This window comes from Astatotilapia calliptera, chromosome 19, assembly GCF_964374335.1.
Source record: "Astatotilapia calliptera chromosome 19, fAstCal68.1, whole genome shotgun sequence".
NCBI classification, from domain to species: domain Eukaryota; kingdom Metazoa; phylum Chordata; class Actinopteri; order Cichliformes; family Cichlidae; genus Astatotilapia; species Astatotilapia calliptera.
The window spans coordinates 10,759,407-10,831,495 of record NC_137440.1 but is presented as its reverse complement, the minus strand read 5'-3'; the positions used below and the strand labels follow the sequence as shown (position 1 = coordinate 10,831,495).

The 72,089-nt window shown below is 36.6% G+C and overlaps 1 protein-coding gene and 1 long non-coding RNA gene across 2 annotated transcripts; both read right to left on the bottom strand.

Annotated features, from left to right (window-relative positions):
- Nucleotides 1-26,648: 26,648 nt before the first annotated feature.
- On the bottom strand, nt 26,649-38,366 carry LOC145422612 (uncharacterized). The gene is made up of 7 exons (XM_080294155.1): nt 37,994-38,366; nt 30,188-33,883; nt 29,866-30,002; nt 29,554-29,776; nt 28,253-29,435; nt 27,927-28,063; nt 26,649-27,840 (listed from the first exon to the last, which is right to left on the bottom strand). Exons 1-2 carry the CDS (start codon nt 38,364-38,366, stop codon nt 31,431-31,433), a joined length of 2,826 nt encoding a protein of 941 aa, XP_080150281.1. The 3' UTR covers nt 26,649-27,840; nt 27,927-28,063; nt 28,253-29,435; nt 29,554-29,776; nt 29,866-30,002; nt 30,188-31,430.
- A 1,556-nt stretch (nt 38,367-39,922) lies between these two features.
- On the bottom strand, nt 39,923-46,834 carry LOC145422340 (uncharacterized). Its single transcript, XR_013903625.1, has 4 exons — nt 46,586-46,834; nt 43,810-43,841; nt 42,723-42,749; nt 39,923-40,151 (listed from the first exon to the last, which is right to left on the bottom strand). It is a non-coding gene; the product is annotated as an uncharacterized LOC145422340 (long non-coding RNA).
- Between the last annotated feature and the right edge of the window lie 25,255 nt (nt 46,835-72,089).

Genomic DNA, 72,089 nt, shown 5'->3' with positions numbered 1-72,089 from the left:
GTTCAGAAGAGATGGGGGAATCTTCCAGTGTTTACAATTTATCATTAAAATATGAATTATTAAAGATATTTGACTTCTAATGCACCATAACTGAGTAGAGCGAAGCAAAAACTGCCTTGACTTGCCCTCAAACAACGCTTTCTAACTCTAAATCTATTTGGAGTATCGATATCATTCTTTCACCGTAAGAGACAGCAGGGTTTGGTGAACAATCATGGAAATTTTCAGGTCTCTGTGGAAATCCAACAAAAAGTTATGACGAGAGAAAAAAGTGGTTCATTTCCACAGTTTGAAATCTGAAGAAATCTGAGCGAAGGACAAATTTCCTACCCTCAAACAAGTCCAACTCATTTCAGAACGGTAATAGGTGAGAAAATAATTCTTGAATTGTGAGCGTCAGGAGTGTCTGAAGATATACGGGGACAAGCCTCATGTCTTAACTTTGCTTCGTTAAGGAGATATGACGATTCGAATATGCCTCTCATTACAGAAATGCAGCGGTGATTTTGAACAAACTCTCCATTGACTTTATATGGAGAGTTTTCTGACCTTGTGTTAGTCTGAGGAGATTTGCAAAAATTATATAAATCCCACAACAATGATGGTGACATTTTCTGAAAGCCAGCAAAAATACCTACGTTTTGATGTATAATTTGTGGAAGTTGAGTGAAAATTGAGCAAGTAGCAGGAAGTTGTTCGGACATGAAGTGAAAATTGCAAAACCTTCAGTGGCACACTGGAAGCCAAGAGCATAGCAACCATAACAACACATGTATTTTGTGAAAAATCACAATTTTGCAACTCAAAACTTTAAGAGGCATAAAAGTAAAACAGTAAAAGATTTGAAAAAGCTGAATCATACCTGAATAGCCCAATAATTTGTGAACATTTTAAAATTTGAATGGTTGTTCTAGGTGAAAGTATGAGGAAGTAGTTAAGTTTCAAAAACAAGCAAATTTTAGCAGAATTGCTGAAGTTTCCCATTCATTTCAATGGGACAAATTAAAGGAAAAAAGCTTAATATTTTAAAAAGTATAATAGCAAAAAATAGCAAAAGTCATAGCCGGAAAGAGCAAAAATAGCAGAATAGTTTAAAATTTGAACGGTGAAAATCGGCTGAAAATTGTGGAAGTAGTTCTACGGCGAAAAGTGTACGGAAGCAACTTGAAGAATAACTAGAAAAATTTGCATTTCCTGCGAAAATGCAGTGTGGATGCCTTAACGCTGAAGATGTCTGCTGAAAAAAGCTGAAAAAGTTGAAACAAAAAAAAAAAAAAAAAAAAGCTGCCCTGAGCAGGATTCGAACCTGGCCCTTCTGGTCAAAGGGCAGCTATTTAGCTCACTGAGCCAAACACTTTCTCACAAATAAATGGTGGAGAGATTGACAATTGTGCTGAAATGAGCAGAAGCTGCTGAGAATTGTGCTGATAAGAGGTGGAAAGGCTGAAAATTTTTCAGAAGAGGTGAATAAGCAGAATTTGGGCAAAAGAAGAGGTGAAAATTCTGCTGAAAAGAGTTCCAATCAACAGAATTCCTGCTGAAAAGAGGTGAATGAGCAGAATTCTGCTGAAAAGAGTTTTTTTCTGAAAACAGCAGAAACAACTGAAAATTTTGCTGAAAAGAGTTGAATGGGCAGAATTCTGCTGAAAAGAGGTTTTTGCTGAAAAAGAGCTGAAAAAGTTTGGATTTGTGCTGAAAAGGGGTTAAAAAAACTGAAAATTTTGCTGAAAAGGGGTGAAAATGATGAAATTTGTGTTGAAAAGAGTTAAACTGTTAATTGAAAGAAATGTTGCCATAAGCTGGATTTGAACCCAGGCCTCCCAGTCTGAGAACGGATGCTTATCTCACTGAGCTAAAACACAGCTCAGCCCATCATGCAAAATCAGTGACCACATTGATAATGTGTTCCATTCATTTCAATGGTCAAAAGTCATAACACACATCAGCAGAAATAGCAGAATTTTTTAAAGTTTAAACATAGTATTTCTGCTAAAACTTAGTATTTATACTAAATAATATTTTTTTCGTGCCAAATCATAGCATTTGTGCTGGAACACAGAAAGTTCTGCCAAATCATACAATTTGTACTAAAACATTATTTATGATTAAGCAGAAACACTGGGACTTGGTAGAAATACTATGATTTACATGAAATACTTTGACTTAGCAGAAGTACTACAATCTAGGAAAAAAGTACTACAGCATAGCAGAAATTCTATCATTGAGCAGAATTACTAGGATTTAGAAGAAATACTAAGATTTGGCACAAACACTGATGTGGCTCAAGAACCTTTATTGTGCAGTTATACTATGATTTGGAAGAAATACTATACTTTGGCACAAATACTATGATTTGGAAGAAATACTATGTTTTAGCACAAATACTATGATTTGGCTCAAATACTATAACTATCCTCGGTCAGAAGGAGAGGTAATCTAATCCAGGGATTAGATTACCACAGGTGGAGTTTATTGCGGTCAGATGGATGGTACAGGGAGGTATGGCATACAGTAGGAGGATGTGGAGAGGTGATATGGTGTGGTTTCTATGATTAAGAACAGGGTATGCATTACAACATGCATACAGATTAAAGATTAAGAAAACTGGCAACAAATTCCTCCACTACAAATCAGTCTGATGCCACTTTTTACAGGGTTCCCGTTTACTAAGGCACTACCCAAAAGGCGCCACAAGAGGGCACTCCAACACAAGAGATGACCTATTTACACTGATGCACTTAGTAAACAGCCCCTACTTAGCCACTACATAATACAGTGATATTACAGTATACAAATTCACACAAATACTATGATTTGGCAGAAATACTATGACTTAGTAGTAATACTATAACATAACAGATTTCCTAAAAAAAACTATGAAATTGCAGTAATTCTATGACTTGGAAGAGATACTACGTTTTAGCACAAATACTATAACAACGCAGAAATACTATGACTTAGTAGTAATACTATAACATAACAGTTCAATGTTCTTGCACAAATACCACAATATGGCAGAAATACTATGTTTTAGCACAAATACTGTGATTTGGTATAAATACTATGATTTGGCACACATACTATATTCCGCAGATACACTATAACATAACAGATATTCTACAACTTAGTAGTAATACTATAACATAACAGAATTATTATTTGGGCACAAATACCACGATTTGGCAAAAATACTATGATTGGGTACAAATACTATGATTTGGCAATAATACTGCATTTTAACACAACTACTGAGATTTGATTGAAATACTATGATTTAGAAGAAATACTATTACTCCATACAAATACGATACTTTGGGACAAATACTATGTTTTGGTTCCAATACTATGATGTGCAACAAATACTATGATTTGGCACAAGTACTATGATTTAGTACAAATACTATGATTTGGCAGAAATACTATGCCTTAGTAGTAATACTATAACATAAGAGATATACTATGGTTTTGCAGACATACTATGTTTTTGCACAAATACCATGATTTGGCACAAATGCTATGATTTAGCAGAAATACTATGATTGGGTACAAATACTATGATTTGGCAATAATACTGCGTTTTAACAACAACTACTGAGATTTGATTGAAATACATACTATGACTTAAAAGAAATACTATGACTCCATACAAATACGGTGCTTTGGCACAAATACTATGATTTGGCAGAAGTACTATCATTTAGTACAAATACTATGATTGGGCAGAAGTACCATGTTTCAGTACAAATACTATGATTTGGCAGGAATACTCTGGTTTAGCAGAAATACTCTGATTTAGCAGAAGTACTATCTTTTGGTAGAAATTCCTGCTAAAAGGTACTATTTCTGCGTTTTAGCAGAAATACTGTAATTTGGCATAAATACTATAATTTGGGATAAATACTATGATTTGGCACATATAATATATTCAGCACATACATTATAAAATAACAGAAATATTTGGCCCCAAAACCATGATTTTGCGCAAATACCATGATTTTTGCAAAAATACTATGATTTAGCAGAAATACTATGATTTGGCAAAAGTACTTAGATGTAGTAGAAGTACTTTGCTTTAGCAGAAATACTATGATTGAGGAGTAATACTTAAACATAGGAGAAATATTGATACACAGACACACATACACAGAGAGTAAAGGGAACAGGAGCTGTGGAGAGTCTGGGCTTGGTATATGTAGGTCAGTTAAATTAGCTGCACCTGCTGTAGTCAGCCCTTACACACACAGACACAGAGAGAGGTGTGAGTTTTCTTCAGTGTATTTCTGACATTCAGGATTCCCCTCGAACAAATGGCCATAATTTCCTAACTGTAGAGGCTAGAACGGTCATTCAGACATCGTTTTGTTCAGAAGAGATGGGGGAATCTTCAGGTCTTCATAATTCAGAGATAAAATATAAATTATTAAAGATATATGACTTGTAATACACTATAACTGAGTAGAGGCGAAGCAAAAACTGCATTGACTTGCTCTCAAACAACCTTTGGTAACTCTAAATCTATATGGAGCATCAAAATCATTCTTTCACCGTAAGAAACAGCAGGCTTTGGTGAACAGTCATGGAAATTTTCAGGGCTCTGTGGAAATCCATCAAAAAGATATGATGAGAGAAAAAAGTGACTCATTTCCAGAATTTGAAATCTGATGAAATCTGAGCGAGGGACAAATTTCCTACCCTCAAACAAGTCTAACTCATCTCAGAACGGTAATAGGTGAGAAAATAATTCTTGAATTGTGAGCATCAGGAGTGTCTGAAGATATACGGGGACAAGCCTCATGTCTTAACTTCGCTTCGTTAAGGAGATATGACAATTTGAAAATGCCTCTCATTACAGAAATCCAGCGGTGATTTTGAACAAACTCTCCATTGAGTTTATATGGAGAGTTTTCACACTTTGTGTTACTCTGAGGAGATTTGCAAAATATCTATGAGTCCCACAACAATGATAGGGACATTTTCTGAAAGCCAGCAAAAATACCTACGTTTTGATGTATAATTTGTGCGGCTTGAGTGGAAATTGAGCGAGTAGCAAGAAGTTGTTTGGACATGAAGAGAAAATTCAAACAGTTTCACTGTCCCCTCTGAGTTAATTGCATAGCAACCATAGCAACGCATGTATTTTCTGAAAAATCACAATTTTGCAACTGAAGACTTAAAGAGAGATAAGATGAAAACGGTAGAAGATCTGAAAAAGCTGAATCACACAGGAATAGCCCAATCATTTGAGAACGTTTTAAAGTTTGAATGGAGTTTCTAGGTGAAAGTATGAGGCAGTAGTTAAGTTTCAAAGACAAGAAAGTTTTAGCAGAATTGTGGAAGTTTCCCATTCATTTCAATGGGACAAATTAAAGGAAAAAAGTGTAATATTTTAAAAAGTATAATAGTAATAAACACCAAAAGTCATAGCCGGCATAAGCAGAAAGAGCAGAACAGTTTAGAGTTTGAACGGTGAAAATAGCACAAAAATTGTGGAAGTAGATCCACGGCGAAAAGTGTACGGAAACACCCGGAATAATAAAGAATAAAGAGAAACAGGAACTCAATAGTGTGGATGCCTATTAAGGCATCCACACAACTAGAAAAATTTGCATTTCCTGCGAAAATGCAGTGTGGATGCTTAAAGCTGAAGCTGTATGCAAAAAGTAGCTGAAAAAGCTGAAAAGTTGCAGAAATTGTAAAAACTTTGCAGAAGCAAAAGAAGTTTGCTAAAATGGAATAACTTAGCAGAACTGCAATATCTTAGAGGAAACATAATACTTGGCAGAAATACAATAGCATAGCAGAATTTAGCAGAAATATTGTAACTTACCAGAAACATGATAACTTCTCAAAAATACAAGAATTTAGGAGAAATAGTATAAGATAACAGAAAGAATATATTTAGCCAAAAATACTTAAACATTACAGAAACACTATGATTTAGAAAAATAGTACAACAGAGCAGAAATATTGTGATTTACCAGAGACACTGTGATGAACTATGAATATTGTAATTTTAAATTAAGACTACATTTTAGCACAAATATTATAATTTGGCAGAAATACTATAATTTAGCACAAATACTATAAAAAGCAGAAATACTATAATTTAGCAGAAATACTTTATTAAGCACAAACCCTATAAAAAGCAGAAATACTGTACTATGATTTGGTAGAAAAAACTATAATTAATCAGAAATACTATATTTGGCAGAAATACGGTATTTGGCACAAATCTTATAAAATAGCAGAAATAGTATGATTTAGCACAATAGTAATAACTTAAACAGAAAAATTGGAAAAGCAAAAATGGACAGCTGAAAAAATGATGAACATGCTGAAGGTCCCTCAACTATACTTGTTAAATGAAAAAAATCAGCAAAAAAATCTATAACAGCCACACAATCACAAATATGTACACATAAGAAAACACACATGCACAGAGAGACACACACACAAGATCCAATTCAGTCAACCAGTCTAAATATATTGAATTTGAATCTTAGAATGAGATCATCCCATTAAAAGCCTTTCTCTCTCTCTCTCTCTCTCTGTCACACACACACACACACACACACACACACACACACACACACACACACACACACACACACACAGGGAGAGAAAAGTGAGTTTCTAGGTCAGCCTGGGAGCTGCTGAATTTGAATCCACCAATCAGAGAGCCTGTGCACTCTTTCCCTCCAAAACAGGTGCATCCTTTTTACACACGCAGCACAGAGAGACACAGGATCATTGCAGTCTATTTCTCATAATGACGACTCCCCTCAAACAAATGACCATAATTTCCTAACCGTAGGAGCTAGAACGGTCATTCTTACACCGTTTTGTTCAGAAGAGATGGGGGAATCTTCAAGTGTTGACAATTTATCATTAAAATATGAATTTTTAGAGATATATGACATGGATGACTTGTTGACTTAGAAGCCACGAATTCCCCAATATGCAAATTTGAATGCCTGAGACCACATATGTGATTGGCTGGCTGGGAAGCCGTGCAGGCCCTGATTTGTGGATTTGAATTCCTCAGCCCTCAGATATGATTGGCTGGCTTAGAAGCCACGAAGGCCCCAATATGCAAATTTGAATGCCTCAGGACACTTATTTGATTGGCTGGGAAACTGTGCAGGCCCTGATTTGAAAATTTGAATGTCTCAGTCCTCACAGAGGATTGGCTGCCTGGGGACCTGGCAGAAATATATAGAAATACTATTATTAAGCATAAATACTACATTTAGTAGAAATACTATGTTTTAGCACAAATATTATAAAAAGAAGAAAAACTATAATTTAGCAGAAATACTATATTAAGCACAAATCCTATAAAAAGCAGAAATACTATAATTTAGAACAAATAGTATAAAAAGCAGAAATACTATAATTTAGCAGAAATACTATGTTAAGCACAAATCCTATAAAAAGCAGAAATACTATAATTTAGCAGAAATACTATGTTAGGCACAAATCCTATAAAAAGCAGAAATACTATAATTTAGCAGAAATACTATATTAGGCATAAATCCCATGAAAAGCAGAAATAGTATGATTTAGCAGAAATACTGTATTTAGCACAAGTACCGAAAAGTACCAGAAATACTATGATTTAGCAGAATAGTAATAACTTATTGAAACACAAATGCACAGAGGGACACACAAACACAGGCTCTAATCCAGTCAACCAGTCTAACTATGTTCAATTTAAATCCTACAATGACATGCTGCCAAATAAGGGCAGGGTCCTCTCTCTCCCACTAAACACACACACACACACACACACACACACACACACACACACACACACACACCCACACACACACAGAGGGAGAGAGCTGCCGAATTTAAATCCACCAATCAGAGTGGCTGTTTACGTTTTCCCGCCAAAACAGGTGCATCTTTTTACACACGCAGCAGCACAGAGAGGCACAGGATTATTGCAGCCTATTTCTCATAGTGAGGACTCCCCTCAAACAAATGACCATAATTTCCTAACCGTAGGGGCTAGAGCGGTCATTCTTACACTGTTTTGTTCAGAAGAGATGGGGGAATCTTCCAGTGTTAACAGTTTATCATTAAAATGTGAATTTTTAGAGATATATGACATGGATGACTTGTTGACTTAGAAGCCACGAATTCCCCAATATGCAAATATGAATGCCTGAGACCACATATATGATTGGCTGGCTGGGAAGCCGTGCAGGCCCTGATTTGTGGATTTGAATTCCTCAGCCCTCAGATATGATTGGCTGGCTTAGAAGCCATGAAGGCCCCAATATGCAAATTTGAATGCCTCAGGACACATATATGATTGGCTGGGAAGCCGTGCAGGCCTTGATTTGAAAATTTGAATTTCTCAGTCCTCATAGAGGATTGGCTGCCTGGGGACCTGGCAGAAATATATAGAAATACTATGATTAAGCATAAATACTACATTTAGTAGAAATACTATGTTTTAGCACAAATACTATAAAAAGCAGAAATACTATAATTTAGCAGAAATACTATATTAAGCACAAATCCTATAAAAAGCAGAAATAGGATGATTAAGCATAAACACTACATTTAGTAGAAATACTATGTTTGAGCAAAAGTACTATAAAAAGCAGAAATACTATATTAGGCACAAATCCCATAAAAAGCAGAAATAGTATGATTAAGCATAAATACTACATTTAGTAGAAATACTATGTTTTAGCACAAATAGTATAAAAAGCAGAAATATTGTAATTTAGCAGAAATACTATATTAGGCACAAATCTTATAAAATAGCAGAAATAGTATTATTTAGCACAATAGTAATAAGTTAAACAGAAAAATTGGAAAAGCAAAATGGACAGCTGAAAAAATGCTGAACATGCTGAGGGTCCCTCAAATATACTTGTTAAATGAAAAAATCAGCAAAAAAATGCACAGGGAGAGAGAAGTAAGTTTCTAGGTCAGCCTGGGAGCTGCTGAATTTGAATCCACCAATCAGAGAGCCTGTGTACTTTTTCCCGCCAAAACATGTGCCTCTTTTTACACACGCAGCACAGAGAGGCACAGGATTATTGCAGCCTATTTCTCATAGTGAGGACTCCCCTCAAACAAATGACCATAATTTCCAAACCGTAGGGGCTAGAGCGGTCATTCTTACACCGTTTTGTTCAGAAGAGATGGGGGAATCTTCCAGTGTTTACAATTTATCATTAAAATATGAATTATTAAAGATATTTGACTTGTAATGCACCATAACTGAGTAGAGCGAAGCAAAAACTGCCTTGACTTGCCCTCAAACAATGCTTTCTAACTCGAAATCTATTTGGAGTATCGATATCATTCTTTCACCGTAAGAGACAGCAGGCTTTGGTGAACAATCATGGAAATTTTCAGGTCTCTGTGGAAATCCAACAAAAAGTTATGACGAGAGAAAAAAGTGGTTCATTTCCACAGTTTGAAATCTGAAGAAATCTGAGCGAAGGACGAATTTCCTACCCTCAAACAAGTCCAACTCATTTCAGAACGGTAATAGGTGAGAAAGAAATTCTTGAATTGTGAGCGTCAGGGGTGTCTGAAGATATTCGGGGACAAGCCTCATGTCTTAACTTTGCTTCGTTAAGGAGATATGACGATTCGAATATGCCTCTCATTACAGAAATCCAGCGGTGATTTTGAACAAGCTCTCCATTCACTTTATATGGAGAGTTTTCTGACCTTGTGTTAGTCTGAGGAGATTTGCAAAAATTCTATAAATCCCACAACAATGATGGTGACATTTTCTGAAAGCCAGCAAAAATACCTACGTTTTGATGTATAATTTGTGGAAGTTGAGTGAAAATTGAGCAAGTAGCAGGAAGTTGTTCGGACATGAAGTGAAAATTGCAAAACCTTCAGTGGCACACTGGAAGCCAAGAGCATAGCAACCATAACAACACATGTATTTTGTGAAAAATCACAATTTTGCAACTCAAAACTTTAAGAGGCATAAAAGTAAAACAGTAAAAGATTTGAAAAAGCTGAATCATACCTGAATAGCCCAATAATTTGTGAACATTTTAAAATTTGAATGGTTGTTCTAGGTGAAAATATGAGGAAGTAGTTAAGTTTCAAAAACAAGCAAATTTTAGCAGAATTGCTGAAGTTTCCCATTCATTTCAATGGGACAAATTAAAGGAAAAAAGCTTAATATTTTAAAAAGTATAATAGTTAAAAATAGCAAAAATCGTAGCAGGAATTAGCAAAAATAGCTGAATAGTTTAAAATTTGAACGGTGAAAATCGGCTGAAAATTGTGGAAGTAGTTTAACGGCGAAAAGTGTACGGAAGCAACTAGAATAATAACTAGAAAAATTTGCATTTCCTGCGAAAATGCAGTGTGGATGCTTAAAGCTGAAGCTGTATGCAAAAAGTAGCTGAAAAAGCTGAAAAGTTGCAGAAATTGTAAAAACTTTGCAGAAGCAAAAGAAGTTTGCTAAAATGGAATAACTTAGCAGAACTGCAATATCTTAGAGGAAACATAATACTTGGCAGAAATACAATAGCATAGCAGAATTTAGCAGAAATATTGTAACTTACCAGAAACATGATAACTTCTCAAAAATACAAGAATTTAGGAGAAATAGTATAAGATAACAGAAAGAATATATTTAGCCAAAAATACTTAAACATTACAGAAACACTATGATTTAGAAAAATAGTACAACAGAGCAGAAATATTGTGATTTACCAGAGACACTGTGATGAACTATGAATATTGTAATTTTAAATTGAGACTATGTTTTAGCACAAATATTATAATTTGGCAGAAATACTATAATTTAGCAGAAATACTATATTAAGCACAAATCCTATAAAAAGCAGAAATGGTATGATTAAGCACAAATACTACATTTAGTAGAAATACTTTGTTTTAGCACAAATCCCATAAAAAGCAGAAATACTGTACTATGATTTAGTAGAAAAACTATAATTAATCAGAAATACTAAATTTAGCAGAAATACTATATTAAGCACAAATACTATGAAAAGCAGAAATAGTATGATTAAGCATAAATACTACATTTAGCAGAAATACTATATTAAGCACAAATCCTATAAAAGCAGAAATCGTATATTAAGCACAAATCTTATAAAATAGCAGAAATTGTATGATTTAGCACAATAGTAATAAGTTAAACAGAAAAATTGGAAAAGCAAAATGGACAGCTGAAAAAATGCTGAACATGCTGAGGGTCCCTCAAATATACTTGTTAAATGACAAAAATCTGCAAAAAAATTTATTACAGCCACACAATCACAAATATGTACACATGAGGAAACACACATGCACAGAGAGACCCACACACAAGATCCAATTCAGTCAACCAGTCTAAATATATTGAATTTAAATCTTAGAATGAGATCATCCCATTAAAAGCCTTTCTCTCTCTCTCTCTCTCTCTCTCTCTCTCTGTCACACACACACACACACACACACACACACACACACACACACACACACACACACACACACAGGGAGAGAGAAGTAAGTTTCTAGGTCAGCCTGGGAGCTGGTGAATTTGAATCCACCAATCAGAGAGGCTGTGCACTTTTCCCCACCAAAACAGGTGCATCTGTTTACACACGCAGCAGCACAGAGAGACACAGGATTTTTGCAGTCTATTTCTCATAGTGACGACTCCCCTCAAACAAATGACCGTAATTTCCTAACCGTAGGGGCTAGAACGGTCATTCTTACACCGTTTTGTTCAGAAGAGATGGGGGAATCTTCAAGTGTTGACAATTTAATATTAAAATATGAATTTTTAGAGATATATGACATGGATGACTTGTTGACTTAGAAGCCACGAATTCCCCAATATGCAAATTTGAATGCCTGAGACCACATATGTGATTGGCTGGCTGGGAAGCCACAAAGGCCCCAATATGCAAATTTGAATGCCTCAGGACACTTATTTGATTGGCTGGGAAACTGTGCAGGCCCTGATTTGAAAATTTGAATGTCTCAGTCCTCACAGAGGATTGGCTGCCTGGGGACCTGGCAGAAATATATAGAAATACTATTATTAAGCATAAATACTACATTTAGTAGAAATACTATGTTTTAGCACAAATATTATAAAAAGAAGAAAAACTATAATTTAGCAGAAATACTATATTAAGCACAAATCCTATAAAAAGCAGAAATACTATAATTTAGAACAAATAGTATAAAAAGCAGAAATACTATAATTTAGCAGAAATACTATGTTAAGCACAAATCCTATAAAAAGCAGAAATACTATAATTTAGCAGAAATACTATGTTAGGCACAAATCCTATAAAAAGCAGAAATACTATAATTTAGCAGAAATACTATATTAGGCATAAATCCTATGAAAAGCAGAAATACTATGATTTAGCAGAATAGTAATAACTTATTGAAACACAAATGCACAGAGGGACACACAAACACAGGCTCTAATCCAGTCAACCAGTCTAACTATATTCAATTTAAATCCTACAATGACATGCTGCCAAATAAGGGCAGGGTCCTCTCTCTCCCACTAAACACACACACACACACACACACACACACACACACACACACACACACACACACACACACACACACACACACAGAGGGAGAGAGCTGCCGAATTTAAATCCACCAATCAGAGTGGCTGTTTACGTTTTCCCGCCAAAACAGGTGCATCTTTTTACACACGCAGCAGCACAGAGAGGCACAGGATTATTGCAGCCTATTTCTCATAGTGAGGACTCCCCTCAAACAAATGACCATAATTTCCTAACCGTAGGGGCTAGAGCGGTCATTCTTACACTGTTTTGTTCAGAAGAGATGGGGGAATCTTCCAGTGTTAACAATTTATCATTAAAATGTGAATTTTTAGAGATATATGACATGGATGACTTGTTGACTTAGAAGCCACGAATTCCCCAATATGCAAATATGAATGCCTGAGACCACATATATGATTGGCTGGCTGGGAAGCCGTGCAGGCCCTGATTTGTGGATTTGAATTCCTCAGCCCTCAGATATGATTGGCTGGCTTAGAAGCCATGAAGGCCCCAATATGCAAATTTGAATGCCTCAGGACACATATATGATTGGCTGGGAAGCCGTGCAGGCCCTGATTTGAAAATTTGAATTTCTCAGTCCTCACAGAGGATTGGCTGCCTGGGGACCTGGCAGAAATATATAGAAATACTATGATTAAGCATAAATACTACATTTAGTAGAAATACTATGTTTTAGCACAAATACTATAAAAAGCAGAAATACTATAATTTAGCAGAAATACTATATTAAGCACAAATCCTATAAAAAGCAGAAATAGGATGATTAAGCATAAACACTACATTTAGTAGAAATACTATGTTTGAGCAAAAATCCTATAAAAAGCAGAAATACTATATTAGGCACAAATCCCATAAAAAGCAGAAATAGTATGATTAAGCATAAATACTACATTTAGTAGAAATACTATGTTTTAGCACAAATAGTATAAAAAGCAGAAATATTGTAATTTAGCAGAAATACTATATTAGGCACAAATCTTATAAAATAGCAGAAATAGTATTATTTAGCACAATAGTAATAAGTTAAACAGAAAAATTGGAAAAGCAAAATGGACAGCTGAAAAAATGCTGAACATGCTGAGGGTCCCTCAAATATACTTGTTAAATGAAAAAATCAGCAAAAAAATGCACAGGGAGAGAGAAGTAAGTTTCTAGGTCAGCCTGGGAGCTGCTGAATTTGAATCCACCAATCAGAGAGCCTGTGTACTTTTTCCCGCCAAAACATGTGCCTCTTTTTACACACGCAGCACAGAGAGGCACAGGATTATTGCAGCCTATTTCTCATAGTGAGGACTCCCCTCAAACAAATGACCATAATTTCCAAACCGTAGGGGCTAGAGCGGTCATTCTTACACCGTTTTGTTCAGAAGAGATGGGGGAATCTTCCAGTGTTTACAATTTATCATTAAAATATGAATTATTAAAGATATTTGACTTGTAATGCACCATAACTGAGTAGAGCGAAGCAAAAACTGCCTTGACTTGCCCTCAAACAACGCTTTCTAACTCGAAATCTATTTGGAGTATCGAGATCATTCTTTCACCGTAAGAGACAGCAGGCTTTGGTGAACAATCATGGAAATTTTCAGGTCTCTGTGGAAATCCAACAAAAAGTTATGACGAGAGAAAAAAGTGGTTCATTTCCACAGTTTGAAATCTGAAGAAATCTGAGCGAAGGACGAATTTCCTACCCTCAAGCAAGTCCAACTCATTTCAGAACGGTAATAGGTGAGAAAGAAATTCTTGAATTGTGAGCGTCAGGGGTGTCTGAAGATATTCGGGGACAAGCCTCATGTCTTAACTTTGCTTCGTTAAGGAGATATGACGATTCGAATATGCCTCTCATTACAGAAATCCAGCGATGATTTTGAACAAGCTCTCCATTGACTTTATATGGAGAGTTTTGAGACCTTGTGTTGGTCGGAGGAGATTTGCGAAAATTCTATAAATCCCACAACAATGATAGTGACATTTTCTGAAAGCCAGCAAAAATACCTACGTTTTGATGTATAATTTGTGGAAGTTGAGTGAAAATTGAGCAAGTAGCAAGAAGTTGTTCGGACATGAAGTGAAAATTGCAAAACCTTCAGTGGCACACTGGAAGCCAAGAGCATAGCAACCATAACAACGCATGTATTTTGTGAAAAATCACAATTTTGCAACTCAAAACTTTAAGAGGCATAAAAGTAAAACAGTAGAAGATTTGAAAAAGCTGAATCATACCTGAATAGCCAAATAATTTGTGAACATTTTAAAATTTGAATGGTTGTTCTAGGTGAAAATATGAGGAAGTAGTTAAGTTTCAAAAACAGGCAAAATTTAGCAGAATTGCAGAAGTTTCCCATTCATTTCAATGGGACAAATTAAAGGAAAAAAGCTTAATATTTTAAAAAGTATAATAGTTAAAAATAGCAAAAATCGTAGCAGGAATTAGCAAAAATAGCTGAATAGTTTAAAGTTTGAACGGTGAAAATAGCACAAAAATTGTGGAAGTAGTTAAACGGCGAAAAGTGTACGGAAACACCCGGAATAATAATAATAATAATAAAGAATAAAGAGAAACAGGAACTCAATAGTGTGGATGCTTAAAGCATCCACACAATAATAACTAGAAAAATTTGCATTTCCTGCGAAAATGCAGTGTGGATGCTTAAAGCTGAAGCTGTATGCAAAAAGTAGCTGAAAAAGCTGAAAAGTTGCAGAAATTGTAAAAACTTTGCAGAAGCAAAAGAAGTTTGCTAAAATGGAATAACTTAGCAGAACTGCAATATCTTAGAGGAAACATAATACTTGGCAGAAATACAATAGCATAGCAGAATTTAGCAGAAATATTGTAACTTACCAGAAACATGATAACTTCTCAAAAATACAAGAATTTAGGAGAAATAGTATAAGATAACAGAAAGAATATATTTAGCCAAAAATACTTAAACATTACAGAAACACTATGATTTAGAAAAATAGTACAACAGAGCAGAAATATTGTGATTTACCAGAGACACTGTGATGAACTATGAATATTGTAATTTTAAATTGAGACTATGTTTTAGCACAAATATTATAATTTGGCAGAAATACTATAATTTAGCAGAAATACTATATTAAGCACAAATCCTATAAAAAGCAGAAATGGCATGATTAAGCACAAATACTACATTTAGTAGAAATACTTTGTTTTAGCACAAATCCCATAAAAAGCAGAAATACTGTACTATGATTTAGTAGAAAAACTATAATTAATCAGAAATACTAAATTTAGCAGAAATACTATATTAAGCACAAATACTATGAAAAGCAGAAATAGTATATTAAGCACAAATCTTATAAAATAGCAGAAATGCTATGATTTAGCACAATAGTAATAAGTTAAACAGAAAAATTGGAAAAGCAAAATGGACAGCTGAAAAAATGCTGAACATGCTGAGGGTCCCTCAAATATACTTGTTAAATGACAAAAATCTGCAAAAAAATTTATTACAGCCACACAATCACAAATATGTACACATGAGGAAACACACATGCACATAGAGACCCACACACAAGATCCAATTCAGTCAACCAGTCTAAATATATTGAATTTAAATCTTAGAATGAGATCATCCCATTAAAAGCCTTTCTCTCTCTCTCTCTCTCTCTCTCTCTCTCTGTCACACACACACACACACACACACACACACACACACACACACACACACACACAGGGAGAGAGGACTAAGTTTCTAGGTCAGCCTGGGAACTGCTGAATTTGAATCCACCAATCAGAGAGGCTGTGCACTTTTCCCCACCAAAACAGGTGCATCTGTTTACACACGCAGCAGCACAGAGAGACACAGGATTTTTGCAGTCTATTTCTCATAGTGACGACTCCCTCAAACAAATGACCGTAATTTCCTAACCGTAGGGGCTAGAACGGTCATTCTTACACCGTTTTGTTCAGAAGAGGTGGGGGAATCTTCAAGTGTTGACAATTTAATATTAAAATATGAATTTTTAGAGATATATGACATGGATGACTTGTTGACTTAGAAGCCACGAATTCCCCAATATGCAAATTTGAATGCCTCAGGACACATATATGATTGGCTGGGAAACCGTGCAGGCCCTGATTTGTGGATTTGAATTCCTCAGCCCTCAGATATGATTGGCTGGCTTAGAAGCCATGAAGTCCCCAATATGCAAATTTGAATGCCTCAGGACACATATATGATTGGCTGGGAAACCGTGCAGGACCTGATTTGAAAATTTGAATGTCTAAGTCCTCACAGAGGATTGGCTGCCTGGGGACCAGGCAGAAATATATAGAAATACTATGATTAAGCATAAATACTACATTTAGTAGAAATACTATGTTTTAGCACAAATCCTATAAAAAGCAGAAATACTATAATTTAGCAGAAATACTATATTAAGCACAAATCATATAAAAAGCAGAAATACTATATTAAGCACAAATCCTATAAAAAGCAGAAATACTATATTAAGCACAAATCCTATAAAAAGCAGAAATACTATATTAGGCACAAATCCCATAAAAAGCAGAAATAGTATGATTAAGCATAAATACTACATTTAGTAGAAATACTATGTTTTAGCACAAATAGTATAAAAAGCAGAAATATTGTAATTTAGCAGAAATACTATATTAGGCACAAATCTTATAAAATAGCAGAAATAGTATTATTTAGCACAATAGTAATAAGTTAAACAGAAAAATTGGAAAAGCAAAATGGACAGCTGAAAAAATGCTGAACATGCTGAGGGTCCCTCAAATATACTTGTTAAATGAAAAAATCAGCAAAAAAATGCACAGGGAGAGAGAAGTAAGTTTCTAGGTCAGCCTGGGAGCTGCTGAATTTGAATCCACCAATCAGAGAGCCTGTGTACTTTTTCCCGCCAAAACATGTGCCTCTTTTTACACACGCAGCACAGAGAGGCACAGGATTATTGCAGCCTATTTCTCATAGTGACGACTCCCCTCAAACAAATGACCATAATTTCCAAACCGTAGGGGCTAGAGCGGTCATTCTTACACCGTTTTGTTCAGAAGAGATGGGGGAATCTTCCAGTGTTTACAATTTATCATTAAAATATGAATTATTAAAGATATTTGACTTCTAATGCACCATAACTGAGTAGAGCGAAGCAAAAACTGCCTTGACTTGCCCTCAAACAACGCTTTGTGACTTGAAATCTATTTGGAGTATCGATATCATTCTTTCACCGTAAGAGACAGCAGGCTTTGGTGAACAATCATGGAAATTTTCAGGTCTCTGTGGAAATCCAACAAAAAGTTATGACGAGAGAAAAAAGTGGTTCATTTCCACAGTTTGAAATCTGAAGAAATCTGAGCGAAGGACGAATTTCCTACCCTCAAACAAGTCCAACTCATTTCAGAACGGTAATAGGTGAGAAAGAAATTCTTGAATTGTGAGCGTCAGGGGTGTCTGAAGATATTCGGGGACAAGCCTCATGTCTTAACTTTGCTTCGTTAAGGAGATATGACGATTCGAATATGCCTCTCATTACAGAAATCCAGCGGTGATTTTGAACAAGCTCTCCATTCACTTTATATGGAGAGTTTTCTGACCTTGTGTTAGTCTGAGGAGATTTGCAAAAATTCTATAAATCCCACAACAATGATGGTGACATTTTCTGAAAGCCAGCAAAAATACTTACGTTTTGATGTATAATTTGTGGAAGTTGAGTGAAAATTGAGCAAGTAGCAGGAAGTTGTTCGGACATGAAGTGAAAATTGCAAAACCTTCAGTGGCACACTGGAAGCCAAGAGCATAGCAACCATAACAACACATGTATTTTGTGAAAAATCACAATTTTGCAACTCAAAACTTTAAGAGGCATAAAAGTAAAACAGTAGAAGATTTGAAAAAGCTGAATCATACCTGAATAGCCCAATAATTTGTGAACATTTTAAAGTTTGAATGGTTGTTCTAGGTGAAAATATGAGGAAGTAGTTAAGTTTCAAAAACAAGCAAATTTTAGCAGAATTGCTGAAGTTTCCCATTCATTTCAATGGGACAAATTAAAGGAAAAAAGCTTAATATTTTAAAAAGTATAATAGTTAAAAATAGCAAAAATCGTAGCAGGAATTAGCAAAAATAGCTGAATAGTTTAAAATTTGAACGGTGAAAATCGGCTGAAAATTGTGGAAGTAGTTAAACGGCGAAAAGTGTACGGAAACACCCGGAATAATAATAATAAAGAATAAAGAGAAACAGGAACTCAATAGTGTGGATGCTTAAAGCATCCACACAATAATAAAGAATAAAGAGAAACAGGAACTCAATAGTGTGGATGCTTAAAGCATCCACACAATAAAGAGAAACAGGAACTCAATAGTGTGGATGCTTAAAGCATCCACACAATAACTAGAAAAATTTGCATTTCCTGCGAAAATGCAGTGTGGATGCTTAAAGCTGAAGCTGTATGCAAAAAGTAGCTGAAAAAGCTGAAAAGTTGCAGAAATTGTAAAAACTTTGCAGAAGCAAAAGAAGTTTGCTAAAATGGAATAACTTAGCAGAACTGCAATATCTTAGAGGAAACATAATACTTGGCAGAGATACAATAGCATAGCAGAATTTAGCAGAAATATTGTAACTTACCAGAAACATGATAACTTCTCAAAAATACAAGAATTTAGGAGAAATAGTATAAGATAACAGAAAGAATATATTTAGCCAAAAATACTTAAACATTACAGAAACACTATGATTTAGAAAAATAGTACAACAGAGCAGAAATATTGTGATTTACCAGAGACACTGTGATGAACTATGAATATTGTAATTTTAAATTGAGACTATGTTTTAGCACAAATATTATAATTTGGCAGAAATACTATAATTTAGCAGAAATACTATATTAAGCACAAATCCTATAAAAAGCAGAAATGGTATGATTAAGCACAAATACTACATTTAGTAGAAATACTTTGTTTTAGCACAAATCCCATAAAAAGCAGAAATACTGTACTATGATTTAGTAGAAAAACTATAATTAATCAGAAATACTAAATTTAGCAGAAATACTATATTAAGCACAAATCCTATAAAAGCAGAAATAGTATATTAAGCACAAATCTTATAAAATAGCAGAAACAGTATGATTTAGCACAATAGTAATAACTTAAACAGAAAAACTGGAAAAGCAAAATGGACAGCTGAAAAAATGCTGAACATGCTGAGGGTCCCTCAAATATACTTGTTAAATGAAAAAAATTAGCAAAAAAATCTATAACAGCCACACAATCACAAATATGTACACATAAGGAAACACACATGCACAGAGAGACACACTACCAAGATCAAATTCAGTCACCCAGTCTAAATATATTAAATTAGAATCTTAGAATGAGATCATCCCATTAAAAGGCTTTCTCTCTCTCTCTCTCTCTCTCTCTCTGTCACACACAGACACACACACACACACAGACACACAGGGAGAGAGAAGTAAGTTTCTAGGTCAGCCTGGGAGCTGCTGAATTTGAATCCACCAATCAGAGTGCCTGTTTACGTTTTCCCGCCAAAAGAGGTGCACCTTTTTACACACGCAGGCACAGAGAGGCACAGGATTATTGCAGCCTACTTTTCATAGTGACGACTCCCCTCAAACAAATGACCATAATTTCCTAACCGTAGGGGCTAGAGCGGTCATTCTTACACCGTTTTGTTCAGAAGAGATGGGGGAATCTTCCAGTGTTAACAATTTATCATTAAAATATGAATTATTAAAGATATTTGACTTGTAATGCAGCATAACTGAGTAGAGCGAAGCAAAAACTGCCTTGACTTGCCCTCAAACAACGGTTTGTAACTTGAAATCTGTTTGGAGTATCGATATCATTCTTTCACCGTAAGAGACAGCAGGCTTTGGTGAACAATCATGGAAATTTTCAGGTCGCTGTGGAAATCCAACAAAAAGTTATGACGAGAGAAAAAAGTGGTTCATTTCCAGACTTTGAAATCTGAAGAAATCTGAGCGAAGGACGAATTTCCTACCCTCAAACAAGTCCAACTCATTTCAGAACGGTAATAGGTGAGAAAGAAATTCTTGAATTGTGAGCGTCAGGAGTGTCTGAAGATATACCGGGACAAGCCTCATGTCTTAACTTGGCTTCGTTAAGGAGATATGACGATTCGAATATGCCTCTCATTACAGAAATGCAGCGGTGATTTTGAACAAGCTCTCCATTGACTTTATATGGACAGTTTTCTGACCTTGTGTTAGTCTGAGGAGATTTGCGAAAGTTCTATGAATACCACAACAATGATAGTGACATTTTCTGAAAGCCAGCAAAAATGCCTACGTTTTGATGTATAATTTGTGGAAGTTGAGTGAAAATTGAGCAAGTAGCAGGAAGTTGTTCGGACATGAAGAGAAGACTGCAAAAGCTTCAGTGACACACTGGAAGCCAAGAGCATAGCAACCATAACAACGCATGTATTTTGTGAAAAATCACAATTTTGCAACTCAAAACTTTAAGAGGCATAAAAGTAAAACAGTAAAAGATTTGAAAAAGCTGAATCATACCTGAATAGCCCAATAATTTGTGAACATTTTAAAGTTTGAATGGTTGTTCTAGGTGAAAGTATGAGGAAGTAGTTAAGTTTCAAAAACAAGCAAAATTTAGCAGAATTTTGGAAGATTTCCATTCATTTCAATGGGACAAATTAAAGGAAAAAAGTGGAATATTTTAAAAAGTATAATAGTTAAAAATAGCAAAAATCATAGCAGAAATTAGCAAAAATAGTTGAATAGTTTAAAATTTGAACGGTGAAAATCGGCTGAAAATTGTGGAAGTAGTTTAACGGCGAAAAGTGTACGGAAACACCCAGAATAATAATAATAACTAGAAAAATTTGCATTTCCTGCGAAAATGCAGTGTGGATGCTTAAAGCTGAAGCTGTATGCAAAAAGTAGCTGAAAAAGCTGAAAAGTTGCAGAAATTGTAAAAACTTTGCAGAAGCAAAAGAAGTTTGCTAAAATGGAATAACTTAGCAGAACTGCAATATCTTAGAGGAAACATAATACTTGGCAGAAATACAATAGCATAGCAGAATTTAGCAGAAATATTGTAACTTACCAGAAACATGATAACTTCTCAAAAATACAAGAATTTAGGAGAAATAGTATAAGATAACAGAAAGAATATATTTAGCCAAAAATACTTAAACATTACAGAAACACTATGATTTAGAAAAATAGTACAACAGAGCAGAAATATTGTGATTTACCAGAGACACTGTGATGAACTATGAATATTGTAATTTTAAATTGAGACTATGTTTTAGCACAAATATTATAATTTGGCAGAAATACTATAATTTAGCAGAAATACTATATTAAGCACAAATCCTATAAAAAGCAGAAATGGTATGATTAAGCACAAATACTACATTTAGTAGAAATACTTTGTTTTAGCACAAATCCCATAAAAAGCAGAAATACTGTACTATGATTTAGTAGAAAAACTATAATTAATCAGAAATACTAAATTTAGCAGAAATACTATATTAAGCACAAATACTATGAAAAGCAGAAATAGTATGATTAAGCATAAATACTACATTTAGCAGAAATACTATATTAAGCACAAATCCTATAAAAGCAGAAATAGTATATTAAGCACAAATCTTATAAAATAGCAGAAATAGTATGATTTAGCACAATAGTAATAAGTTAAACAGAAAAATTGGAAAAGCAAAATGGACAGCTGAAAAAATGCTGAACATGCTGAGGGTCCCTCAAATATACTTGTTAAATGACAAAAATCTGCAAAAAAATTTATTACAGCCACACAATCACAAATATGTACACATGAGGAAACACACATGCACAGAGAGACCCACACACAAGATCCAATTCAGTCAACCAGTCTAAATATATTGAATTTAAATCTTAGAATGACATCATCCCATTAAAAGCCTTTCTCTCTCTCTCTCTCTCTCTCTCTCTCTCTCTGTCACACACACACACACACACACACACACACACACACACACACACACACACAGGGAGAGAGAAGTAAGTTTCTAGGTCAGCCTGGGAGCTGGTGAATTTGAATCCACCAATCAGAGAGGCTGTTTACGTTTTCCCGCCAAAACAGGTGCATCTTTTTACACACGCAGCAGCACAGAGAGACACAGGATTTTTGCAGTCTATTTCTCATAGTGACGACTCCCCTCAAACAAATGACCGTAATTTCCTAACCGTAGGGGCTAGAACGGTCATTCTTACACCGTTTTGTTCAGAAGAGATGGGGGAATCTTCAAGTGTTGACAATTTAATATTAAAATATGAATTTTTAGAGATATATGACATGGATGACTTGTTGACTTAGAAGCCACGAATTCCCCAATATGCAAATATGAATGCCTGAGACCACATATATGATTGGCTGGCTGGGAAGCCGTGCAGGCCCTGATTTGTGGATTTGAATTCCTCAGCCCTCAGATATGATTGGCTGGCTTAGAAGCCATGAAGGCCCCAATATGCAAATTTGAATGCCTCAGGACACATATATGATTGGCTGGGAAGCCGTGCAGGCCCTGATTTGAAAATTTGAATTTCTCAGTCCTCACAGAGGATTGGCTGCCTGGGGACCTGGCAGAAATATATAGAAATACTATCATTAAGCATAAATACTACATTTAGTAGAAATACTATGTTTTAGCACAAATACTATAAAAAGCAGAAATACTATAATTTAGCAGAAATACTATATTAAGCACAAATCCTATAAAAAGCAGAAATAGGATGATTAAGCATAAACACTACATTTAGTAGAAATACTATGTTTGAGCAAAAATCCTATAAAAAGCAGAAATACTATATTAGGCACAAATCCCATAAAAAGCAGAAATAGTATGATTAAGCATAAATACTACATTTAGTAGAAATACTATGTTTTAGCACAAATACTATAAAAAGCAGAAATATTGTAATTTAGCAGAAATACTATATTAGGCACAAATCTTATAAAATAGCAGAAATAGTATTATTTAGCACAATAGTAATAAGTTAAACAGAAAAATTGGAAAAGCAAAATGGACAGCTGAAAAAATGCTGAACATGCTGAGGGTCCCTCAAATATACTTGTTAAATGAAAAAATCAGCAAAAAAATGCACAGGGAGAGAGAAGTAAGTTTCTAGGTCAGCCTGGGAGCTGCTGAATTTGAATCCACCAATCAGAGAGCCTGTGTACTTTTTCCCGCCAAAACATGTGCCTCTTTTTACACACGCAGCACAGAGAGGCACAGGATTATTGCAGCCTATTTCTCATAGTGAGGACTCCCCTCAAACAAATGACCATAATTTCCAAACCGTAGGGGCTAGAGCGGTCATTCTTACACCGTTTTGTTCAGAAGAGATGGGGGAATCTTCCAGTGTTTACAATTTATCATTAAAATATGAATTATTAAAGATATTTGACTTCTAATGCACCATAACTGAGCAGAGCGAAGCAAAAACTGCCTTGACTTGCCCTCAAACAACGCTTTGTAACTTGAAATCTGTTTGGAGTATCGATATCATTCTTTCACCGTAAGAGACAGCAGGCTTTGGTGAACAATCATGGAAATTTTCAGGTCTCTGTGGAAATCCAACAAAAAGTTATGACGAGAGAAAAAAGTGGTTCATTTCCACAGTTTGAAATCTGAAGAAATCTGAGCGAAGGACGAATTTCCTACCCTCAAACAAGTCCAACTCATTTCAGAACGGTAATAGGTGAGAAAGAAATTCTTGAATTGTGAGCGTCAGGGGTGTCTGAAGATATTCGGGGACAAGCCTCATGTCTTAACTTTGCTTCGTTAAGGAGATATGACGATTCGAATATGCCTCTCATTACAGAAATCCAGCGGTGATTTTGAACAAGCTCTCCATTCACTTTATATGGAGAGTTTTCTGACCTTGTGTTAGTCTGAGGAGATTTGCAAAAATTCTATAAATCCCACAACAATGATGGTGACATTTTCTGAAAGCCAGCAAAAATACCTACGTTTTGATGTATAATTTGTGGAAGTTGAGTGAAAATTGAGCAAGTAGCAGGAAGTTGTTCAGACATGAAGTGAAAATTGCAAAACCTTCAGTGGCACACTGGAAGCCAAGAGCATAGCAACCATAACAACACATGTATTTTGTGAAAAATCACAATTTTGCAACTCAAAACTTTAAGAGGCATAAAAGTAAAACAGTAAAAGATTTGAAAAAGCTGAATCATACCTGAATAGCCCAATAATTTGTGAACATTTTAAAGTTTGAATGGTTGTTCTAGGTGAAAATATGAGGAAGTAGTTAAGTTTCAAAAACAAGCAAATTTTAGCAGAATTGCTGAAGTTTCCCATTCATTTCAATGGGACAAATTAAAGGAAAAAAGTGGAATATTTTAAAAAGTATAATAGTTAAAAATACCAAAAGATATAGCAGGAATTAGCAAAAATAGCTGAATAGTTTAAAGTTTGAACGGTGAAAATAGCACAAAAATTGTGGAAGTAGTTAAACGGCGAAAAGTGTACGGAAGTCCTAAGAATAATAATAATAAAGAATAAAGAGAAACAGGAACTCAATAGTGTGGATGCTTAAAGCATCCACACAATAACTAGAAAAATTTGCATTTCCTGCGAAAATGCAGTGTGGATGCTTAAAGCTGAAGCTGTATGCAAAAAGTAGCTGAAAAAGCTGAAAAGTTGCAGAAATTGTAAAAACTTTGCAGAAGCAAAGGAACTTTGCTAAAATGGAATAACTTAGCAGAACTGCAATCACTTAGAGGAAACTGTAAAGCTGAAGCTGTCTGCTGAAAATAGTTGAAAATAGCTGAAGAAGCTGAAGAAATCAAAGTCAGTGTTTAAAAAGTTGTTGAAATTTTAATAACTTTGCAGAAGAACATCAAGTTAGCAAAAATGTAATAACTTAGCAGAAATGCAATAACTTAGAAGAAACATAACAATTCAGCAGAAATGTTGTAGTTTACCAGAAGCTACAACTTAGCAGAAATGTAATAATTGATTAAAAAATTAATAACTTGGCAGAAATATTACAACTTACCAGAACTGCTATAATTTTGCAGAAATGTAATTATTAGGAAAAAAATTTATACAGATAACAGCTGAAAACGATGAAGTAACCTCAAAGTTACTTGTTTAACTGTGAAAAATGACCAGAAACATTAGAAAAGAAAGAAAACCAATTCAATTCAATTTATATAGCAAGAAATCACAACAAAAGTCACCTTAAGGCGCTTCATAGATACAGAGAAAAACCCAACAATCATATGACATATGACCCCTATGAGCAAGCACTTTGGCGACAGTGGGAAGGAAAAACTCCCTTTTAACAGGAAGAAACCTCCAGCAGAACCAGGCTCAGGGAGGGGCGGCCATCTGCTGCGACCGGTTGGGGTGAGAGAAGGAAGACAGGAATACCAGCCAGCAGATAAACTGATGTGAAACAAAACCAAGGTAAAATTGCAGAATTTACACAGTTGGTGAAATGTAAAAATGGCAACATAAAAACCCCAAACAAACAAACAAAAAAAAACCAAACAACATTTAGTTAATAAATGCACAAGATGATTCGATGATAAATATGGTACCAATCTACAAAATACTGTCGAAATGAAGTCCACATTGTGATATATTTCAGGTGTGGAGAGTCACACAGCTAAACAATCGATGTGCATATTTAAAGAATCAAATAAAGAACATTGTTGTGGAATAAATTACAGTGAATAATAATCACTGCCCTGCGTTAGAGAGTGACTTATGATGAGGTATTAATTGGCTTAACTTTACCTCTAACAGCTTTTCAGATAGTGCTGTGACCAGGGTGAAATCCATCATAAAGTAACTGTAAACAGTAGAACCATTAGCATGAATGTTATGGTTCTACCCTGATCAAAACTCAAGTCTGCTGTTTGACCTGATATAAAATGATAAAGAGGAACACATATAAATGACCTTTATGAACTTTTCAAAATGACTTTATATGTCTGACCCATTATCTATATATATTAGAGCAGATGTGGAAAACCACTGTTAGACCTACTCTATACTAACACAAACACTAGTGTGACATGTGGTCCTTTTTGCCTTTGACCAATGATATGCTGGTTACTTGGACCAGTTTAGTATTTGCTGTCACAGAGGAATGTTAACCATAAATCCAAAAGACAAAACTGAAAAAATATGTTAATTGCAAACATGTTTTTGCTTAGTAAGAGGATTGAAATTACATGGAAACTGTCACCTTAAAGCCTCATTGTAAATATCATCACAAACAGATGTTTTCCACACGGTTAACAAAGCTCCACCACATCCAATCACTGCATATAAATCTAAAAGAAAACAACAACAAATAAAATGTAATTAACACAAGTGAAGTCTAAGGAGCTTGGAAAGAAAAGCGTCTGGACTTCTTTGAGTTCCTTGAAGACGTTTCACCTCTCATCCGAGAAGCTTCTTCAGTTCTAAGGGTCAATGGTGGAGAGTCCCAGATTTAAACCCAGTGGGAGTTTCCCCCCAAAGAGGGACAAAGAACCCCCTGATGATCCTCTACCTAATCACATGAGCCAAGGTGTGAAAGTGGGTGTGGGTCCCAATCAGCCAGGGTTTCGGGTGAGCTCATTGTGAAACCTGGCCCCACCCTATCATGTGATTTCCCGAGGTCAGGAAATCACCCACGCCCACTCCCAGGATGTGAGTGGACGTTACGGTGTCTGGGGAGGGAACTCAAAACTGGATTATAGATGGCAGACAGTTGGTGTCATAAACCACCGCCTCTGTTTAAAGATGGTCGCTCACAGTGGACGTAAATGGCTTCTTTCACTCCTCCATCTGTCCAAAATGTGAACATTGGCATCCTCAAAGACTGACCTTTGTCCTTTAGATGCAGATGAACTGCTGAGTCTTGTCCCGTGGAGGTGGCTCTTCTATGTTGTGCCATGTGCTTGTGAAGTGGCTGTTTGGTCTCTCCGATGTAGAAGTCTGGGCATTCCTCGCTGCACTGTACAGCGTACACCACATTGTTAAGTTTGTGTTTAGGAGTTTTGTCTTTCGGGTGAACCAGTTTCTGTCTGAGTGTGTTACTGGGTCTGAAGTACACTGGGATGTCGTATTTGGAGAAAACTCTCCTGAGTTTTTCTGATACACCGGCTACATAGGGGATGACAATGTTGTTGTGTCTGTCTTTCTTATCCTCCCTCGCTGGTGTCTGATGTTCTTTTCTGTGAAGCTGGAATGCAGGCACACTGGACGAGCTTATTCTAAAAAATACAGAAAAAGGAACATTTTATTTGTGTTAAGGCCTAAAAACTACAAATAAGTTATACAATGAACAATATTGAAATACCTTATAGGTGCTGCAGGCCATATAACCAGAATCCAGAGCAATCTCACACTCACATGATGGTGAGGAAAGACATGAGCTCTGCAGTGAGGTTTGAATGTCTCAGTTGGAACACTGAAGAACTCAGAAGACAGCAATACCTGCACAGAGAGACAGAGTAGAAAAAGCATAGATTTGTAATCCATAATGTGAATTAAAACTCAAAAAGTGTCAACAAGTATAATCATTTGAGTGTGGAATTATTTATGCAATAAACAGGATTTAAATTAATTAATTGAATTAAAAAACACTGACATTTGTTTTTTTAAATCAAAGATAAAGAATCATACCGCTCTCTGCTCTGAGGATCACTGAGCATCTCTGACAGGAAATACAGTTTCCTCAGTATGAGTCATCATTGATGGTCTCAGAGGTGTGTAGTGTGGCAGCATGATGATGGTCTCCAGATCAGGCAGGAGGTCAGGTGATGGGTGTGTCATCTTCTCCATTGAAGACACACTGGTATGGCAGTTCATAACACAGCAGTCTCCTTGTGGCATGTAGTTATCTGTGCAGTCCAGCACTGATGGATCAAGTTTGGCTCAGCAGTTCATGAAGATGGTGTTAAGATGTTGTTGTTTCAGCTGAGGATGGTGAAGTTTGAAGGTTTTGCCACAAAGGAGACTGTGCCGTGTCTGAAAAAATATATCTACAAAACAAGTGCTTTTAACACCACCCACCCAGCTCAGCCCCCAAGTGTCTATGTAATGCTGGTATGGGGTGTCGGTTACTAAGTCTAATTAGTACATAGGGGATGACAATGTTGTTGCATCTGTCTTTCTTATCCTCCCTCGCTGGTATCTGATGTTCTTTTCTGTGCATCTTTGCTGACTTTATAAACGCCCAATTAGGATAGCCACACGTTTTGAGTGCTTCCTTTACATGTGTGTGTTCCTTCTTTTTCCCTTCAGGCTTAGAGGGAACATGTTCTGCCCGGGGGGGGATGTGTCCTAATTACTCCAAGTTTGTGTTCCAGAGGGTGATGGAAGTCAAAGAGGAGGTACTGGTCCGTGTGTGTGGGCTTCCAGTAAACTTCGATGTTGAGTTTGCCGTTCTCTTCAATGTGCACAGCGCAGTCCAGGAAAAGCAAACAGTCGTCCTTTGTGTCTTCCCTGGTGAACTTGATGTTTTTATCCACGGCGTTAATGTGCGCAGTGAAGGATTCCACTTCTTGCCTTTTGATTTTGACCCAGGTGTCGTCTACATATCTCTACCAGTGGCTGGGTACTCTTCCTTTGAAAGAGCCAAGAGCCTTCCTTTCCACTTCCTCCATGTAAAGGTTGGCTACAACAGGTGACACAGGGGAACCCATGGCACAGCCATGTTTTTGTCTGTAGAAACCCTCGTTGTATTTGAAATATGTAGTGGTGAGGCAGAGGTCTAACAGTGTGCACATCTGATCGGGTGTGAAGTTGGTCCTGTCTTCCAAGGAGCTGTCTTCTTGCAGTCGTTTTCTGACAGTCTCCACGGCCTCTGTAGTGGGTATGCAAGTGAAGAGAGAGACTACATCAAAGGACATCATGAGAACCTTCACAGACATGACACAAGGGAAGACTTTTGATTTAATAACTAAGCTTAAAACAAGTGTTACCTTTGAATATTTGTGGGAAAAATCTGATGCTACCCCAAGAATACAAAGCCACACTGGAAATGATGACAGGCTTGCAGCCCTCTGTCTTCCTGGAGTGAGGTGCCCGATCAGTAGAAGTGAATTGACAGAAGTCAGTGTCTGTAAGAGTGGCCAAACACTGATACTCTGTCCACTTGCGTAGAGTCTAAGAAGCTGGAATGCAGGCACACTGGACGAGCTTGTTCTAAAAAATACAGAAAAAGGAACATTTTTTTTGTCTGTAGAAACCCTAAAAACTACAAATAGGTTATACAATGAACAATGTTGAAATACCTTATAGGTGCTGCGGGCCACATAACCAGAATCCAGAGCAATCTCACACTCACATGATGGTGAGGAAAGACATGAGCTCTGCAATGAGGTTTGAAGGCCTCAGTTGGGACACGGAAGAACTCAGAAGACAGCAATACCTGCACAGAGAGACAGAGTAGAAAAAGCATAGATTTGTAATCCATAATGTGAATTAAAACTCAAAAAGTGTCAACAAGTATAATCATTTGAGTGTGGAATTATTTATGCAATAAACAGGATTTTAATTAATTAATTGAATTAAAAACACTGACATTTTTTTTTAATCAAAGATAAAGAATGATACCTCTCTCTGCTCTGAGGATCACTGAGCATCTCTGACAGGAAATACAGTTTCCTCAGTATGAGTCATCATTGATGGTCTCAGAGGTGTGTAGTGTGGTAGCATGATGATGGTCTCCAGATCAGGCAGGAGGTCAGGTGATGGGTGTGTCATCTTCTCCATTGAAGACACACTGGTATGGCAATTCATAACACAGCAGTCTCCTTGTGGCATGTAGTTATCTGTGCAGTCCAGCACTGATGGATCAGGTTTGGCTCAGCAGTTCATGAAGATGGTGTCTGAAAAAATATATCTAACAAAACACGTGCTTATAACACCACCCACCCAGCTCAGCCCCCAAGTGTCTATGTAATGCTGGTATGGGGTGTCGGTTACTAAGTCTAATTAGTGCATCAGAAAGCGGGGGCTACACCTAAAGCCCACACTTTTTGATGTCTTTGTTTATTAGCAGCTTTTTCCAGCTGCTCAGAGAATTCTGACTTGGCCTTTATCCACCCAAACCCAAACCCACCCGGATAAAGGCCAAGTCAAACTCACACACCATACCAGCATTACATAGACACTTGGGGGCTGATCTGGGTGGGTGGTGTTAAACTGTAGTCGGGAACTTTCAGAAAACTATCCATTTACTTCTAAATCAGTTTTTATACATATTCTGTAAGCTGTACTAATGTTTTTCTCTACATAATGTATCATTATAGACATCTCTGGTAGCCTAAAGATAGTTTATAACTTTTGACATTTTTTACCTGTAAAACATGATAAGCAAAAACTCATTCATCACAAAAACTTTTGATTCTACAAAAGCTACTATAATCAAGAAAATATAATTGTCTGTATTTATTCATGTGACCCATATTAAATACCTGCATTTATGTGGGATTTATTTATTTACTATTTCATATTTTCAAGCCCTTGGAGGGGAAGATCTCGTTTGTTGAGCTACATACGTCACAGTAAAAAGATTTAGTCATTTAAAACATGAGAATAAAAGAAATGATGTTGGTTTAATAAATGTTGCAGCACATTTCAGATCAGAGGTGCATGATAGCAGATGTTCTCTGCTCTGCATGAAGTTCAGCAATGATTTGGTGAAATGATTAATAACATTGCAATAAGAAAGGGTCTTCTTACAGACAGAGTAGGGAAGACAATTTTTTCAATGAAAAATATTTTTCATGCTCTACAATCAGTAAACTCTGTAACAAACATGATCTGTAATTGTTTCAAAACTCACCAGACGACTTCATGATTGGCTCGAGGACAGGACACAAAACACAGGGTTGTGGTAACTGTAATATGATCTCAGAACACCTGAATATAGACATTTCTGTGGCTGAGAAATAAAAATGAGGTCAAGCAGGGTGTTCTTGTCTGTAGTGCCAGAAGTGATCAGCTGTGAATACCCTCTCGACTGAAACTGCTCCAGAATCTGTTTTCTTCCACTCTGCAACTGGTTCTCATTAAAATCTCCACACACAATTATTGGGTGACAGTCCATTATTTCAAGTGAATCTAAAAGACTTACCAGGTTTTGCATGAATGGTGTCAAACTGTAGTCAGGGGGTCTGTACACAACAGCAATGAGTGCAGGGAATGGAGCCTGAACCTTCAACACTAAAAACTCAAGATCAGTGACATTATGCAGATACTGTTTTACCTGAACCTGAAAATGATTCCTCAAATACACAACAACTCCCCCACCACTTCTGCTGGCCATGTGAGGAAAGTTTGTGTAGGACACATGTCTGTTGCATTTGAACATGGTGTAGCCGTCCAAATGAAGACTGTCTGCAACAAAGGAGCCTTGAAGGTGAGACTCAGTGAGACACAAAACATCTGCTAAACACATTTCATGATGACTCTTGATGTCACTGATGTGAGATGGCAAACCCTCTGTATTGTGATGGATCAGTGTAAGAGTGTCAAGTCTGCTGGCTGTTTCTCTGACCTGAAGAAGAGGCATCATTTCCTCAACACTGGCTTGTCTCATGGTTTGGAGCGCTGCAGTTACCTCGGGATTGGCGTAAATCTTTTTCTCATCCAAGTCCTGCAAATAGAGTCCACTGAGAGACGTCACCCTGCTGAGAGCAACGTAAGCCATACCTGGTTCAAAAATGTTCTTCATTGAAACTACAGCTGTCTGTGTTGTAAGACCCTGAGTTTTGTGAATTGTGCAAGCGAATGCTAGCTTTACAGGAAACTGTCTGCGTACTGCTCCTTTAAACTTCAGACTCTCCTCTGCTCTCTCAATGTAAACCAGATCATCAGAAGCTGCATTAGCACTGCGGTTGTGTCTCATAGGCTGCCGGTTGTCCATCCTGAGCCCCAGTTTAATTATGTGTCCATCATTTTCAGATCTCACCACCTTTACCAGTATACCAAAAGCACCGTTGACCAAACCGTTTAGTGTGTCCAAGTTTCTGGTCAGCATGACTCGAGCTCCTTCAGCAACATTCAGAGTGTCAGGTAAATCATTTCTCCCACCTGTAAATGGTTTGTCTCTTCGTTCCATTCTGCCTGTACATTTATCCTTCTGGAAATCGTCTGCATTGATGATTATGATGTTTGAATGAAGCTTCTTCAGGGTATCTGTGTTGTGGGATACCACATTCTTGTTGGTGGCATAAATGTGTAAGACCTCAGTTGGACATTCTTCTGGTGCAGTCACAGCCTGTGACAACAAATCTCTGTCGCACTGAGAAAGCTCATCTGTCTTTTCTTTGACTCTAATCCTGTTCAGCATCTCTGCAAAGGCCACATCATCTTTCTGACGCATGATCTCGGTTAGAGTGATCATCTGAAAATGCTCCTGCCATAGGTCAATCTGTTCTGGATCGTAAACACAGAGAGGTTTAGACTGTCGCACTGGTGGCAGCTGGTAAAAATCTCCAACAGCTAAAACTGACATTCCACCAAAAGGTCTCTGAGTGCCTTTGATTTGTTTCAGTCTTGCATCCACATAAGCAAAAAGGGGTTTTGAAACCATTGAAATCTCATCAATAACAATAATTTCAGCATTCATCAGCTCAGATCTGACTTCATCCAGTTGGTTACCAAGTCCTTGAATGGGTGGTTTCAGACTCCTGGGTAGTTTCAGTAGAGAATGTAATGTAGAGCCATTGATAGAAAAAGCTGCTGTACCGGTAAATGAAGTCAGTAAAACAGTTGGATTTGATATGTCAGCTTCTTCTGCATTAGCAGGCAGTCTGCTCAGGATCTTTGATGCTTCAGAGTGAATACACTTAATCAGATGTGACTTTCCAGTTCCTGCACCACCATTGATATAGAAGAAAAATGGATCTGGGTTCAAACCACAAACTCGCTGAATACACCAGTCTCTTATGGCATAGAACACGCAGGCCTGCTTCTGGTTCAGATTCTGATACATTACACGTACCACGGCTGGATCTACTGCAGGTTGTTCTCTGATGGCTCTGATCTCTGTTACAGCATCAGACTGACGACTGTAGTCGGGGACATTCTCCTGTTCGTTCTCATCATCAGAATGTCTCTCAGGAAGATTCTCATCACATTGCAGCCTCACAACTTCAGATTCAGGAGCAAGATTACACCATTCATCAATTACAACATCCCTATTTTGTTCAAACTCTTCCAGTGCACTCTCAATATCCTCAGAGTTCTTCTCATACTTGTCTTTATTTCTTTTCACAACCCTTTTCACAGACTCACTGTGGTCTGAACATGGAAGTGGTACAAAACCTGAGTTGTAGAAGGACTGATAGGTTTGGAACCCTTGTGGTTTCAGTTCCTGCTCTGATCTGTGTGGAAGGTAAAGTCTCAACAGTCGACCATAATATTGCTCAGGATCTTTTTCCTGTGAACAGTGGTAATATCTGATTATAGCTGGTTTATCATTCTTTCGCCTTTGTACAAATCCAAGCTGGTTTAGAAGAGGAAGCACATCTTTTCCTTCATTTGGACCACTCACCAACCTGCACAAGGCAGCAAAATCAGCCAGTGACATTTCCTCATATTCTGGGGTCTCAGGTCTGCATTTGTATTTATCACTCAAACTTGTCATCCAAATATTACAACTGTCGTGTGTTGTGCTTTCCAGGAAGCTCATGGGCCGACTCATTTTTACTGGGTTATCATCTGTTGGTACAAATACAACACTGCGGGAACATTTTTTCATTTTTAGGCCACAGACTCGAGTCACACACTCCTGTGCGCTGATTTCTCTCTTTTTTGAGTAAGCCTGCATCACAGCTCTCATTTCATCACACTCATTGACGGTGTTCTTATCAGAGTTGTCAATAACTGTCTTCAGGTATTCAGAGAGGCCAGATTCTTTCTTTGTTATATATTTACAGAGGTATTCTATACATGAATAGGCATTCAAAATGAATGAGACATCTAAATTAGAGTTCCAGGCTTCAAGCAGGTCTGGGTTGTAATTGTTGATCCAACACTCATTTGGGTCACGTTTCAGAATCAGAGCTGTTTTCTTGTTTATGTCTTGGAGGCATTGTTCATACTCATTCATTGTCAAGTTGCATCGTGACAGAATCTGCTCTATGGTGAGGGAAGCAGCTTCAGGTTCCTTCAGCAGGTTCAACAAAGGTCTGAGTTTGGCTTTTGCAGCTTCAGTGTCTGAATCCTCATCCTGTCTCACAATCATTGTTCTTGTGGCTGGTGGTTTGGGAAACCCAAATCTACAACCAGAGTTCACACTCTTAAAGCATGTCTTTGTGTGGTTTTTGCTGTGCTTTTGTAGCTCAGTGACTTTTTTGTGTAGTTCAGGTTGTTTTTCTGGATCAGGGAGTTGAGCTGAGATGTATCTGTCAACAAAGTCACAGACAGTTTGGTCGTCATCCACATCTGCTTCTACCTTTTCTCGAATCCACAGCAACATGTGTATATGTGGACTACCTCTGTGCTGGAACTCAACTCTGTAAAAGTAATCAATGATCTCACCAAGGGGCTGTGCAGGAGAAAAAAGCAAATCTCTGAACAAAGCCTCAACACGTTTATCAAACATTCGCATGGTGGTTACTGGATTTGATCTTAGAATTTCACACTTTTCTGACCAGTCCAGGGCTTCAAAATCAACCTCTTCACCTTGCTGTCTCTTTATTGCTTGAATCACTTCAGGCCATCTCATCTCAGCAGCAGAGAAAGTGACAAAGAACTGAGGTGTTCCTATTTGGCGAACCATGCTGAATAGATCTCTGGTAGTTTTCTGCCAGTAAGCTGGAGTTCCTCTGAGTGGCTGCATAAATCTGATTGCATCTTTATTTCTTACCAGCTTCTCTACTTCTGTCTTACTTTGTAACATTCCTGATGTGATTTTGCGTCCATCTTTGGTCATAGTTTTACCTTTCCTTAGCTGTATTGTCATGCTGGAATTAGCCAAGTGTATTTCAGTGACAAACTGTGAGAAAAACAGGTAATTTGTGTCTTTAGCAAATCTTGCATCAATGTTGAAAAGCCTTGACTTGAAGTAAGCACTTGGTGTGAGTTTAAGACGTCTCTTTTCATCCAGTGTATTCTGACCAGTAGGAAACTGCACAGGAAATGCCATGGCTTCCAAATGAGGAGTTCTGAAGAAGCTAACAGGATTGTTTCTTTCTGCAGGAGCCACACAATATGTGTTATCAGTGAAACAGAGAATCTCTTCTGAAATGTCTACAGGCTGCAGACAACTTTCTAGAGCAAAACCTCCATTGTTCAAATCACTTTCTGGTTCATCTGGATTTTGTTCCTCTGGTTGTTCATCACAGGATTGCATATTAATATCTTGGTCACTTTGAGACTCACTTTCACACAAAAGGGCATCTTTTTCATAGTTGTCAATTTCCATTAAATCTGCTTCATTATAATCATCACTTGCCATGCTGGCTTCATCACTGCTGTCATCATCAGGTAACGTTGGATCACAAAGCAATGCATCATCTCTGATAATAATATCTGTGTACTGTGGATGAATTTGTTTCAGTTTACGCAGAGCTTGAATGAGTTTAGACCAGGTGACAGTCTGGAACAGCTGATGGCCTTTGTAGCACAGTCGTCTTTTCAGCTTTATCCTCATGATCTGTGATTGGCTTCTGATCCTCGGTAAACTGTCAACTGTTTGTTGGACCTCAGATGGTACACACACCACATTACCACGTATGAGTCTCTGTCTCCCCTTTGGAAGAGGAATAATCTTAGCAAATGGTATGCATTTGGCAATCAGATGTCTCTCCAGAATGTTGAGATCACAAAGTTCAGCTGGAATATCCTGCAGTTCTAAACCATTAACAGCAGCAAGCCTGGGCATGCATCCACTTTTGAGGGAACTGTGACATGTGTGACAGATATACTCTTTTTTTCTCTCAACAGGAAAGCTGCAGTGATCATGACATGCTTCATCACACACATGAACAAATTTACCAGTTAGGCACTGATGAGCTACAGTCTGGTGTTTTGAGTAATTTTCTCTTTTGCAGATTTTTACCTGATTAGGAAAAGAAGCTTTTAGACAAACAGTACAAACATAAGATGGTGCTGACTTAATGTTTGATCTGAAACGAGATATGGCCTCATTCATTAAAGTGTTCTCTGGATGACACTGTAAAGTCTCAGCTGGTCGATGCATCTGGCGATATTTCCGTTTTATATTCATTGCACATCTGATATTATGTATCTGTCTGAAAGAAAAACCGTTCCAATATTTTACTCTCATTCGTTCTCTCATATTGTCCTTGTGTTGTTGCTGAAATTGTTTTTCTTCTCCATAACGCTTAGTCAGATAAGATCGTTTTTTCTGTTTAAAATCTTCGCTTTTTTTATATAGGTTATATACATATGACCTCATGTAAGCTTTATGTTTTTCTCTGAATTCAGCACAAGTTCTGTAATTTCTTCTTATACGTTCCTTCTGCTGTTCTCTAAACATAGGAAATTGTCTATAAGATTCTTTATATGTTTTTCTCATACGTTCCTTCTGCTTTTCTCGGAATAAAGAATCGTCTTTATACATCCTTATGACACATTCTCTTTTTTTCTCTCTTATTTTAGCACTTTCTCTATAGGTTCTTCTGAAATGTTCTCTCTGTTTCTCCTTATAGGTAGCATTTAATTTATACAGTTCATTTTTGTACATGCTCTTTTTCTGTCTGTGATCAGGATCATTACACTTCTTAGTTGAGTTTTTTTTCTTTGTCTTGAAGCTTTCATCAAACCTGTACATCTGCCTTTCTTTCGTCTTCTGATTTTCCTTTCTCTGTGGTAGCTTTTGTTGGGTCAATAATCTTCTCCTCATTTTTTGCCTTTCATGTTTACTATATTTCAGCAGTTTATCTGAGAGTTCCTGTGTTATCTTAGTTGAACTGGAGGCACTGTTTGAATCATTCTGAGGAACAGAATCTGATGTTACCTGAGTGTCTCTTACAGAAGATGCAGAGGTTTCTATTTCTAAATAATCAGAAGGACGATTGTTCAGCTCAGCAGCTGGCTCATTTGAATAATCCACTCTGGATGACATCACTTCAGTAGCTAAAGTGTCGGCCATAGTGTTCGGTGTCTGCTCAGTGGACTTTGGGGTTTCAAATTCAGGTTCATTTAAAGCTGGTGCTGGAACAGTTGTAGCTGTTTGTCTGTTTTCATCAGCATCTCTTTGGTCAGCAGCGTTTTCACTGTGAAACTCGATGGGCTGTAGCTCATAAGTGCAGCTTGGTGCGATGCTAAACATTCGGTACAAACGTTTGATCCTGTCAATCATGTCATTAAGACGTGTGAACTTCAACATAACTGCAGTTCCACCACTTACACTTAGCGACAATGGCATACCAGTAGACTTACGTGGGTGAGGGTCAAAATATGCATATTCACCTGAAGTCAGCCTGCTAACAGCGATGACTGTTCCTCCCATGACTAGCAAAGCATAGCGAAACTCTGAAGCCAAACGCTGTAGTCCCTGTTCAAGGCTCGGAAAGTGATCTGTACCATCAAATGTACCGTAATGAGCAAACTGAGACATGTCGACTTGATACTCGTGTCTGCGGCTGGTAACAACTGAAGGAAGTTCATCGCAGGCTAGAAACACACTGTTCACAAACCTCAGTCTGGCATCTGAATAGACGGCATGGCCTTTGTCCAACACACGGTTTAGATCTGCTCTGGTAATAAATTCATCCTCGTGTAAGAATGACAGGAAAACCAAACTGTTAGCCATGCATTGCTGATTCCGGTACTTTCCATACCTAGGAGAAGCCTGGCTTCGGGAAGCACAGACGCTACTCACTCGTGGACTTTCACTGTTTGTAACCTGTACATGAGACTGTACTGGAGCTTGTCCATCATGCTGTGTTTGTACAGTTAGCTGGGGTTCAGTCTGGATTACCTGCATAACTTCAGGCTCTGGGACAGACACTGAGGGAACACTTCTTTTTACCACATCTGCATAAGACACTGTGGCTGTCTCTCCATCATGCTGTGTTTGTACAGTTAGCTGGGGTTTAGTCTGGATTACCTGCATAACTCCAGGCTCTGGGACAGACACTGAGGGAACACTTCTCTTTACCACATCTGCATAAGACACTGTGGCTGTCTGAACACTGCTCTGCACTTCTGTGCTGGGAAAAGCTGAAACACACACCTTTACCTGCTCACTGCTCTGAGAAACATTCACCTGTTCTTTCTGCTTTTGCCATCTAAGCTTCAAGGACTGCGACCTTTGACTTTTTCTTGGCATTTTGCTGAAGTACAATCTGGAGCTTATATGTGGTTATACACAAATATAAACAAAACTGAACCTTGAAACACAGAAAAACTTATAACTCCTTAAGTTACTGTTAAATCTTAGAAATGTACTATTATACTATAAAATGTTTTTATGAATATATGAATAGATGTTAAAAAGCTGATTTGTACTCCAAACTCAAAATAAAGGAAATTCAAAGTTCTCTGGAAACAATTTGGTGCGTTTTATTGTACCTCTTTTAGAAACGGGGTTTCTTCAGCTGGATGTTCTGCAGCAGTCAGGAAACAGGAAGTCTGGGTCCTCAGGCACTTCTCGATGACAATACTGACTGAATACTTACACTGAGTGACAAAATGGGTTTGTCCTTAAATAATAATACTATAAACTTGCAGTCAAATGTTATAGCCAATGAAACAGACTAACAGACTGGATCTGATTTATTATTTATCTGAATGTATGTATTACAAAATAACCAGATTATCTTATTACAAATAAACTTATAAAAAGGTGATATTTTATACAATTGATCAAAGTAAGCCAAACTAGCAGTCCAAACTAAAGTCTAATGCAAAATTAAAATGACAAATGTAGGGCTGTGTAAGTAGTTTCTACTATAAGTTCTACTGTACTGTAATTCTACTACTGTATATTCAACTTGTAATTTAAAGCAAAATGACTGAATGTGAGAGAGCTTAATGACAGGAAAGAAAGAGCAGTGAGAGCAGAGATCTCTCAGAATTCTGTAACAGATAGATCAAGTTCTGGTAACTTGGATTTCTGAAAATTGGATTCTGAAAGGATTCTCAAAACTTGGATTCTCAAATTAGATAGAGCAGTAGAGATAGAGGGATACAAGATGGAATGGCTTTCAAATTAGATAGAGCGGTAGGGATAGAGGGATACAAGATAGAATGGCTTTCAAATTAGATAGAGCGGTAGGGATAGAGGGATACAAGATGGAATGGCTTTCAAATTAGATAGAGCGGTAGGGATAGAGGGATACAAGATAGAATGGCTTTCAAATTAGATAGAGCAGTAGAGATAGAGGGATACAAGATGGAATGGCTTTCAAATTAGATAGAGCGGTAGGGATAGAGGGATACAAGATAGAATGGCTTTCAAATTAGATAGAGCAGTAGGGATAGAGGGATACAAGATAGAATGGCTTTCAAATTAGATAGAGTTGGGAGAGTGATAGGATAGACAGAATTGCTTATAATGATAGAGAGAGAGAGAGGATCTTCTGCAGCAGGTCACCTGTAAGACACAAAAGGCATGGAATTAGTCATATTTCCAACATGCTTGGATTTACCATATTCTTCAGACTATATGGCACACCTAAAATCCTGTCATTATCTCAAAAACACACAATGTGCCTAGCGTATCGATTCTGGTTATGCTTACTGACCTCAAACGGGATTTCTGTGGTACACAGCGCTCAAAATTCTGTCAAATATTTTAGTAAGACTTCGTAAGCTACAAAGCTGCGCTGCTTGATGTATTGTCAGAGCATTATGGCTACCATAGTCAGGACCCTCGCAGAGTAATTCGTACGGTGCTTCAACATAACATTATGGTGTGTGTACAAGGACCTGGCACGTGCTAAGAGACATGCTTAAGAAGCAGATTTCAAACTGATCAACCCATGAAGAGTTTGATGGATTTGTGGATGAGGAATGAACTGAAAAAGTGAGTGTATTGTTCTGTATTTTATGTGTTACAACTGAACAGTGTTGAGAGTTGTTTGTGAATGACTTGAATAAAGTTTGACTTATCTGACTGTTTGTTTGGCTTAATCTGCCTTAAAAACAGGCTTGTTTATTGACATTATGCCTTATAATCTCAAAAATACAATACATGTAGGGCTTTAAATACTAAAGACTTCTACAGTAAATTATTGGACTGAACAGAATGACAATGTTTAACAAATGATGGTGGAACTGTTATAAGGACATTTTTACATTCTATTAAAACAATAAACTAAGTCTATAAACTCAAACTAAGACGTGCTGCTACAGTAACTTACTGTAAATATTAAATGGTCCAACAAAACCAACACACTGAGGTTACAGCACAGTTTCAGGTCACTCTGTATGAATTTTGGCAAAATGAGAAATTTGGAGACAGCTAGTTTCTACACAGCAGTTTCTACATATTTCAGTCACATTTGGGGCATGTTTGATGCACAGCAATAAGCACTACACTAAATCTATAATAAACTTATCATAGCTGATATAAAGGCCTAATTAGCAAAATTTAGTATGATGATCATTTCTTTGTAGATCATTTCATGATAAAAAGAACAGAAGTGAGTGCTGTATCTGAGCTGTTGCATGTAAGATCTTTGCTGGACATTCCCACATTTCTTAAACAAACAAACATGACTTTCAGACAGTTCATCTTTTGTAAATTAGGCCAGGATTATTTTCAAAAAACAGCCTTGATAAAAATATCAGGCCACTATAAAATGTCTTATGTTTTCATCCCACCTATACTTTGCAAGTCATTATGACAAATTACAAAAAGCAGTTTTTAGGCAGTGATTTAAGGGAAGAAGCTTTTGAAATCCACAATGCCCTACCACCAGTGGTCTCAAACTCTGGTCCTTAAGGCCTGGTGTCCAGAAACTTTTCTATGTGTCCCTGTTGCAACACACCTGAATAACATTAGTAGGTCATTAGCAAAACTCTACAGAACCTGACTGCATGCTGAGGTGGTAATTCAGGAATTTGATTCATGTTATAGCAGCTCATGAGTGAATGAACATGATGCAATGAAAGTACTTTTAGAAGTACATTTTTCCAAACACTTAAATTACTTACATTTGAGTAGTCTTAGGGGATGCCACTTCAGCACACAGTCAAATTCTATACTCTCACTAATGACCTACAAATGTTATTCAGGTGTTTTGTAACAGGGACACGTGGAAAAGCTTCAGGACACCGGCACTTGAAGAGTGGAGTTTGAGACCCCTGTCCTATGTGAATATTTAATTGTCCCTAAACTGCTAGTCGTGAGCTGCTCTAATGTGAAACAAACACATATAGTTCTGTAAAGGTTTACAAAGAGACTACTAAGGATCTGGAGACCTCAGAAAACAGAAACCCTCCCAGATGTTGTAGCTGAACATGCAAAAACAAGTTGCCTAATAATATCTCGATGATAACCAAGAGCTGTGCTGACTAACTGCACTAAACTGAATCATCTATAGTGAGAGAAAAACACCAGCATTAAAGTCAAACATGGTGCTGTTACTGTGATGTCCCAGAGTTCCTTTACTACTTCAGGACCTACATCAACTCATCAGGTCCTGGGCTTAAGTTTAATCACACTTAGGATCTGAAGCACACAAGCAAGTCCAATTGAATGAATGAAACAAAACACATGGTGTAAACTAATCAGTCTGGACTTTAATGAAATTAAGATACTTGGCATGACTTGAAAACCCTATATTGGGCCTTAATTAAGACTTTTTTCTTTTCTTTTTTTGCCTGTCCTGTTTGGATCTAATTATGACAATTCTGAAATTATAGTGGACCAAAATCAACCAGTGATGTAAATCAGTCATTACCAGTTACTGTAAATGCTTGATGGTAATTGTTGCTATCAGGGCATCCACAGCTGGGTATTAGAGACCAACATGTTTTTACATTAGACCAGGTTGTTCTGGTTCAAAAATGAAATCATCACTTTAAAACTGCTTTTTGTATTTATCCAGGTCATCCTTGTTAGATGATTTGAAACATGTGAAAAAAGCATAAACAAAATAAATCTGCAAGGAAGAAAGACCTTTCTCAGCACTGTACCGCAGACAAAACCTTTACTTACCAGACTTGCGACGATCAGATCAGTATCCTAGAGAAAGGAAACAACACATCAGATCACTGTTTAATGACTTACACTGTTGAACCTCTTCGCACACAATCCAATTTACTGTGACATGAAATAACTAGTAAAATCCTCAATTTCTTCAAGCCTTTATGAACTCACTGTAGTCTAAAGAGGACAAACTTCAGTTACAGAGTCTCACATGGTGATAACATGTGTAATAAAGGCATGCATACTACAGAAGTGCAAAAAAGAGGCACCAATATTTGTTGGTACAGATTATGGCTTTTTAGCTCCATCATTTTCTATCACAAGTCAGTGCTTAATAAAGTGTGAAAAAACCACAACTGTTAGAATCAACGGAAAACCTCATTAGGTTTTAGTTCTGATCTGAATATGTAAATCCTAAAATACATGTAAATTCTGACATGTTATAGTAACAACAGTGGCACACCATTTTTGCAATTACAAAAATTATAATAAAGAGTCCTTCCATTGTACCTGTTGGCAGGAATCTTTTTGTATTTTTCAATATTTCCCTTTTATATAAAATTTTAAACACATTGTATCAAGCAAATTATTAAGAAACTGATTTAAACTTATTGTATATAAATTACACACAGGCTTTAACATACACAACATTGCCTACTCACAACTCTGGTTCTCTTAGTCTTTTATTATTGCTTAAATGTTTAACGTACCACTTCTGTTCACTCAGGCAAAAATACTTCTATAGTGGTCTGACTTTAATGTAATACATAAGCAGAATATGAGTGAAGATATAAATCAACAACTGTGGTGCTCTGCTACGTAAATCCACAAACAAACGGAGAACACAAACAACTGTATAAAAACAGTTGTTTGTGTTCAAACATAAAAATCAGACACAAATGGCCTGTTAAACTTCAGGGACAGTCAGAGGTCATGTGTGGGGCCTTTGCTGCTACAAGGTATAAATTCTGACCATTTGTTTTTGCCCATCAATAAATGGTAATGTCACAAAAACCAAACTACGTTAGGTAAGTTGCTAAACATGTTACACAGTGACAATGTCATATTACTGCAGTTACAATTGCTGCTTACTTACCAGCAAACGCAAAACCAAAGTTCTGTTTCACTCTGTAACAAAAGAACAAAAATACAGAATCAGACAACTGAAATCAGCATCAGAGTCAATACTGCATCACAATCTATAGTGAAAAAAAAAATCTGTTAAATTCTTTGTTTACAACAGCTTTACTATAAACACCCCATCTTCTCTTTCTGCACCTTATTAAAGATTTCTGTCTTTATTAAGGTGATGTGTCGTTTTATCAATCTGCAATAAGCCACAGAAATTCCTCATTAACGTAAAGCTCTAATACTTTGGTGCCATTACATAGCACATCAGATACCACAAGCAAGGATTTGCTCGCACTGCACACTTGATCAAATGATAACATCACAGTTTCAAAGCATGCAACAATCACAAATAATACTTGATACTATAAATGCTTGATGGTACCGTATTTTCACGACCATAAGGCGCATTTAAAAGTCTTAGATTTTCTTCAAAAAGTACGGCGCGCCCTATAGCGCAGTGCGCCCTGTGTGTTGTAAGGAGGACGTAGTAGAGAACACCATGAGAACGCTAAAGGGTGAAGTGTGGGCGTTGATCGTATATACCGGACAATCGCACATACCTGTCTAAAAGGACAGGTATGTGCATTATGTGGAACATCGTTGTTTTAACAACCCTGAAAATGGCAAAGAGACACGCTTATGAAGCACAGTTTAAACTGAAGGCCATCAGCTATGCGGAGGAACATGGAAATCGAGCAGCGGCGAGAGAATTTAAGATTAACGAATCGATGGTTCGCAAATGGAGGAAGCTAGAAAACAAGCTCCGGCAGGTCAAGAAAACGCAGCTGAGTTTCCGCGGACATAAGGCGAGGTGGCCCGAGTTGGAGGAAAGACTCGAGCGGTGGATCATCGAGCAAAGAACGAGCGGGAGAAGCATTTCGACGGTCACCATTCGGCTAAAAGCAGTTTCACTAGCTGAAGAGATAAACATTGAACATTTCCAAGGAGGTCCGTCTTGGTACTTTCGTTTTATGAAATGGTGCCATTTTTCCATCCGGACCAGGACTACGGTAGCGCAGCAACTTCCAGCGGATTATAAGGAAAAGCTGGCCATCTTCCGCTCCTACTGCAGTAAACACATCGGCGACAAAAACATCCAGCCCAGCCACATCACAAACATGGACGAGGTCCCGCTCACTTTTGACATCCCGGTGAGTCACACTGTGGAGAAGAAGGGGACCAGCACGGTAGCGATACACACAACGGGGTATGAAAAGTCTTCTTTTACTGTTGTGCTTGGCTGCCATGCTAATGGACAGAAACTGCCGCCTATGGTGATTTTTAAGCGAAAGACTTTGCCTAAAGAGAAGTTTCCAGCAGAAATCATCATTAAGGCAAATGAAAAGGGCTGGATGGATGAGGAAATGATGAAAGAGTGGCTGAGGGAGGTGTATGTAAGAAGACCAGGTGGTTTTTTCCACGCATCACCATCGCTCTTAATCTGTGACTCTATGCGTGCCCACCTCACAGCCGATGTGAAAAAACTAGTGAAACAAATGAACTGTGAGCTTGCTGTCATTCCGGGAGGCCTGACAAAGGAACTCCAACCGCTGGACATCGGTGTGAACCGCCCGTTCAAAGTAAGGCTGCGAGCGGCCTGGGAGTGATGGATGACCGATGGAGACCACAGTTTCACCAAGAGTGGAAGGCAGCGCCGGGCGAGTTACGCCACAATTTGCCAATGGATTGTAGATGCTTGGGCTAACATGTCTGCTGGCACTGTTGTTCGAGCTTTTGCAAAAGCCGGCATCATTTCCGAGGAGCCGCACGGCACGGAAAGTGACTCTGACAGTGAAGAAAGTGAACTTGGCATGTTTGATGGAGATTTAGCGCAGCTGTTCAATTCAGACACAGAGGATGAGGACTTCGATGGGTTTGATTGATGATAAAAATGTGAGTACCAAACTTTGTTTTGCTCCTGCTTTATTTTTAAATACGCACACTTGTATGCTTGTGTGTTGTTGATGATGATGATTACCGGTAATAGAAATGTGAGTAAGGTACCGAACTCAGGTTTGCTCCCGCTTTATTTTTAAATACGCATACGGTACTTGTATGCGCCCTATAATCCAGTGCGCCTTATGTGTGTGTTAAATACAGTAATGGCACACATAACTGAGACTGCGCCTTTTAGTACAGTGCGTCTTATGGTCGTGAAAATACGGTAGTTTTTCGTATCAGGGCTTCCACAGCTGGGTATTAGAGACCAGCATGTTCTCACATTAGAACAGATAGCTCTGGTTTGGTTTTCTCTGCTTCATACGTGAAATCATCACTTTAAAATGCTTTTTTGTATTTATTCATATCATCCCTGTTAGATGATTTGAAACATGTGACAAAAAAGCATGAACAAAATAAATCTGCAAGGAAAAAAAAAGACTTTTCCCAGCACTTTACCTCAGACAAAATGAACTCACTTTAGTCTAAAGAGGGCAACATTTAATTGCAGAGTCTCAAATGGCCTTAACATGTGTAATAAAAACAATAATTACTACAGAAATGCTTTGATAAGCCTTTAAAATTAAAATTAGACATAAATGGCCTATTAAACTTCAGGGACATTTTTAGGGACACTCAGAGATCTATTGGGGGGGCTTTACTGCTTATAAATCCTAAATGTGTTTTTGCCCATGAGCAAATGGCAAGATATCACAGAAAGCCAAACTATGGTATATAAATTGCTAAACATGTTACACAATCCCAATTTCATATTGCTTCAGTTACAATCACTGTTTACTTACCAGCAAAGGCAAAACCAAGCTTTATTTCACTCTGTGTAACAAAAGACAAAGAGCAAAAATACAGGATCAGAAAACTCAAATCAGCATCAATACTGCATCACTCTCTGTTGTCAAAAAGATTCACTAAACTTCTTTGTTTACTACAGCTGGAATACAAACAACAACTCTCCTCTGTTTTCTTTGGTCTACCTCTCATTTAAGATTGCAAAACACTCATACATGAAAAACTGCACGATGTATATTTTTAAGGCTTTAATATTTGAGGTGGTCTGCATTCAAATTCTACTTCCTAAAATATTATCAACTGCACATAGTATCATTAAATATGCTGTAGTTTTAAAATAAATATCTATGTACCATACTAATAATAATATACTGCCATATTTTATTTATGTGAAGGTGGGCTGTTGTTTATTTCATTAATTTTCCACAAAGTCAGAATTTAAACTGTGCTGCAGATTTAGGTTGGCACAAACAAGCCTTGTTAAACAGTTCTTAAAAATTAAAGTCTACAAATTAGGAGTTCTTATTATTCTTGGGCTATGTCCACATGTACACAGGTACTTTTGAAAATGGAGATTTTTCTATCCGTTTGCACCTTTCGTCCACACTTAAACGGCGTTTTCGGTCACTGAAAAACTAAAAACGCTTGCCAGGATATTTTTGAAAACTTTGTTTTTGCATTTATGTGTGGACAGGGAAACTGAGAAAACGCAGCGCCTTTTTTGACGTCACACTGTGCGCCACGTTATTGTTTCAGTGAAATGAATTTCTACAATACGGTTACTGTTAATTGTTCTCTCTGCAGTGTTTAAATGCTTACATATACACACACAGTTACTGTCCCCCGACACATATGACTCGGTTCTGCTTTTATGCCCCATCTTTGTTTGCTATTTCCCACCGAGGCTTCTAGACTTTTCTGATTGGCCAACATTTCTACACGGTTAGGAATATATCGCCACCTGTTGCTTTGGTATGTTCCTAGCAGAGTTTTCCTTCATTTCTGCATTTACGTGTGGACGGGATTGTTTTTTAAAACGAAAACGTAAAGTCCCAGTTTTCAAAAATACCCGTGTATGTGGGGACATAGCCTATGTTTAATCCCCAGTTTCTCCCCCCCTCCTTTCTCTTAATTAATCCACAAGACCTGGACAAACGTGACTCTTTTTCTCCCGTGTTCGGTCAGAGGCGGTAAAATGGCTCCTTTGATCTTGCCGACAGCTGACACTGAATCTAAGATGGCGGTTTGTTTAAAACTTTACAGCATAAAGAATGAGGCTGTTTTAACCAACTGATTTGTGAAGAGAACTAACTGCACCTTATTTAACAGACTGAGAAACACGAACACACCAAATGTTATTAATAAAACAACACAATAACCGTGGTTTACCGTCAAATCTTCATTTCACACTGGGCTCATAAGAAGGCTAGTCGTTAGCATTGGGTTGTTAGCTTTAGCTCATCAAACACTGCTTTTACATACAAAAATGACAACTTTTCACTAAAAAGCAACCATTGTGTTACTTTAACATGAGTTATACCTCGGCTGGCTTTATAAATCACTAACAAGAACTTGTTAAATCGCGCAAACAGAGTATAGACATTTAGGAGAGGAGAGGAGAAGCAGAGGCGCAGCACTCACCCAGAGCGGACTCAACGAAGTGTTCAGAAAGGCGGATGTCCGGCAGTCAGGTAAAAGATGAGGCGTTCACGGGTCGTAGGAAATTCCAGTATTACACACAATGGGCATTGTAAACATAAAAAATGTAGGTAATTTTAAATATTTTATACAATATCTATTTGCTACAGAAAAAAACTAGCAGAACTTTAATTCTATAAGTTAAATAAATATTATTAGAAGGCTCTTCTCCTGAACACCAACACCAAATAGCTGGTGATAGAGTTCACCAGACCTAAAAAAACAAACAAAAAAGACAACCAGTCCAGGACAGTCTGCAAAGATGTTTTAAAGACAATATATTTATATATATATATAAACCTTATCCAGTAAGTATTCCCCTCAAACAAATGACCATAATTTCCTAACCGTAAGGGCTTGAACAGTCATTCTTAATTCTTACACCGTTTTGTTCAGAAGAGAAGAAATGTATAGAAATAGTATGATTAAGCATAAATACTACATTTAGCAGAAATACTATATTAAGCAGAAATCCTATAAAAAGCAGAAATACTATATTAAGCACAAATCTTATAAAATAGCAGAAATAGTATGATTTAGCACAATAGTAATAACTTAAACAGACAAAATGGAAAAGCAAAATGGACAGCTAAAAAATGCTGAACATGCTGAGGGTCCGTCAAATATACTTGTTAAATGACAAAAATCTGCAAAAAAAAAATATAATAGCCACACAATCACAAATATGTACATATAAGGAAACACACATGCACAGAGAGACACACACACAAGATCCAATTCAGTCAACCAGTCTAAATATATTGAATATGAGATCAATGAGATCATCCCATTAAAAGGCTTTCTCTCTCTCTCTGTCACACACACACACACACACACACACACACACACACACACACAGGGAGAGAGAAGCAAGTTTTCAGTCAAGCAGCCTGTGAGCTGCTGAATTTGAATCCACCAATCAGAGAGGCTGTGTACTTTTTCCCAGCAAAACTGGTGCCTGCAGCACAGACACAGAGAGGCACAGGATCTTTGCAGTCTATTTCTCATAATGAGGACTCCCCTCAAACAAATGACCATAGTTTCCTAACCGTAAGGGCTAGAGCGGTCATTCTTACACCGTTTTGTTCAGAAAATATGGGGGAATCTTCCAGTGTTGACAATTTATCATTAAAATATGAATTATTGAAGATATTTGACTTGTAATAGACCATAACTGAATAGAAGTGAAGCAAAAACTGCTTTGACTTGTCCTCAGCTGGCTGGGAAGCCATGGAGGCCTCAATATGCAATTTGTATGTCTCTGATATGTAAATTTGAATATTACAGTTCTCACAGAGGATTGACTCCCTGGGGACCTGCCACAAATATATAGAAATACTATGATTACCCAGAAATACTACATTTAGATGAAATACTATGTTTTAGCACAAATACTCTGGTTTTGCACAAATATTATAACATAGCAGAAATACAATTCTATAGCAGAAATGCTATATTTATAAAGAAAAATATAATATAGTAGAAATAGTATGATTTAGCAGAAATACTACAATATGGCATAATAAAAATGATTTAGAACAAATACTATGATTGAGCAGAACTACTAAGATGTAGTAAAAGTACTTTGATTTAACAGAAATACAATTATGGAGGAGTAATACTTTAAAATGGGAGAAATATTGATACACACACACACACACACACACACACACACACACACACAGAGCTTAAAGGGAAGAGTATTTGTGCCATGGAGTGTTAACAAGAATGTGAGGTCCATATTAGAAAAGCTGGTAAAATCATAAAAGTTTGCAGAATTGTAATAAATGATGAATATGAATTACTGGTCTGTGACAGTGTATTAATTTGTAGGGAAAAAAAACATGTTGACCAAGGTGGAATCGAACCCACGATCTTTGACTTGCAGACCCGTGTCATTACCAACTGCGCCACTGGGAAAGGGAGGAGCCGATTTGAAAAACAGGCTCATAAGGAGTCAGAATTAGATCGCGGTGAGAGGCGGAAAAATGCCGTTTTTTGGAGTTACAAAACGTTGTGTAACTCAAAAACTAGGTGGACTAGAAGCATAATTCTTCTACTGGCTGAATCAGCGGACTTTGGTGTACTTTGACTGCTATTTACATTGCTCTATGTACATCTGTCACTGAGATATGACGAGAGAGGAAACGGAAGACCTCAGATATGATTGGCTGGCTGGGAGGCCATGCAGGCCCTGATCTGTGTATTTGAATGTCTGAGTCCTCACAGAGGATTGGCTGCCTGGGGACCTGGCAGAAATATATAGAAATACTATGATTAAGCATAAATACTACATTTAGTAGAAATACTATGTTTTAGCACAAATCCTATAAAAAACAGAAATACTATAATTTAGCAGAAATACTATATTAAGCACAAATCCTATAAAAAGCAGAAATACTATATTAGGTACAAATCCTATAAAAAGCAGAAATACTATGTTAGGCACAAATCCTATAAAAAGCAGAAATACTATATTAGGCACAAATAGTATAAAAAGCAGAAATACTATAATTTAGCAGAAATACTATGTTAGGCACAAATCCTATAAAAAGAATAAATACTATAATTTAGCAGAAATACTATATTAGGCACAAATCTTATGAAAAGCAGAAATAGTATGATTTAGCAGAAATACTGTATTTAGCACAAGTACCGAAAAGTACCAGAAATACTATGATTTAGCAGAATAGTAATAACTTACAAAATTACAAATATGGAGGCATATTGAAACACAAATGCACAGAGGGACACACAAACACAGGCTCTAATCCAGTCAACCAGTCTAACTATATTCAATTTAAATCCTACAATGACATGCTGCCAAATAAGGGCAGGGTCCTCTCTCTCCCACTAAACACACACACACACACACACACACACACACACACACACACACACACACACACACACACACACACACAGGGAGAGAGCTGCCGAATTTAAATCCACCAATCAGAGTGGCTGTTTACGTTTTCCCGCCAAAACAGGTGCATCTTTTTACACACGCAGCAGCACAGAGAGGCACAGGATTATTGCAGCCTATTTCTCATAGTGAGGACTCCCCTCAAACAAATGACCATAATTTCCTAACCGTAGGGGCTAGAGCGGTCATTCTTACACTGTTTTGTTCAGAAGAGATGGGGGAATCTTCCAGTGTTAACAATTTATCATTAAAATGTGAATTTTTAGAGATATATGACATGGATGACTTGTTGACTTAGAAGCCACGAATTCCCCAATATGCAAATATGAATGCCTGAGACCACATATATGATTGGCTGGCTGGGAAGCCGTGCAGGCCCTGATTTGTGGATTTGAATTCCTCAGCCCTCAGATATGATTGAATGGCTTAGAAGCCATGAAGGCCCCAATATGCAAATTTGAATGCCTCAGGACACATATATGATTGGCTGGGAAGCCGTGCAGGCCCTGATTTGAAAATTTGAATTTCTCAGTCCTCACAGAGGATTGGCTGCCTGGGGACCTGGCAGAAATATATAGAAATACTATGATTAAGCATAAATACTACATTTAGTAGAAATACTATGTTTTAGCACAAATACTATAAAAAGCAGAAATACTATAATTTAGCAGAAATACTATATTAAGCACAAATCCTATAAAAAGCAGAAATAGGATGATTAAGCATAAACACTACATTTAGTAGAAATACTATGTTTGAGCAAAAATCCTATAAAAAGCAGAAATACTATATTAGGCACAAATCCCATAAAAAGCAGAAATAGTATGATTAAGCATAAATACTACATTTAGTAGAAATACTATGTTTTAGCACAAATAGTATAAAAAGCAGAAATATTGTAATTTAGCAGAAATACTATATTAGGCACAAATCTTATAAAATAGCAGAAATAGTATTATTTAGCACAATAGTAATAAGTTAAACAGAAAAATTGGAAAAGCAAAATGGACAGCTGAAAAAATGCTGAACATGCTGAGGGTCCCTCAAATATACTTGTTAAATGAAAAAATCAGCAAAAAAATGCACAGGGAGAGAGAAGTAAGTTTCTAGGTCAGCCTGGGAGCTGCTGAATTTGAATCCACCAATCAGAGAGCCTGTGTACTTTTTCCCGCCAAAACATGTGCCTCTTTTTACACACGCAGCACAGAGAGGCACAGGATTATTGCAGCCTATTTCTCATAGTGAGGACTCCCCTCAAACAAATGACCATAATTTCCAAACCGTAGGGGCTAGAGCGGTCATTCTTACACCGTTTTGTTCAGAAGAGATGGGGGAATCTTCCAGTGTTTACAATTTATCATTAAAATATGAATTATTAAAGATATTTGACTTGTAATGCACCATAACTGAGTAGAGCGAAGCAAAAACTGCCTTGACTTGCCCTCAAACAACGCTTTCTAACTCGAAATCTATTTGGAGTATCGATATCATTCTTTCACCGTAAGAGACAGCAGGCTTTGGTGAACAATCATGGAAATTTTCAGGTCTCTGTGGAAATCCAACAAAAAGTTATGACGAGAGAAAAAAGTGGTTCATTTCCACAGTTTGAAATCTGAAGAAATCTGAGCGAAGGACGAATTTCCTACCCTCAAACAAGTCCAACTCATTTCAGAACGGTAATAGGTGAGAAAGAAATTCTTGAATTGTGAGCGTCAGGGGTGTCTGAAGATATTCGGGGACAAGCCTCATGTCTTAACTTTGCTTCGTTAAGGAGATATGACGATTCGAATATGCCTCTCATTACAGAAATGCAGCGGTGATTTTGAACAAGCTCTCCATTCACTTTATATGGAGAGTTTTCTGACCTTGTGTTAGTCTGAGGAGATTTGCAAAAATTCTATAAATCCCACAACAATGATGGTGACATTTTCTGAAAGCCAGCAAAAATACCTACGTTTTGATGTATAATTTGTGGAAGTTGAGTGAAAATTGAGCAAGTAGCAGGAAGTTGTTCGGACATGAAGTGAAAATTGCAAAACCTTCAGTGGCACACTGGAAGCCAAGAGCATAGCAACCATAACAACACATGTATTTTGTGAAAAATCACAATTTTGCAACTCAAAACTTTAAGAGGCATAAAAGTAAAACAGTAAAAGATTTGAAAAAGCTGAATCATACCTGAATAGCCAAATAATTTGTGAACATTTTAAAATTTGAATGGTTGTTCTAGGTGAAAATATGAGGAAGTAGTTAAGTTTCAAAAACAAGCAAAATTTAGCAGAATTGCAGAAGTTTCCCATTCATTTCAATGGGACAAATTAAAGGAAAAAAGCTTAATATTTTAAAAAGTATAATAGTTAAAAATAGCAAAAATCGTAGCAGGAATTAGCAAAAATAGCTGAATAGTTTAAAGTTTGAACGGTGAAAATAGCACAAAAATTGTGGAAGTAGTTAAACGGCGAAAAGTGTACGGAAGCAACTAGAACTAGAAAAATTTGCATTTCCTGCGAAAATGCAGTGTGGATGCTTAAAGCTGAAGCTGTATGCAAAAAGTAGCTGAAAAAGCTGAAAAGTTGCAGAAATTGTAAAAACTTTGCAGAAGCAAAAGAAGTTTGCTAAAATGGAATAACTTAGCAGAACTGCAATATCTTAGAGGAAACATAATACTTGGCAGAAATACAATAGCATAGCAGAATTTAGCAGAAATATTGTAACTTACCAGAAACATGATAACTTCTCAAAAATACAAGAATTTAGGAGAAATAGTATAAGATAACAGAAAGAATATATTTAGCCAAAAATACTTAAACATTACAGAAACACTATGATTTAGAAAAATAGTACAACAGAGCAGAAATATTGTGATTTACCAGAGACACTGTGATGAACTATGAATATTGTAATTTTAAATTAAGACTGTTTTAGCACAAATCCCATAAAAAGCAGAAATACTATACTATGATTTAGTAGAAAAACTATAATTAATCAGAAATACTAAATTTAGCAGAAATACTATATTAAGCACAAATCCTATGAAAAGCAGAAATAGTATGATTAAGCATAAATACTACATTTAGTAGAAATACTATATTAAGCACAAATCTTATAAAATAGCAGAAATGCTATGATTTAGCACAATAGTAATCAGTTAAACAGAAAAATTGGAAAAGCAAAATGGACAGCTGAAAAAATGCTGAACATGCTGAGGGTCCCTCAAATATACTTGTTAAATGACAAAAATCTGCAAAAAAATTTATTACAGCCACACAATCACAAATATGTACACATGAGGAAACACACATGCACATAGAGACCCACACACAAGATCCAATTCAGTCAACCAGTCTAAATATATTGAATTTAAATCTTAGAATGAGATCATCCCATTAAAAGCCTCTCTCTCTCTCTCTCTCTCTCTCTCTCTCTCTGTCACAGACACACACACACACACACACACACACACACACACACACACACACACAGGGAGAGAGGACTAAGTTTCTAGGTCAGCCTGGGAACTGCTGAATTTGAATCCACCAATCAGAGAGCCTGTGCACTTTTCCCCACCAAAACAGGTGCATCTGTTTACACACGCAGCAGCACAGAGACACAGGATTTTTGCAGTCTATTTCTCATAGTGACGACTCCCTCAAACAAATGACCGTAATTTCCTAACCGTAGGAGCTAGAACGGTCATTCTTACACCGTTTTGTTCAGAAGAGGTGGGGGAATCTTCAAGTGTTGACAATTTAATATTAAAATATGAATTTTTAGAGATATATGACATGGATGACTTGTTGACTTAGAAGCCACGAATTCCCCAATATGCAAATTTGAATGCCTGAGACCACATATGTGATTGGCTGGCTGGGAAGCCGTGCAGGCCCTGATTTGTGGATTTGAATTCCTCAGCCCTCAGATATGATTGGCTGGCTTAGAAGCCATGAAGGCCCCAATATGCAAATTTGAATGCCTCAGGACACTTATTTGATTGGCTGGGAAACCGTGCAGGCCCTGATTTGAAAATTTGAATGTCTCAGTCCTCACAGAGGATTGGCTGCCTGGGGACCTGGCAGAAATATATAGAAATACTATTATTAAGCATAAATACTACATTTAGTAGAAATACTATGTTTTAGCACAAATACTATAAAAAGAAGAAAAACTATAATTTAGCAGAAATACTATATTAAGCACAAATCCTATAAAAAGCAGAAATACTATAATTTAGAACAAATAGTATAAAAAGCAGAAATACTATAATTTAGCAGAAATACTATGTTAGGCACAAATCCTATAAAAAGCAGAAATACTATAATTTAGCAGAAATACTATGTTAGGCACAAATCCTATAAAAAGCAGAAATACTATAATTTAGCAGAAATACTATATTAGGCATAAATCCTATGAAAAGCAGAAATACTATGATTTAGCAGAATAGTAATAACTTATTGAAACACAAATGCACAGAGGGACACACAAACACAGGCTCCAATCCAGTCAACCAGTCTAACTATGTTCAATTTAAATCCTACAATGACATGCTGCCAAATAAGGGCAGGGTCCTCTCTCTCCCACTAAACACACACACACACACACAGGGAGAGAGGACTAAGTTTCTAGGTCAGCCTGGGAACTGCTGAATTTGAATCCACCAATCAGAGAGGCTGTTTACGTTTTCCCGCCAAAACAGGTGCATCTTTTTACACACGCAGCACAGAGACATAGACCTGCTTCTTTCAGTTTATTTCACATAGTGAGGATTCCCCTCAAACAAATGACCATAATTTCCTAACCATAGCGGCTAGAGCGGTCATTCTTACACCGTTTTGTTCAGAAGAGATGGGGGAATCTTCAAGTGTTGACAATTTATCATTAAAATATGAATTTTTAGAGATATATGACATGGATGACTTGTTGACTTAGAAGCTACGAATTCCCCAATATGCAAATTTGAATACCTGGAGCCCACATACATGATTGGCTGGCTGGGAAGCTGTGCAGGCCCTGATTTGTGGATTTGAATTCCTCAGCCCTCAGATATGATTGGCTGGCTTAGAAGCCATGAAGGCCCCAATATGCAAATTTGAATGCCTCAGGACACATATATGATTGGCTGGGAAACCGTGCAGGCCCTGATTTGAAAATTTGAATGTCTAAGTCCTCAAAGAGGATTGGCTGCCTGGGGACCTGGCAGAAATATATAGAAATATATAGAAATACTATGATTAAGCATAAATACTACATTTAGTAGAAATACTATGTTTTAGCACAAATACTATAAAAAGCAGAAATACTATAATTTAGCAGAAATACTATATTAAGCACAAATCCTATAAAAAGCAGAAATGGTATGATTAAGCATAAATACTACATTTAGTAGAAATACTTTGTTTTAGCACAAATCCCATAAAAAGCAGAAATACTGTACTATGATTTAGTAGAAAGACTATAATTAATCAGAAATACTAAATTTAGCAGAAATACTATATTAAGCACAAATCCTATGAAAAGCAGAAATAGTATGATTAAGCATAAATACTACATTTAGCAGAAATACTATATTAAGCACAAATCTTATAAAAAGCAGAAATACTATATTAAGCACAAATCCTATAAAAGCAGAAATAGTATATTAAGCACAAATCTTATAAAATAGCAGAAACAGTATGATTTAGCACAATAGTAATAAGTTAAACAGAAAAATTGGAAAAGCAAAATGGACAGCTGAAAAAATGCTGAACATGCTGAGGGTCCCTCAAATATACTTGTTAAATGACAAAAATCTGCAAAAAAATTTATTACAGCCATACAATCACAAATATGTACACATGAGGAAACACACATGCACAGAGAGACCCACACACAAGATCCAATTCAGTCAACCAGTCTAAATATATTGAATTTAAATCTTAGAATGAGATCATCCCATTAAAAGCCTTTCTCTCTCTCTCTCTCTCTCTCTCTCTCTGTCACACACACACACACACACACACAGGGAGAGAGAAGTAAGTTTCTAGGTCAGCCTGGGAGCTGCTGAATTTGAATCCACCAATCAGAGAGGCTATGCACTTTTCCCCACCAAAACGGGTGCTTCTGTTTACACACGCAGCACAGAGAGAGACACAGGATTATTGCAGTCTATTTCTCATAGTGACGACTCCCCTCAAACAAATGACCGTAATTTCCTAACCGTAGGGGCTAGAACGGTCATTCTTACACCGTTTTGTTCAGAAGTGATGGGGGAATCTTCAAGTGTTGACAATTTATCATTAAAATATGAATTTTTAGAGATATATGACATGGATGACTTGTTGACTTAGAAGCCACGAATTCCCCAATATGCAAATTTGAATGCCTGAGGCCACATATATGATTGGCTGGCTGGGAAGCTGTGCAGGCCCTGATTTGTGGATTTGAATTCCTCAGCCCTCAGATATGATTGGCTGGCTTAGAAGCCATGAAGGCCCCAATATGCAAATTTGAATGCCTCAGGACACTTATATGATTGGCTGGGAAACCGTGCAGGCCCTGATTTGAAAATTTGAATGTCTCAGTCCTCACAGAGGATTGGCTGCCTGGGGACCTGGCAGAAATATATAGAAATACTATGATTAAGCATAAATACTACATTTAGTAGAAATACTATGTTTTAGCACAAATACTATAAAAAGCAGAAATACTATAATTTAGCAGAAATACCATATTAAGCACAAATCACATAAAAAGCAGAAATACTATATTAGGTACAAATCCTATAAAAAGCAGAAATACTATATTAAGCACAAATTCTATAAAAAGCAGAAATACTATATTAAGCACAAATTCTATAAAAAGCAGAAATACTATATTAAGCACAAATTCTATAAAAAGCAGAAATACTATATTAAGCACAAATCCTATTAAAAGCAGAAATACTATATTAAGCACAAATCTTATGAAATAGCAGAAACAGTATGATTTAGCACAATAGTAATAAGTTAAACAGAAAAATTGGAAAAGCAAAATTGACAGCTGAAAAAATGCTGAACATGCTGAGGGTCCCTCAAATATACTTGTTAAATGAAAAAATCAGCAAAAAAAATGCACAGGGAGAGAGAAGTAAGTTTCTAGGTCAGCCTGGGAGCTGCTGAATTTGAATCCACCAATCAGAGAGCCTGTGTACTTTTTCCCGCCAAAACAGGTGCATCTTTTTACACACGCAGCAGAGAGAGGCACAGGATTATTGCAGCCTATTTCTCATAGTGAGGACTCCCCTCAAACAAATGACCATAATTTCCAAACCGTAGGGGCTAGAGCGGTCATTCTTACACCGTTTTGTTCAGAAGAGATGGGGGAATCTTCCAGTGTTAACAATTTATCATTAAAATGTGAATTTTTAGAGATATACGACATGGATGACTTGTTGACTTAGAAGCCACGAATTCCCCCAATATGCAAATTTGAATGCCTGAGGCCACATATATGATTGGCTGCCTGGGAAGCCGTGCAGGCCCTGATTTGTGGATTTGAATTCCTCAGCCCTCAGATATGATTGGCTGGCTTAGAAGCCATGAAGGCCCCAATATGCAAATTTGAATGCCTCAGGACACATATATGATTGGCTGGGAAACCGTGCAGGCCCTGATTTGAAAATTTGAATGTCTAAGTCCTCACAGAGGATTGGCTGCCTGGGGACCTGGCAGAAATATATAGAAATACTATGATTAAGCATAAATACTACATTTAGTAGAAATACTATGTTTTAGCACAAATACTATAAAAAGCAGAAATACTATAATTTAGCAGAAATACTATATTAAGCACAAATCCTATAAAAAGCAGAAATACTATATTAGGCACAAATCCTATAAAAAGCAGAAATAGTATGATTAAGCATAAATACTACATTTAGTAGAAATACTATGTTTTAGCACAAATAGTATAAAAAGCAGAAATATTATAATTTAGCACAAATAGTATAAAAAGCAGAAATATTATAATTTAGCACAAATAGTATAAAAAGCAGAAATATTATAATTTAGCACAAATAGTATAAAAAGCAGAAATACTACATTTAGTAGAAATACTATGTTTTAGCACAAATAGTATAAAAAGCAGAAATATTATAATTTAGCACAAATAGTATAAAAAGCAGAAATATTATAATTTAGCACAAATAGTATAAAAAGCAGAAATATTATAATTTAGCACAAATAGTATAAAAAGCAGAAATACTACATTTAGTAGAAATACTATGTTTTAGCACGAATAGTATAAAAAGCAGAAATATTATAATTTAGCACAAATAGTATAAAAAGCAGAAATATTATAATTTAGCAAAAATAGTATAAAAAGCAGAAATATTATAATTTAGCACAAATAGTATAAAAAGCAGAAATACTACATTTAGTAGAAATACTATGTTTTAGCACAAATAGTATAATAAAGCAGAAATACTATAATTTAGCAGAAATACTGTATTTAGCACAAGTACCAAAAAGTACCAGAAATACTATGATTTAGCAGAATAACTTACAAAATTACAAATATGGAGGCATATTGAAACAGAAATGCAGAGAGGGACACACAAACACAGGCTCTAATCCAGTCAATCAGTCTAACTATATTCAATTTAAATCCTACAATGACATGCTGCCAAATAAGGGCAGGGTCCTCTCTCTCCCACTAAACACACACACACACACACACACACACACACACACACACACACACACACACACACACACACACACACACACAGACAGACACAGAGGGAGAGAGCTGCCGAATTTAAATCCACCAATCAGAGTGGCTGTTTACGTTTTCCCGCCAAAAAAGGTGCATCTTTTTACACACGCAGCAGAGAGAGGCACAGGATTATTGCAGTCTATTTCTCATAGTGACGACTCCCCTCAAACAAATGACCATAATTTCCTAACCGTAGGGGCTAGAACGGTCATTCTTACACCGTTTTGTTCAGAAGACATGGGGGAATCTTCCAGTGTTTACAATTTATCATTAAAATATGAATTATTAAAGATATTTGACTTCTAATGCACCATAACTGAGTAGAGCGAAGCAAAAACTGCCTTGACTTGCCCTCAAACAACGCTTTGTAACTTGAAATCTATTTGGAGTATCAATATCATTCTTTCACCGTAAGAGACAGCAGGCTTTGGTGAACAATCATGGAAATTTTCAGGTCTCTGTGGAAATCCAACAAAAAGTTATGACGAGAGAAAAAAGTGGTTCATTTCCACAGTTTGAAATCTGAAGAAATCTGAGCGAAGGACGAATTTCCTACCCTCAAACAAGTCCAACTCATTTCAGAACGGTAATAGGTGAGAAAGAAATTCTTGAATTGTGAGCGTCAGGGGTGTCTGGAGATATTCGGGGACAAGCCTCATGTCTTAACTTTGCTTCGTTAAGGAGATATGACGATTCGAATATGCCTCTCATTACAGAAATCCAGCGGTGATTTTGAACAAGCTCTCCATTCACTTTATATGGAGAGTTTTCTGACCTTGTGTTAGTCTGAGGAGATTTGCAAAAATTCTATAAATCCCACAACAATGATGGTGACATTTTCTGAAAGCCAGCAAAAATACCTACGTTTTGATGTATAATTTGTGGAAGTTGAGTGAAAATTGAGCAAGTAGCAGGAAGTTGTTCGGACATGAAGTGAAAATTGCAAAACCTTCAGTGGCACACTGGAAGCCAAGAGCATAGCAACCATAACAACACATGTATTTTGTGAAAAATCACAATTTTGCAACTCAAAACTTTAAGAGGCATAAAAGTAAAACAGTAAAAGATTTGAAAAAGCTGAATCATACCTGAATAGCCCAATAATTTGTGAACATTTTAAAGTTTGAATGGTTGTTCTAGCTGAAAATATGAGGAAGTAGTTAAGTTTCAAAAACAAGCAAAATTTAGCAGAATTTTGGAAGTTTCCCATTCATTTCAATGGGACAAATTAAAGGAAAAAAGTGGAATATTTTAAAAAGTATAATAGTTAAAAATAGCAAAAGTCATAGCCGGCATTAGCAAAAATAGCTGAATAGTTTAAAGTTTGAACGGTGAAAATCGGCTGAAAATTGTGGAAGTAGTTCTACGGCGAAAAGTGTACGGAAGTCCTAAGAATAATAATAATAAAGAACTAGAAAAATTTGCATTTCCTGCGAAAATGCAGTGTGGATGCTTAAAGCTGAAGCTGTATGCAAAAAGTAGCTGAAAAAGCTGAAAAGTTGCAGAAATTGTAAAAACTTTGCAGAAGCAAAGGAACTTTGCTAAAATGGAATAACTTAGCAGAACTGCAATCACTTAGAGGAAACTGTAAAGCTGAAGCTGTCTTCTGAAAATAGTTGAAAATAGCTGAAGAAGCTGAAGAAATCAAAGTCAGTGTTTAAAAAGTTGTTGAAATTTTAATAACTTTGCAGAAGAACATCAAGTTAGCAAAAATGTAATAACTTAGCAGAACTGCAATATCTTAGAGGAAACATAATACTTGGCAGAAATACAATAGCATAGCAGAATTTAGCAGAAATATTGTAACTTACCAGAAACATGATAACTTCTCAAAAATACAAGAATTTAGGAGAAATAGTATAAGATAACAGAAAGAATATATTTTGCCAAAAATACTTAAACATTACAGAAACACTATGATTTAGAAAAATAGTACAACAGAGCAGAAATATTGTGATTTACCAGAGACACTGTGATGAACTATGAATATTGTAATTTTAAATTAAGACTATGTTTTAGCACAAATATTATAATTTGGCAGAAATACTATAATTTAGCACAAATACTATATTAAGCACAAATACTATGAAAAGCAGAAATAATATGATTAAGCATAAATACTACATTTAGCAGAAATACTATATTAAGCAGAAATCTTATAAAAAGCAGAAATACTATATTAAGCACAAATCCTATAAAAGCAGAAATAGTATATTAAGCACAAATCTTATAAAATAGCAGAAATAATATGATTTAGCACAATAGTAATAAGTTAAACAGAAAAATTGGAAAAGCAAAATGGACAGTTGAAAAAATGCTGAACATGCTGAGGTTCCCTCAAATATACTTGTTAAATGACAAAAATCTGCGAAAAAATGCACAGGGAGAGAGAAGTAAGTTTCTAGGTCAGCCTGGGAGCTGCTGAATTTGAATCCACCAATCAGAGAGCCTGTTTACGTTTTCCCGCCAAAACAGGTGCATCTTTTTACACACGCAGCACAGAGAGGCACAGGATTATTGCAGCCTATTTCTCATAGTGAGGACTCCCCTCAAACAAATGACCATAATTTCCTAACCGTAGGGGCTAGAGCGGTCATTCTTACACCGTTTTGTTCAGAAGAGATGGGGGAATCTTCCAGTGTTAACAATTTATCATTAAAATATGAATTATTAAAGATATTTGACTTCTAATGCACCATAACTGAGCAGAGCGAAGCAAAAACTGCCTTGACTTGCCCTCAAACAACGCTTTCTAACTCTAAATCTATTTGGAGTATCGATATCATTCTTTCACCGTAAGAGACAGCAGGCTTTGGTGAACAATCATGGAAATTTTCAGGTCTCTGTGGAAATCCAACAAAAAGTTATGACGAGAGAAAAAAGTGGTTCATTTCCACAGTTTGAAATCTGAAGAAATCTGAGCGAAGGACAAATTTCCTACCCTCAAACAAGTCCAACTCATTTCAGAACGGTAATAGGTGAGAAAGAAATTCTTGAATTGTGAGCGTCACGAGTGTCTGAAGATATACCGGGACAAGCCTCATGTCTTAACTTTGCTTCGTTAAGGAGATATGACGATTCGAATATGCCTCTCATTACAGAAATCCAGCGGTGCATTTGAACAAACTCTCCATTCACTTTATATGGAGAGTTTTCTGACCTTGTGTTAGTCTGAGGAGATTTGCCAAAATTCTATAAATCCCACAACAATGATGGTGACATTTTCTGAAAGCCAGCAAAAATACCTACGTTTTGATGTATAATTTGTGGAAGTTGAGTGAAAATTGAGCAAGTAGCAGGAAGTTGTTCGGACATGAAGTGAAAATTGCAAAACCTTCAGTGGCACACTGGAAACCAAGAGCATAGCAACCATAACAACACATGTATTTTGTGAAAAATCAAAAAAATGAAACTCAAAACTTTAAGAGGCATAAAAGTAAAACGGTATAAGATTTGAAAAAGCTGAATCATACCTGAATAGCCCAATAATTTGTGAACATTTTAAAATTTGAATGGTTGTTCTAGCTGAAAATATGAGGAAGTAGTTAAGTTTCAAAAACAAGCAAAATTTAGCAGAATTGCAGAAGTTTCCCATTCATTTCAATGGGACAAATTAAAGGAAAAAAGTGGAATATTTTAAAAAGTATAATAGTTAAAAATAGCAAAAGTCATAGCCGGAAAGAGCAAAAATAGCTGAATAGTTTAAAATTTGAACGGTGAAAATCGGCTGAAAATTGTGGAAGTAGTTTAACGGCGAAAAGTGTACGGAAGTCCTAAGAATAATAATAATAATAATAATAATAATAAAGAATAAAGAGAAACAGGAACTCTATAGTGTGGATGCTTAAGCATCCACACAATAAAGAGAAACAGGAACTCAATAGTGTGGATGCTTAAAGCATCCACACAATAATAATAATAAAGAATAAAGAGAAACAGGAACTCAATAGTGTGGATGCTTAAAGCATCCACACAATAATAATAATAAAGAATAAAGAGAAACAGGAACTCAATAGTGTGGATGCTTAAAGCATCCACACAATAATAATAAAAATAAAGAATAAAGAGAAACAGGAACTCAATAGTGTGGATGCTTAAAGCATCCACACAATAATAATAACTAGAAAAATTTGCATTTCCTGCGAAAATGCAGTGTGGATGCTTAAAGCTGAAGCTGTATGCAAAAAGTAGCTGAAAAAGCTGAAAAGTTGCAGAAATTGTAAAAACTTTGCAGAAGCAAAAGAAGTTTGCTAAAATGGAATAACTTAGCAGAACTGCAATATCTTAGAGGAAACATAATACTTGGCAGAAATACAATAGCATAGCAGAATTTAGCAGAAATATTGTAACTTACCAGAAACATGATAACTTCTCAAAAATACAAGAATTTAGGAGAAATAGTATAAGATAACAGAAAGAATATATTTAGCCAAAAATACTTAAACATTACAGAAACACTATGATTTAGAAAAATAGTACAACAGAGCAGAAATATTGTGATTTACCAGAGACACTGTGATGAACTATGAATATTGTAATTTTAAATTAAGACTATGTTTTAGCACAAATATTATAATTTGGCAGAAATACTATAATTTAGCACAAATACTATAAAAAGCAGAAATACTATAATTTAGCAGAAATACTATATTAAGCACAAACCCTATAAAAAGCAGAAATACTGTACTATGATTTGGTAGAAAAAACTATAATTAATCAGAAATACTATATTTGGCAGAAATACGGTATTTGGCACAAATCTTATAAAATAGCAGAAATAGTATGATTTAGCACAATAGTAATAACTTAAACAGAAAAATTGGAAAAGCAAAAATGGACAGCTGAAAAAATGATGAACATGCTGAAGGTCCCTCAACTATACTTGTTAAATGAAAAAAATCAGCAAAAAAATCTATAACAGCCACACAATCACAAATATGTACACATAAGAAAACACACATGCACAGAGAGACACACACACAAGATCCAATTCAGTCAACCAGTCTAAATATATTGAATTTGAATCTTAGAATGAGATCATCCCATTAAAAGCCTTTCTCTCTCTCTCTCTCTCTCTCTCTGTCACACACACACACACACACACACACACACACACACACACACACACACACACACACACACACACAGGGAGAGAAAAGTGAGTTTCTAGGTCAGCCTGGGAGCTGCTGAATTTGAATCCACCAATCAGAGAGCCTGTGCACTCTTTCCCTCCAAAACAGGTACATCCTTTTTACACACGCAGCACAGAGAGACACAGGATCATTGCAGTCTATTTCTCATAATGACGACTCCCCTCAAACAAATGACCATAATTTCCTAACCGTAGGAGCTAGAACGGTCATTCTTACACCGTTTTGTTCAGAAGAGATGGGGGAATCTTCAAGTGTTGACAATTTATCATTAAAATATGAATTTTTAGAGATATATGACACGGATGACTTGTTGACTTAGAAGCCACGAATTCCCCAATATGCAAATTTGAATACCTGGAGCCCACATACATGATTGGCTGGCTGGGAAGCTGTGCAGGCCCTGATTTGTGGATTTGAATTCCTCAGCCCTCAGATATGATTGGCTGGCTTAGAAGCCATGAAGTCCCCAATATGCAAATTTGAATGCCTCAGGACACATATATGATTGGCTGGGAAACCGTGCAGGACCTGATTTGAAAATTTGAATGTCTAAGTCCTCACAGAGGATTGGCTGCCTGGGGACCAGGCAGAAATATATAGAAATACTATGATTAAGCATAAATACTACATTTAGTAGAAATACTATGTTTTTGCACAAATACTATAAAAAGCAGAAATACTATATTAAGCACAAATCCTATAAAAAGCAGAAATACTATATTAAGCACAAATTCTATAAAAAGCAGAAATACTATATTAAGCACAAATTCTATAAAAAGCAGAAATACTATATTAAGCACAAATCCTATTAAAAGCAGAAATACTATATTAAGCACAAATCTTATAAAATAGCAGAAACAGTATGATTTTGCACAATAGTAATAAGTTAAACAGAAAAATTGGAAAAGCAAAATGGACAGCTGAAAAAATGCTGAACATGCTGAGGGTCCCTCAAATATACTTGTTAAATGAAAAAATCAGCAAAAAAATGCACAGGGAGAGAGAAGTAAGTTTCTAGGTCAGCCTGGGAGCTGCTGAATTTGAATCCACCAATCAGAGAGCCTGTGTACTTTTTCCCGCCAAAACATGTGCCTCTTTTTACACACGCAGCACAGAGAGGCACAGGATTATTGCAGCCTATTTCTCATAGTGAGGACTCCCCTCAAACAAATGACCATAATTTCCAAACCGTAGGGGCTAGAGCGGTCATTCTTACACCGTTTTGTTCAGAAGAGATGGGGGAATCTTCCAGTGTTTACAATTTATCATTAAAATATGAATTATTAAAGATATTTGACTTGTAATGCACCATAACTGAGTAGAGCGAAGCAAAAACTGCCTTGACTTGCCCTCAAACAACGCTTTGTGACTTGAAATCTATTTGGAGTATCGATATCATTCTTTCACCGTAAGAGACAGCAGGCTTTGGTGAACAATCATGGAAATTTTCAGGTCTCTGTGGAAATCCAACAAAAAGTTATGACGAGAGAAAAAAGTGGTTCATTTCCACAGTTTGAAATCTGAAGAAATCTGAGCGAAGGACGAATTTCCTACCCTCAAACAAGTCCAACTCATTTCAGAACGGTAATAGGTGAGAAAGAAATTCTTGAATTGTGAGCGTCAGGGGTGTCTGAAGATATTCGGGGACAAGCCTCATGTCTTAACTTTGCTTCGTTAAGGAGATATGACGATTCGAATATGCCTCTCATTACAGAAATCCAGCGGTGATTTTGAACAAGCTCTCCATTCACTTTATATGGAGAGTTTTCTGACATTGTGTTGGTCTGAGGAGATTTGCGAAAATTCTATAAATCCCACAACAATGATAGTGACATTTCCTGAAAGCCAGCAAAAATACCTACGTTTTGATGTATAATTTGTGGAAGTTGAGTGAAAATTGAGCAAGTAGCAAACAGTTGTTCGGACATGAAGAGAAGACTGCAAAACCTTCAGTGACACACTGGAAGCCAAGAGCATAGCAACCATAACAACGCATGTATTTTGTGAAAAATCACAATTTTGCAACTCAAAACTTTAAGAGGCATAAAAGTAAAACAGTAGAAGATTTGAAAAAGCTGAATCATACCTGAATAGCCCAATAATTTGTGAACATTTTAAAATTTGAATGGTTGTTCTAGGTGAAAATATGAGGAAGTAGTTAAGTTTCAAAAACAAGCAAATTTTAGCAGAATTGCTGAAGTTTCCCATTCATTTCAATGGGACAAATTAAAGGAAAAAAGTGGAATATTTTAAAAAGTTTAATAGTTAAAAATACCAAAAGATATAGCAGGAAAGAGCAAAAATAGCTGAATAGTTTAAAGTTTGAACGGTGAAAATAGCACAAAAATTGTGGAAGTAGTTAAACGGCGAAAAGTGTACGGAAGTCCTAAGAATAATAATAATAACTAGAAAAATTTGCATTTCCTGCGAAAATGCAGTGTGGATGCTTTAAAGCTGAAGCTGTATGCAAAAAGTAGCTGAAAAAGCTGAAAAGTTGCAGAAATTGTAAAAACTTTGCAGAAGCAAAGGAACTTTGCTAAAATGGAATAACTTAGCAGAACTGCAATATCTTAGAGGAAACATAATACTTGGCAGAAATACAATAGCATAGCAGAACTTAGCAGAAATATTGTAACTTACCAGAAACATAACTTCTCAAAAATACAAGAATTTAGGAGAAATAGTATAAGATAACAGAAAGAATATATTTAGACAAAAATACTTAAGCATTACAGAAACACTATGATTTAGAAAAATAGTACAACATAGCAGAAATACTGTGATTTACCAGAGACACTGTGATGAACTATGAATATTGTAATTTTAAATTAAGACTATGTTTTAGCACAAATATTATAATTTGGCAGAAATACTATGATACAGCACAAATACTCTGGTTTAGCACAAATATTATAACATAGCAGAAATACAATTATATAGCAGAAATGCTATATTTAGAAAGAAAAATATAATATAGTAGAAATAGTATGATTGAGCAGAAATACTACAATATAGCATAATAACAATGATTTAGCAGAAATACTATGATTGAGCAGAAGTACTAAGATGTAGTAAAAGTACTTTGATTTAACAGAAATACAATTATGGAGGAGTAATACTTTAAAATGGGAGAAATATTGATACACACACACACATACACAGAGCCTAAAGGTAAGAGTATTTGTGCCATGGAGTGTTAAGAATGTGAGGTCCATATTAGAAAAGCTGGTAAAATCATAAAAGTTTGCAGAATTGTAATAAATGATGAATATGAATTACTGGTCTGTGACAGTGTATTAATTTGTAGGGAAAAAAACATGTTGACCAAGGTGGAATCGAACCCACGATCTTTGGCTTGCAGACCCGTGTCATTACCAACTGCGCCACTGGGAAAGAGAGGAGCCGTTTTGAAAAACAGGGTGATGAGCAGTCAGAATTAGATCCCGGTGAGAGGCGAAAAACGCCGTTTTTTGGAGTTACAAAACGTTGTGTAACTCAAAAACTAGGTGGACTAGAGGCATAATTCTTGTACTGGGTGAATCAGCGGACTTTGGTGTACTTTGACTGCGATTTTCATTGCTCTTTGTACAACCGTCGCTGAGATATGACGAGAGAGGAAACGGAAGACCTCAGACATGATTGGCTGGCTGGGAAGCCATGCAGGCCCTGATATGTGATATGTGTCTGAGTCCGCACAGAGGATTGGCTGCCTGGCAGAAATATATAGAAATAGTATGATTAAGCATAAATACTACATTTAGCAGAAATACTATATTAAGCACAAATCCTATTAAAAGCAGAAATAGTATATTAAGCACAAATCTTATAAAATAGCAGAAATAGTATGATTTAGCACAATAGTAATAAGTTAAACAGAAAAATTGGAAAAGCAAAATGGACAGCTGAAAAAATGCTGAACATGCTGAGGGTCCCTCAAATATACTTGTTAAATGAAAAAAATCAGCAAAAAAATATATAACAGCCACACAATCAGAAATATGTACACATAAGGAAACACACATGCACAGAGAGACACACACACAAGATCCAATTCAGTCAACCAGTCTAAATATATTGAATTTGAATCTTAGAATGAGATCATCCCATTAAAAGGCCTCTCTCTCTCTCTCTCTCTCTTTCTCTCTCTCTCTCTCTCTCTGTCACACACACACACACACTGCTGAATTTGAATCCACCAATCAGAGAGCCTGTGCACTTTTTCCCGCCAAAACAGGTGCATCTATTTACACACGCAGCACAGAGAGACATAGGATTATCCGGTTGTTCAGTCTGACGTCACTAGCCGTGTCTGGGTCTAAACTCCGCTGCAGGTCCATATATCAAACGATCACTATGGCATTACTGTGAGTTGAAAAACTGTCTAAAGTCTTTCATCTTTAATAAAATGATCAGCGTTCTGCTCTACCAGGTGTAACAATTGAGTTTAACATCCAGGCATCCATGAAAACAGAATTTATGACATTTAACGGAGTTAGAAGTTAGCAGGGAGTTAGCTCGCTAGCTTCTATCTAAATACAATATAGCATGTCCTGACTGCGGGGTTTTGGAAACAAATTAAAACGTACAGCTCTGTTATCACTTCCAACATAAATGAAGACAGAAAGCTAAACAGCAGTGACGTTTGTAGGGTTACTGAAGTTTGGCTAGCTGGTATATAATGATGTGCTACGTGACCGCTAGCGACACAGCTATGTTAGCATAATATAAACAAGCTAACTTTTTTTCCACTTGATAAAAGTTACCGTGAGTGTTCTCGGTGGTCAGGAACAAATGTAATTGCATGGCAGGATGCTGTAAACGGACCAAACTTCAGCCAGGAGAACAACTGAGATAATCCATCCACAATACGAGGTTAGTCATTCATATACTGCTGCATGGGCTGGGCTGTAGTTACATCCTAAGGTTTTAAAAACTGAGCTTAAATAAATGATTAGCGGTAATAAAAGCCGAGGGAGGTCAACAGTGATCGCTGACTGTTTTAGGAGCTTTTTGAGATCAAATAGAAGAAAATACATAACATTAAACATGTTAACAACACAAATGCCATATTAAACGCAGACTACTTTAGACCCGGAAGTAGGATTCGTCGCGTCATCACTGAACAACCGGATTGCAGTCTATTTCTCATAATGACGACTCCCCTCAAACAAATGACCATAATTTCCTAACCGTAGGGGCTAGAGCGGTCATTCTTACACCGTTTTGTTCAGAAGAGATGGGGGAATCTTCAAGTGTTGACAATTTATCATTAAAATATGAATTTTTAGAGATATATGACATGGATGACTTGTTGACTTAGAAGCCACGAATTCCCCAATATGCAAATTTGAATGCCTCAGACCACATATATGATTGGCTGGCTGGGAAGCCGTGCAGGCCCTGATTTGTGGATTTGAATTCCTCAGCCCTCAGATATGATTGGCTGGCTTAGAAGCCATGAAGGCCCCAATATGCAAATTTGAATGCCTCAGGACACATATGATTGGCTGGGAAGCCGTGCAGGCCCTGATTTGAAAATTTGAATGTCTCAGTCCTCACAGGATTGGCTGCCTGGGGACCTGGCAGAAATATATAGAAATAGTATGATTAAGCATAAATACTACATTTAGTAGAAATACTATGTTTTAGCACAAATACTATAAAAAGCAGAAATACTATAATTTAGCAGAAATACTATATTAAGCACAAATCCTATAAAAAGCAGAAATAGTATGATTAAGCATAAACACTACATTTAGTAGAAATACTATGTTTTAGCACAAATACTATAAAAAGCAGAAATACTATATTAGGCACAAATCCTATAAAAAGCAGAAATACTATATTAGGCACAAATCCTATAAAAAGCAGAAATAGTATGATTAAGCATAAATACTACATTTAGTAGAAATACTATGTTTTAGCACAAATAGTATAAAAAGCATAAATACTGTAATTTAGCAGAAATACTATATTAGGCACAAATTCTATGAAAAGCAGAAATAGTATGATTAAGCATAAATACTACATTTAGTAGAAATACTATGTTTTAGCACAAATCCTATAAAAAGCAGAAATACTGTACTATGATTTAGTAGAAAAACTATAAATAATCAGAAATACTATATTTGGCAGAAATACTATATTTTGCACAAATCTTATAAAATAGCAGAAATAGTATGATTTAGCACAATAGTAATAAGTTAAACAGAAAAATTGGAAAAGCAAAATGGACAGCTGAAAAAATGCTGAACATGCTGAGGGTCCCTCAAATATACTTGTTAAATGAAAAAATCAGCAAAAAGATGCACAGGGAGAGAGAAGTAAGTTTCTAGGTCAGCCTGGGAGCTGCTGAATTTGAATCCACCAATCAGAGAGCCTGTGTACTTTTTCCCGCCAAAACAGGTGCATCTATTTACACACGCAGCACAGAGAGGCACAGGATTATTGCAGCTTATTTCTCATAATGACGACTCCCCTCAAACAAATGACCATAATTTCCTAACCGTAGGGGCTAGAGCGGTCATTCTTACACCGTTTTGTTCAGAAGAGATGGGGGAATCTTCCAGTGTTGACAATTTATCATTAAAATGTGAATTATTAAAGATATTTGACTTCTAATGCACCATAACTGAGTAGAGCGAAGCAAAAACTGGCTTGACTTGCCCTCAAACAACGCTTTGTAACTCGAAATCTATTTGGAGTATCGATATCATTCTTTCACCGTAAGAGACAGCAGGCTTTGGTGAACAGTCATGGAAATTTTCAGGTCTCTGTGGAAATCCAACAAAAAGTTATGACGAGAGAAAAAAGTGGTTCATTTCCAGGGTTTGAAATTTGAAGAAATCTGAGCGACGGACGAATTTCCTACCCTCAAACAAGTCCAACTCATTTCAGAACGGTAATACGTGAGAAAGAAATTCTTGAATTGTGAGCGTCACGAGTGTCTGAAGATATACCGGGACAAGCCTCATGTCTTAACTTTGCTTCGTT

Excerpts from the sequence above, each read along its gene's own strand:
- LOC145422612 (XM_080294155.1), bottom strand. The coding sequence starts at position 38,366 with ATGGCTAACAGTTTGGTTTTCCTGTCATTCTTACACGAGGATGAATTT. Across the intron at positions 33,884-37,993 it reads ATATTTTGACCCTCACCCAC|ACCACAGTGAGTCTGTGAAA; the intron begins GTAAGTCTACTG and ends TTCCATGTTCAG.